The 72089-nt window shown below is 44.5% G+C and overlaps 3 protein-coding genes, 1 long non-coding RNA gene and 1 pseudogene across 4 annotated transcripts; 2 read left to right on the forward strand and 3 right to left on the reverse strand.

Annotated features, from left to right (window-relative positions):
- Positions 1-27573: 27573 nt before the first annotated feature.
- Positions 27574-28374, reverse strand: LOC125539403 (putative lipid-binding protein AIR1B pseudogene; annotated as a pseudogene).
- A 4644-nt stretch (positions 28375-33018) lies between these two features.
- On the forward strand, positions 33019-34049 carry LOC125533858 (uncharacterized). Its single transcript, XM_048697188.2, has one exon. The coding sequence runs from the start codon at positions 33066-33068 to the stop codon at positions 33888-33890; it is 825 nt and encodes a 274-aa protein (XP_048553145.1). The 5' UTR covers positions 33019-33065; the 3' UTR covers positions 33891-34049.
- Positions 34050-35118: 1069 nt separating this feature from the next.
- On the forward strand, positions 35119-35808 carry LOC147986401 (uncharacterized). The gene is made up of 2 exons (XR_015615202.1): positions 35119-35522; positions 35609-35808. It is a non-coding gene; the product is annotated as an uncharacterized LOC147986401 (long non-coding RNA).
- Positions 35809-38155: 2347 nt separating this feature from the next.
- Positions 38156-42352, reverse strand: LOC125539404 (vesicle-associated protein 1-3). Its single transcript, XM_048702846.2, has 8 exons — positions 41886-42352; positions 41719-41789; positions 41542-41623; positions 41339-41454; positions 41080-41247; positions 40944-40991; positions 40630-40710; positions 38156-38392 (listed from the first exon to the last, which is right to left on the reverse strand). Exons 1-8 carry the CDS (start codon positions 41932-41934, stop codon positions 38279-38281), a joined length of 729 nt encoding a protein of 242 aa, XP_048558803.2. The 5' UTR covers positions 41935-42352; the 3' UTR covers positions 38156-38278.
- A 3129-nt stretch (positions 42353-45481) lies between these two features.
- Positions 45482-48254, reverse strand: LOC147986402 (uncharacterized). The gene is made up of 5 exons (XM_087540039.1): positions 48217-48254; positions 47395-47640; positions 46658-46763; positions 46095-46559; positions 45482-45685 (listed from the first exon to the last, which is right to left on the reverse strand). The coding sequence occupies exons 1-5, from the start codon at positions 48252-48254 to the stop codon at positions 45482-45484; spliced, it is 1059 nt and encodes a 352-aa protein (XP_087396165.1).
- Positions 48255-72089: the final 23835 nt, after the last annotated feature.

The following is a 72089-nucleotide window of genomic DNA, read 5'->3' on the forward strand; positions in this document are numbered from 1 at the left end:
ATGACTCCCAAACCCGTAGGGTCTGCACACTTAAGGTTCAATGACGCTAGGGTTATAGGGAAAGTATGTATGCGGTTACCGAATGTTGTTCGGAGTCCCGGATGAGATCCCGGACGTCACGAGGAGTTCCGGAATGGTCCAGAGGTAAAGATTGATATATAGGAAGTACGGTTTTGGCCACCGGAATTGTTCCGGGCATCACCGGTAGTGTACCGGGACCACCGGAGGGGTCCGGGGGTCCACCAGGTGGGGCCACCAGCCCCAGAGGCCTACATGGGCCAATAGTGGGAAGGGACCAGCCCCTAGGTGGGCTGGGCGCCTCCCACCAAAGCCCAAGGTGCCTCCAAGAGGGGAAGGGGGCAAACCCTAGGGCAGATGGGCCCTACGGCCCACCCTAGGTGCGCCTCCCCCTCTCCCCCTTGTGGCTGCCACCCTATATGGGATCTAGGGCTGCCGCACCCCTTGGGGTGGGAACCCTAGGTGGGGGCACAGCCCTCCCTCTCCCCCTATATATAGTGGAGGCAAAGGGGCAGCCCAACACGCGATTCAATCTCCCTGTTGGCGCAGCCCTACCCCTCTCCCTCCTCGTCTCTCGTAGTGCTTAGCGAAGTCCTGCTGGAGTCCCGCACTCCTCCACCACCACTACGCCGTCGTGCTGCTGCTGGATGGAGTCTTCCCCAACCTCTCCTTCTCCCCTTGCTGGATCAAGGCGTAGGAGACGTCACCGGGCTGTACGTGTGTTGAACGCGGAGGTGCCGTCCGTTCGGCACTAGGATCATCGGTGATTTGGATCACGACGAGTACGACTCCATAAACCCCGTTCACTTGAACGCTTCCGCTTAGCGATCTACAAGGGTATGTAGATGCACTCTCCTTCCCTCGTTGCTAGATTACTCCATAGATTGATCTTGGTGATGCATAGAAAATTTTGAATTTCTGCTACGTTCCCCAATAGTGGCATCATGAGCTAGGTCTATGTGTAGTTTCTATGCACGAGTAGAACACAAGTTGTTGTGGGCGTCAATTTTGTCAATTTACTTGCCGTTACTAGTCTTATCTTGATTCGGCAGCATCGTGGGATGAAGCGGCCCGGACCGACCTTACACGTACGCTTACGTGAGACTGGTTCCACCGACTGACATGCACTAGTTGCATAAGATGCCTAGCGGGTGTCTGTCTCTCCCACTTTAGTCGGATCGTATTCGATGAAAAGGGTCCTTATGAAGGGTAAATAGAAATTGGCATATCACGTTGTGGTTTTGGCGTAGGTAAGAAACGTTCTTGCTAGAAACCTATAGCAGCCACGTAAAAACTTGCAACAACAATTAGAGGACGTCTAACTTGTTTTTGCAGCATGTGCCGTGTGATGTGATATGGCCAAAAGGATGTGATGAATGATATATGTGATGTATGAGATTGATCATGTTCTTGTAATAGGAATCACGACTTGCATGTCGATGAGTATGACAACCGGCAGGAGCCATAGGAGTTGTCTTAATTTATTTATGACCTGCGTGTCAACTTAAACATCTGTAATTACTTTACTTTATTGCTAAAGCGTTAGCCATAGTAGTAGAAGTAATAGATGACGAGACAACTTCAAGAAGACACGATGATGGAGATCATGATGATGGAGATCATGGTGTCATGCCGGTGACAACGATGATCATGGAGCCCCGAAGATGCAGATCAAAAGGAGCAAAATGATATTGGCCATATCATGTCACTATTTGATTGCATGTGATGTTTATCATGTTTTACATCTTATTTTCTTAGAACGACGGTAGCTTAAATAAGATGATCCCTCACTAAAATTTCAAGAAAAGTGTTCCCCCTAACTGTGCACCATTGCGAAGGTTCGTTGTTTCGAAGCACCACGTGATGATCGGGTGTGATAGATTCTAACGTTCGAATACAATGGGTGTTGACGAGCCTAGCATGTACAGACATGGCCTCGGAACACATGCGAAACACTTAGGTTGACTTGACGAGCCTAGCATGTACAGACATGGCCTCAGAACACGGAAGACCGAAAGGTCGAGCATGAGTCGTATAGAAGATACGATCAACATGTAGATGTTCACCGATGATGACTAGTCCGTCTCACGTGATGATCGGACACGGCCTAGTTGACTCGGATCATGTTTCACTTAGATGACTAGAGGGATGTCTATCTGAGTGGGAGTTCATTAAATAATTTGATTAGATGAAACTCAATTATCATGAACATAGTCTAAATTGTCTTCGCAAATATGTTGTAGATGAATAGCTCACATTGTAGCTCCCTGTTTCAATACGTTCCTAGAGAAAGACCAAGTTGAAAGATATTGTAAGAAATGATGCGGACTAGGTCCGTAGTCCGAGGAATGTCCTCACTGCTACACAGAAGGCTTATGTCTTTGATGCACCGCTCGATATACAAACCCCTACAACGTCGTCTGTGGATGTTGTGAACACCTAACAGACACATCCAGATGACTACTTGATGGTTTAGTGCACCATACTTTACGGCTTAGAATCGGGATTCCAATGACGTTTTGAACGCCATAAGACATATGAGATGTTCAAAGAGCTGAAATTGGGATTTCAAGCTCATGCCCATGTTGAGAGGTGTGAGACCTCTGACAAGTTCTTTAGCCAACAAGATGGAGGAGAATAGCTCAACTAGTGATCATGTGCTCAGAATGTCTGGGTGCTACAATCACTTAAATCAAGTGGGAGTTAAACTTCCAGATAAGATAGTGATTGATAGAGTTCTCTAGCCACTATCACTAAGCTACTAGATCTTCGTGATGAACTATGACATGCAAGGGATGGAGTTGATCCCGGAGCTGTTCGCGGTGCTTAAGACCGCAAAAGGTAGAAATCAAGAAGGAGCATCAAGTGTTGATGGTTTAACAAGACCACTGGTTTCAAGAAGGGCAAGGGCTAGAAGGGAAACTTCATGGATGGCAAAGCAGTTGCCGCTCTAGTGAAGGAACCTAAGGTTGAACCCAAACCCGAGACTAAGTGCTTCTATGGTAAGGGGAACGGCCACTGGTAGTGGAATTACCCCAAATGAATGGTAGATAAGAAGGCTGTCAACTTCAACAAAGTATATACGTGTTATTAATGTGTACCTCACTAGTACTCCTGGTAGCACCTGGGTATTGGATACCGGTTCAGTTGCTATTATTGGTGACTTGAAGCAAAAGCTACGGACTAAACGGAGACTGGCTAAGGGCGAGGTGATGATGTGTGTTGGAAGTGTTTCCAAAGTTGATAAGATCACCATCGCACGCTCCATCTGCCTTCGGGATTAGTATTGAACCTAGATAAATGTTATCAGGTGTCTACGTTGAGCATGAATATGATTAGATCATGTTCATTGCAATACGGTTATTCATTTAAATTAGAGAATAATGGTTATTCTGTTTACATGAATAATACCTTTCATGGTCATGCACCCTATGTGAATGGTTCATTGAATCTCGGTCGTAGTAATACACATGTTCACGCCAAAAGATGTAGAGTTAATAATGAAAGTACCACTTTCTTGTGGCACTGCCGCTTAGGTCATATTGGCGTAAGATGCATGAAGAAACTCCATGTCGATGGATGTTTGGAGTCACTTGATTTTGAATCGCTTGACACATGCGAGCCATGCCTCATGGGCAGGATGACTAAGACCCCGTTTTCAGGTACAATGAAACGGGCAAGTGACTTGTTGGAAATCATGCATGCTGATGCGTGTGATCCAATGAGAATTGAAGCGTGCGGTGGATATTGCTATTTTCTCATCTTCACTGACGATTTGGGTAGATATAGGTATATCTACTTAATGAAGCACAAGTCTAAAACGTTTGAAAAGTTCAAGCGATTTCAGAGTGAAGTTAAGAATCATCATAACAATAAGATCATGTTCCTACGATCTGATCAAAAGGGGATTTTCTGAGTTATGAGTTTGGCAAATCACTTAAGACATTGTGGAATTGTTTCACAGTTGAAGCCACCTGGAACACCACAGTTGTAATGGTGTGTCCGGACGTCGTAATCGAACCCTATGAGATATGGTGCGATCTATGATGTCTCTTACCAATCTACCGTTTTCATTTTGAGGTTATGCGTTAGAGACAGCTGCATTCACTTTAGATAGGACACCATCTAAGTCCGTTGAGACGACGTCGTATGAACATTGGTTTGGCAAGAAACCAAAGTTGTCATTTCTTAATGTTTGGGGCTGCCATGCTTAAGGCTTCAGCCGGAGAAGCTCGAACCCAAAGCGGACAAACACATCTTCATAGGATACCCAAAGGTGACAGTTGGGTACACCTTCTATCTCAGATCCGCGGGTAAATTGTTTGTCGCTAAGAATGGGTCCTTTCTCGAGAAGGAGTTTCTCTCGAAAGAATTGAGTGGGAGGAAGATAGAACTTGATGAGGTTGTCGAACCTTCACTTCAACCAGAGAGTGATGCAACACAGAAAGATGTTTTCTGTGGCGCCTACGTCTGTTGAATAGGAAGTTAATGATAGTGATCATGAAGCTTCGGATCAAGTTGCTTTCGAACCTCGGAGGTCGACAAGGATATGTACTACTCCTGAGTGGTACGGTAATCCTGTCTTAGATATCATGTTGTTAAACAACAATGAACCTACGAGCTATGGAGAAGCTATGGTTGGCCCGTATTCCGATAGATGGTTAGAAGCCATGAAATCCGAGATAGGATCCATATATCAGAACAAAGTATGGATTTTGGTGGACTTGCCCGATGATCGGCAAGCCATTGAGATAAATGGATCTTTAAGAAGAAGACGGACGTGGGCGGTAATGTTACCGTCTATGAAGCTCGACTTATGGGAACGAATCTTTTCATAAGTTCAAGGAGTTGACTACGATGAGAATTTCTCACCCATAGCGATGCTTAAGTCCGTCGGAATCATGTTAGCATTAGTTGTATTTTTCGATTATGAAATCTTACAGATGGATGTCAAAACAAGTTTTCTTACCAGTTTTTGTAAGAAAAGTTGTATGTGATACAATAAAAGGTTTTGTCGATCCTAAGGATGCTAAAAGGTATGCTGGCTCCAGCAATCCTTCTATGGACTAGAGCAAGCATCTCGGAGTCGGAATATATGCTTTGATGGAGTGATCAAAGCTTTTAGGTTTATACAATGTTTGCTAGAAACTTGTATTTACAAGAAAGTGAGTGGGAGCACTACAACATTTCTGATAAGTATATGTGGATGACATATTGTTGATCCGAAATAATGTAGAATTTCTGGAAAGCATAAACGGTTGTTTGAAGAGTGATTTTCAAAGGAAGACCTGGATAAAGCTGCTTGCATATTGGGCATCAAGATCTATAGAGATAGATCAAAACGCCTGATGATACTTTCAAAGAACGCACACCTTGACATGTTTTTGAAGGAGTTCAAAATAGATCAGTCAAAGAAGGGGTTCTTACCTGAGTTGTAAGGTGTGAAGTTGAGTAAGACTCAAAGTTGACCACGGCAGAAGAAAGAGGAAGGACGAAGGTCGTCCCCTGTGCTTTTGTCATAGGCTCTATACAGTATGCCATGCTGAGTACCGCACCTGATGTGTGCCTTGCCACATGTCTGGTAAGAGGGTACAAAGGTGATCTAGGAGTAGATCACCAGGTAGCGGTCAAAATTGTCCTTAGAGGAATAAGGAAATGTTTCTCGGTTATGGAGGTGATAAAGAGTTCGACATAAAGAGTTACGTCGATGCAAGCTTGACACCTATCCGGATGGCTCTGAGCAGAGATACCGGATACGTATAATGGAGCAATAATTTGGAATAGCTCCAAGTGGAACGTGGTAGCAGCATCTACGATATAAAGTTTTGCGAAATACATAGGGATCTGAATATGTCAAGATCTGTTGACTACAACCTCTCTCACAAGCATAACATGATCAAACCCAAAACTCTTTGAGTATTTATCACATAGTGATGTGAACTAGATCATTGAGTCTAGTAGACTCTTGGATGTTGGTCACATGGCGATGTGACCTGTGAGTGTTGATCACATGGCGATGTGAACTAGATTATTGACTCTAGTGCAAGTGGGAGACTGTTGGAAATATGCCCTAGAGGCAATAATAAATTGGTTATTATTATATTTCCTTGTTCATGATAATCGTTTATTATCCATGCTAGAATTGTATTGATAGGAAACTCAGATACATGTGTGGATACATAGACAACACCATGTCCCTAGTAAGCCTCTAGTTGACTAGCTCGTTGATCAATAGATGGTTACAGTTTCCTAACCATGGACATTGGATGTCGTTGATAACGGGATCACATCATTAGGAGAATGATGTGATGGACAAGACCCAATCCTAAGCCTAGCACAAAGATCGTGTAGTTCGTATGCTAAAAATTTTCTAATGTCAAGTATCATTTCCTTAGACCATGAGATTGTGCAACTCCCGGATACCGTAGGAATGCTTTGGGTGTGCCAAACGTCACAACGTAACTGGGTGGCTATAAAGGTACACTACAGGTATCTCCGAAAGTGTCTATTGGGTTGGCACGAATCGAGACTTGGATTTGTCACTCCATGTAAACGGAGAGGTATCTGAAAGCACAAGTGCTCCCTAGGTGGTTTTGATAATTGATGACAACATACCTCTTGTTGGACTAACACTTCTATCTAGCATGTTTCATATAAGTTCAACAATGGAGTGGCATGGACTAAAGGTTGTGGGAACTCCTTCAAGATGCTAAGGACAAGGGATTGGCTAAAGCTTCAAGCTCAAGACTCTTCACTTTTACATTTTAGTGATCCAAGATCACATTGAGTCCATAGGAAAAGCCAATACTATCAAGGAGGGATGAGGTGTTGCTTAATGAGCCTCTTGCTTCATGTGCTTAGTGATATGCTCCAAAACCCTCAACTACTTTCCCATATCCACATATGACCAAAACTCTAAGCCAAACTCGGTCCTACCGATTCTTCCTATCCGGCGCCACCGAGTTTCACTTGTCATTAGCCACTACCAAACCCTAGCAATTTGGTTCTACCGATAAGGCTCTTGGTCTCACCGAGATGGGATTGCAAACTCTCTGTTACCCATTGCAATATTATCGGTCCCACCGAGATATGCAATCGGTCCCACCGATATTGCAATGTAAACTCAGTGTTTCCCCTTTGTAACTTTTCGGTCTCACCGAGTTCCACTCGGTCTCACCGAAAGAGCAAATCGGTCCCACCGAGTTTGCCTGACCAACTCTCTGGTTAGCTAGTTACCAAATTCGGTCTCACCGAGTTTGTGTAATCGGTCTCACCGAGATTACGTTATGCCCAAACCCTAACCGAATCGGTCCTACCGAGTTGCATGTCAGTCCCACCGAAATTCCTAACGGTTACTAGGTTTACTATTTCGGTCAGACCGAGTTTATTGATTCGGTCCCACCGAGATTGGAAAACTGTGTAACGGTTGGATTTTGTGTGGAGGCTATATATACCCCTCCACCTCTTTCTCATTTAGTGAGAGAGCCATCAGAACACACACATCATTCCAACTCATATGTTCTGAGAGAGAACCACCTACTCATGTGTTGAGATCAAGACATTCCATTCCTACCATATGAATCTTGATCTCTAGCCTTCCCAAGTTGCTTTCCACTCAAATCTTCTTTCCACCAAATCCAAATCCTATGAGAGAGAGTTGAGTGTTTGGGAGACTATCATTTGAAGCACAAGAGCAAGGAGTTCATTACCTACACACCATTTGTTACTTCTTGGAGAGTGGTGTCTCCTAGATTGGCTAGGTGTCACTTGGGAGCCTCCGACAAGATTGTGGAGTTGAACCAAGGAGTTTGTAAGGGCAAGGAGATCGCCTACTTCGTGAAGATCTACCGCTAGTGAGGCAAGTCCTTCGTGGGCGATGGCCATGGTGGGATAGACAAGGTTGCTTCTTCGTGGACCCTTTGTGGGTGGTTGCTTCTTCGTGGACCCTTCGTGGGTGGAGCCCTTCGTGGACTCGCGCAACCGTTGCCCTTGGGTGGAGCCTTGTGTGGACTCACGCAACCGTTACCCTTCGTGGGTTGAAGTCTCCATCAACGTGGATGTAGGATAGCACCACCTATCCGAACCACGGGAAAAACATCCGTGTCTCCAATTGCGTTTGATCTTTCCAAACTCTTCCCTTTACATTATTGCAAGTTGCATGCTTTACATTCCGCTGCTCATATACTCTTTGCATGCTTTCTTGATATGTATTGTGTGTGTTGAAATTGTGCCTAAACTCCACTTAAACCGAAAAAGATTAAAAATTGCAACTTTAGCACTAAGTGTCTAATCACCCCCCTCTAGACACATCTACTTCTTGATCCTACAAGTGGTATCAGAGCGTTGGTCTCCATTGCCTTGGTTTAATCACCATTGGAGGAAGATGGATGTGTCTACTCTAGGGAGTCTTAGACATAGAGTGCCTATTCTTGATGGAAAGTATTTTCATGAGTGGAAAAATGAGATGCTTGTAATCTTCAATCAATATCATTTGAACAAGTATATTGCTAGCCCTTGTGCACCCCATGTTGATCCCTTGCATCCTACCCTAGACGAAGATATTGACATGATTCACAATCTTAGAACTATTGAGCTCATCATTAGAGGATTGCCCAAAGATTTGATTGCTAGTTTGCCTACTCAAAATTGCGCCTATACTATATGGAAATTTCTTGAGGAATGGTTTCCCAATCACTCCTTGAAAACTTTGGATGAAATTCTCCATAAATCTATTGCCTTGAGTAAGATGAACTATAGTGATCCTAGTTTTGGTAAATGTCTTCTTGAACTTGCCAATCTTAAGCATGCTAAAGGAGATGTTGGAATCATTAATGATATCATACTCAAAGCTATAAGAATTCATAAAAGTAACCACTTTGATCATTTATCTAATGAATTACCCTCTCTAGGAAATGATGAGTCACAAGATCATGATGAACATGAATATTATGATGATGATGACAGTGACTCCGATCTTGATAATGCAATGAGACATTTTGGTCTTATGGCAAATCTTCGGGGATATGAATCAGGAGGAAAGGAATGGGTTCTTGATAGTGGATGCACTGATCATATGACCGGAGATGAAGAGATGTTCCGTGAGCTTGCTGAAAACAACGGCCCTCGAAAATATGTCACCTTTGGTGATAATTCAAAGGGTAAAGTGGTTGGCCTTGGTAAGGTGGCCATCTCACATGATAGTTCCATTCAAAATGTCATGCTCGTTGAATCTCTTGGCTATAACCTACTTTCAGTATCTAGACTTGCTGATTTTGGTTTGAACGTCCTATTTACTGAGGTAGATTGCCAAGTATTTCGTCGAGACAATCATAAAATGGTCTTTACGGGTATGCGTAGAGGTGATCTTTACATTGTCGATTTCTCTAAAAAGGCACAACCTAAAACTTGCTTTGTTGCTAAATCCTCAAAAGGCTAGTTGTGGCATAGACGACTAGGTCACGTTGGCATGAGAAACCTTGACAAGCTTATTAAAGGAAATCATATCCTTGGAGTTAACGATGTCATATTTGATAAGGACAGACTTTGCAGTGCTTGTCAAGCAGGTAAACAGGTTGGAGGAAGACATCCTGTGAAGAACATCATGACCACAAGGAGGCCACTCGAGCTGCTTCACATGGATCTTTTTGGTCCCAATGCCTACAAGAGTCTCGGTGAAAATTCCTTTGGTCTAGTTATAGTTGATGATTTTTCAAGATTTACGTGGGTGTTCTTCCTCAATGACAAATTGCAGGTCCAGAAGATCTTCAGAAACTTCGCTAGGAAAGCCCAAAATCAGTTTGATGTGAAGATCAAGAAGGTTCGGAGTGACAACGGAACGGAGTTCAAGAACGCAAATGTGGACACCTTTCTTGACGAAGAAGGGATTTCACACGAGTTCTCGGCTACATACACACCTCAACAAAATGGAGTTGTTGAGAGGAAGAACCGGACGCTCATCGAAATGGCAAGGATAATGCTTGATGAATACAAGACGCCAAAGCACTTTTGGGTAGAAGCGGTTGAGACAGCTTGTCATGCAACAAATCGCTTATATCTTCGCAAGCTACTCGGCAAGACGGCATACGAGCTCCTCACCGGTAACAAGCCTCAAGTTGGATACTTTCGAGTATTCGGCTCAAAGTGCTACATTCTTGATAAGCATCGTCGTTCAAAGTTTGCTCCTAAATCTCATGAAGGTTTTCTACTTGGTTATGGATCAAACTCTCACACTTACCGTGTCTACAACAATTTCACCCGAAAGGTTGAAGAGACGGTAGATGTGAAGTTTGATGAATCTAATGGCTCACAAGTAGAGCAATTGCCAATTGATGTAGGAGATAAAGACCCTTCAGAAGCAATTCAAGATTTGTCCATTGGCAAAATTCGTCCAATGGAGGTGAAGGAGAGTACTTCATCTGTCCAAGTGGAAGCTTCTACTTCACAACAAGGTGAACCAAGAATCGACACGGAAGCATCCACAAGTGGGACACACCAAGATGAAGAAAACGAGGAAGTACGTCAAGATGAACATCAACAACCTCCTTCTCCACCACGACAAGAGAACGACGACGTCAACAATGAAGAAGGCCAAGAAGAAGAACAAGATGTTCAACAAAGACCCAAGCAAAAGCTCTCACGAGTTCGAGCAAGAATTGCCAAAGATCATCCCGTCGAGCAAATCCTCAATGATATACAAACCGGGAGAATCACTCGCTCAAAAACTCGTTTAGCTAACTTTTGTGAAAACTATTCATTCATCTCTAGCATTGAACCAATTAAGGTTGAAGAAGCATTGGAAGATCCGGATTGGATAAACGCTATGCATGAAGAGCTACATAACTTTGAGAGAAACCAAGTTTGGACATTGGTTGAGAAGCCCGACAACAACCACAACATCATCAGTACCAAATGGGTGTTTCGCAACAAGCAAGATGAAGATGGACAAGTGGTCTGCAACAAAGCACGTCTCGTCGCCCAAGGATACACACAAGTCGAAGGTATGGACTATGGTGAGACATATGCTCCCATTGCTAGACTTGAGTCCATTCGCATCTTACTTGCCTATGCTAATCACCATAATATCACCTTGTACCAAATGGACATTAAAAGTGCTTTTCTAAATGGAGAAATAGAGGAGGAAGTTTATTTCAAACAACCTCCCGGCTTTGTCAATCCTAAGAAACCAAATCATGTTTACAAACTTCACAAAGCTCTTTATGGTCTTAAACAAGCTCCTAGAGCATGGTATAAATGCTTGACCAAGTTCCTTACTACTAGTGGTTTTGAAATTGGTAAAATTGATTCTATTTTTACTAAAAGGGTTAATGGAGAACTATTTGTATGCCAAATTTATGTTAATGACATCATATTTGGTTCAACTAACCCTCTTTTTAGTGAAAAGTTTGGAAAGCTAATGTCAGAGAAGTTTGAGATGTCTATGATGAGTGAACTCAAATTCTTTCTCGGGTTGCAAATCAAGCAAACTAAGGAAGGTACATTTGTCTCTCAAACAAAGTACACCAAGGACTTATTCAAGAAGTTCAATATGCAAGAATGCAAAGGTATGTCTACACCCATGCCTACTAGTGGACATAATGATTTGACCAAAGATGGTGAACCCGTTGATCAAAAGGTTTATCGCTCTATGATTGGTTCATTGTTATACCTATGTGCTTCACGTCCCGACATTATGCTAAGTGTGTGCATGTGTGCTCGATATCAAGCTGCTCCTAAAGATTGTCATCTTAAGGCTGTGAAAAGGATAGTGAGATATTTAATCCATACACCAAATTTTGGCATTTGGTATCCTAAGAGGTCTTCTTTTGATCTTGTTGGCTATTCCGACTCAGATTATGCCGGAGACAAGGTTGATAGAAAGTCCACTTCGGGTACTTGTCAATTTCTTGGTAGATCTCTTGTGTCTTGGTCTTCCAAGAAACAAAACTCGGTATCCTTATCCACCGCTGAAGCGGAATACATTGCCGCTGGTTCATGTTGCGCTCAATTACTTTGGATGACCCAAACTCTTAAAGATTATGGGATTTATGTGAGACATGTTCCACTGCTTTGTGACAATGAAAGTGCTATCAAAATTGGTCATAATCCTGTACAACATTCTCGAACTAAGCATATTGAAGTTCGTCATCTTTCATTCGAGATCATGTTGCTAAGGGTGACATCAATCTTAAGCATGTTCGCACCGATAAGCAATTAGCAGATATATTCACTAAACCGCTTGATGAGAAAGTGTTTTGCAGGTTGAGAGGAGAATTGAACATCATTGATGCCTCGAACTTGGAGTAGAAACTCCATTGGATACATGCAAGACATGAGCTTATGACTAATCCATGATATATCTCTTATGATAACTATCTTATGTCTTGGATATATTTGCACCTTGCATGTTTTCTAACCCATGTAGGTGCTTGGTTGAATCTAATTCCATGAGATTGCGACTCACTCACATCTTGAGCAATCTCTACATCACCAAGACTCTACACAATAGTGGTTGAAGACAAGGAAGCACAAAACCATTCAAACATATCCTTTGACAAATTCTATGTTAAGCTTCATGATTGTCATTTTTGGATACACAAGTGCTCTTCCTTGCAAGAACTAACCCATGTAGGTAGATGAACTCAAACTCCAAGTGGTGCTCCCAACTCTTGATGAACTACATCAACCCTGAGCACCCACACAAGTTCAACTACATGAGCAAGAACCACACCACCACCCAAGGTATGTCATTCCATCTTAGAGAAGCTTTACTCCAAGACATGAGTCAAAGCAACTCAACAAGATGTGAATACATCAAGATGCTTAAACGAAAAATGGTAACCCCATTTTGAGCTTAAACGATGAGTATGACCTATGATCAAGTGTCCTCACTTGACTCCTAAGTCAATATACTCTAACATAGGTGACTATGTCACCGCCCAATTCTAGATGAAGTTCTCTTGTGTCCTTTTCTGAGTTATTGCATTTGTTCCTTGCATATTTGTTTCCTTCTCTCTCAAAAAAAAACTTCATCTAGAAACTTTCACTCTTTTCTTTTTGTCTTTGTTCTGCATATTTCTGCATCAAATTTCTTGCAAAGCCTTCAGCTAATTCATTGCAAATCTTTGTGAGATCTTACTTGACTAGTGAGCTGAGGTGACAAGTGTTTTTCTCTGTATAAACTCGATTTCACCGACTTGCAAATTTCGGTCCAACCGAATCTTTTCGGTACCACCGAAATGTGCCACTCGGTGCCACCGACTTTGTAATCAGAAAACCATTTTGCCACTTGTTCTACATTTCTTCTGATCCAGCTCCACTCAATGAATCTTGTCCTCCACAAGCATCACAATTTTATCCTCTGCTTTGTGCTGAATCTCAAGGACCAAACCTATTCGACGGATTCCAGGAGAAACCTTCTTGGAAATTGATGTCAAAGGGGGAGAGAGAGATCACATCAAAGCTTGTAGGAAAGAGAGATCACACCAAGAGAGAAAAAGTATTAAGGGGGAGAGAAAGTCTCAAGGATCCCAGATGTTATTAAGGGGGAGAGAAAGTCTCAAGGATCCCAGATGTTGTTAAGGGGGAGAGAGAGATCTCCAGGGAGAGAAAAATACTCAAGGATCCCAGATGCTTGATGTTCAAGAGGAGAGATGCCACATGTCTTTTTGGGGGAAAGACATGTTCATATGAACTCATTTGAATTAAGTTCTATTCAGCTCTGATTTTCTGTTTCCTATCTTCTCCCAATATCCCATGTAAGATTCAGGGGGAGCAAGACACCTAAGGGAAAAGAAATCAGCAAAATTCATTGCATATCTTTATTCTTGGGGACATGTTGAATCCAATGTGGTACCTTGTACTCACTCTCTACATGTCATCCCAGTCTTGGCATTCTTGTGGTTTCTTTTGTTTGCTCTGGCTAGTGGACGTACCTGTGTTATCTAACCTTATTTGCAGGTTCATTCCATCCTAAGCCAACTCGAGACCACAAGGTAAGTATATGCATCAAAATCATGAGTATGAGGAGTTCTTGCTTATGTACATACTGTTTGCAAGAAGGACTCATGAGCATGAAGGTATTTTCCTTAATAATCTTTTGCTCTGATGCATATGGCCAAGATACATGTAACACATTGCCTACTCTGTCATGATTATGCTCTCACATACCTCTATATTTCATATTTACATGAGTGCATACATGTAGGGGGAGCCTATGCTTGCTACATGTTCTTCCAAAGCTTTACTTGTTGTTTTGTATATCTTTATCTAAAGCTTTGATGTATGTTGCCATCAATTACCAAAAAGGGGGAGATTGAAAGCACAAGTGCTCCCTAGGTGGTTTTGATAATTGATGACAACATATCTCTTGTTGGACTAACACTTCTATCTAGCATGTTTCATATAAGTTCAACAATGGAGTGGCATGGACTAAAGGTTGTGGGAACTCCTTCAAGATGCTAAGGACAAGGGATTGGCTAAAGCTTCAAGCTCAAGACTCTTCACTTTTACATTTTAGTGATCCAAGATCACATTGAGTCCATAGGAAAAGCCAATAGTATCAAGGAGGGATGAGGTGTTGCTTAATGAGCCTCTTGCTTCATGTGCTTAGTGATATGCTCCAAAACCCTCAACTACTTTCCCATATCCACATATGACCAAAACTCTAAGCCAAACTCGGTCCTACCGATTCTTCCTATCCGGCGCCACCGAGTTTCACTTGTCATTAGCCACTACCAAACCCTAGCAATTCGGTTCTACCGATAAGGATCTCGGTCTCACCGAGATGGGATTGCAAACTCTCTGTTACCCATTGCAATATTCTCGGTCCCACCGAGATATGCAATCGGTCCCACCGAGATTGCAATGTAAACTCAGTGTTTCCCCTTTGTAACTTTTCGGTCTCACCGAGTTCCACTCGGTCTCACCGAAAGAGCAAATTGGTTCCACCGAGTTTGCCTGACCAACTCTCTGGTTAGCTAGTTACCAAATTCGGTCTCACCGAGTTTGTGTAATCGGTCTCACCGAGATTACGTTATGCCCAAACCCTAACCGAATCGGTCCTACCGAGTTGCATGTCAGTCCCACCGAAATTCCTAACGGTCACTAGGTTTACTATTTCGGTCAGACCGAGTTTATTGATTCGGTCCCACCGAGATTGGAAAACTGTGTAACGGTTGGATTTTGTGTGGAGGCTATATATACCCCTCCACCTCTTTCTCATTTAGTGAGAGAGCCATCAGAACACACACATCATTCCAACTCATATGTTCTGAGAGAGAACCACCTACTCATGTGTTGAGATCAAGACATTCCATTCCTACCATATGAATCTTGATCTCTAGCCTTCCCAAGTTGCTTTCCACTCAAATCTTCTTTCCACCAAATCCAAATCCTATGAGAGAGAGTTGAGTGTTTGGGAGACTATCATTTGAAGCATAAGAGCAAGGAGTTCATTACCTACACACCATTTGTTACTTCTTGGAGAGTGGTGTCTCCTAGATTGGCTAGGTGTCACTTGGGAGCCTCCGACAAGATTGTGGAGTTGAACCAAGGAGTTTGTAAGGGCAAGGAGATCGCCTACTTCGTGAAGATCTACCGCTAGTGAGGCAAGTCCTTCGTGGGTGATGGCCATGGTGGGATAGACAAGGTTGCTTCTTCATGGACCCTTTGTGGTTGGTTGCTTCTTCGTGGACCCTTCGTGGGTGGAGCCCTTCATGGACTCGCGCAACCGTTGCCCTTGGGTGGAGCCCTGTGTGGACTCGCGCAACCGTTACCCTTCGTGGGTTGAAGTCTCCATCAACGTGGATGTAGGATAGCACCACCTATCCGAACCACGGGAAAAACATCCGTGTCTCCAATTGCGTTTGATCTTTCCAAACTCTTCCCTTTACATTCTTGCAAGTTGCATGCTTTACATTCCGCTGCTCATATACTCTTTGCATGCTTGCTTGATATGTATTGTGTGTGTTGAAATTGTGCCTAAACTCCACTTAAACCGAAAAAGATTAAAAATTGCAACTTTAGCACTAAGTGTCTAATCACCCCCCTCTAGACACATCTACTTCTAGATCCTACAGTATCTCTGGGCCCACTTGGTAGGACATCATCATAATGTGCACAATGTGATCAAGGAGTTGATCACAGGATGATGTGTTACGGAACGAGTAAAGAGACTTGCCGATAACGAGATTGAACAAGGTATCAGGATACCGACGATCGAATCTCGGGCAAGTATCGTACCGCTAGACAAAGGGAATTGTATACGGGATTGATTAAGTCCTTGACATCGTGGTTCATCCGATGAGATCATCATGGAGCATGTGGGAGCCAACATGGGTATCCAGATCCCGCTGTTGGTTATTGAGCGGAGAGTTGTCTCGGTCATGTCTGCATGACTCCCGAACCCGTAGGGTCTGCACACTTAAGGTTCAATGACACTAGGGTTATAGGGAAAGTATGTATGCGGTTACCGAATGTTGTTCGGAGTCCCGGATGAGATCCCGGATGTCACGAGGAGTTCCGGAATGGTCCGGAGGTAAAGATTGATATATAGGAAGTATGGTTTTGGCCACCGGAATTGTTCCAGGCATCACCGGTAGTGTACCGGGACCACCGGAGGGGTCCGGGGGTCCACCAGGTGGGGCCACCAGCCCCGGAGGCCTAGATGGGCCAATAGTGGGAAGGGACCAGCCCCTAGGTGGGCTGGGGCGCCTCCCACCAAGGCCCAAGGCACCTCCAAGAGGGGAAGGGGGCAAACCCTAGGGCAGATGGGCCCTAAGGCCCACCCTAGGTGCGCCTCCCCCTCTCCCCCTTGTGGCTGCCACCCTAGATGGGATCTAGGGCTGCCACACCCCTTGGGGTGGGAACCCTAGGTGGGGACGCAGACCTCCCTCTCCCCCTATATATAGTGGAGGCAAAGGGGCAGCCCAACACGCGATTCAATCTCCCTGTTGGCGCAGCCCTACCCCTCTCCCTCCTCGTCTCTCGTAGTGCTTGGCGAAGTCCTGATGGAGTCCCGCGCTCCTCCACCACCACCACGCCGTCGTGCTGCTGCTGGATGGAGTCTTCCGCAACCTCTCCTTCTCCCCTTGCTGGATCAAGGAGTAGGAGATGTTACCGGGCTGTACGTGTGTTGAACGCGGAGGTGCCGTCCGTTCGGCACTAGGATCATCGATGATTTGGATCACGACGAGTACGACTCCATCAACCCCGTTCACTTGAACGCTTCCGCTTAGCGATCTACAAGGGTATGTAGATGCACTCTCCTTCCCTTGTTGCTAGATTACTCCATAGATTGATCTTGGTGATGCGTAGAAAATTTTGAATTTCTGCTACGTTCCCCAACACCCCCTGCCTCGTGGGCCCACGGTAGACCTCCTTCACTTATTCCTGCACCCACACACTCCTTCTTCCTCCCACAAACACCATTATCCAGCTCAAACCCGAGTCCAAGTTCATTTTGCTGCCATTTTCGATCTCCTTGCTCAAAGCACCTCTCACAAAACTGCTTGGGGGGATTGTTCCTTGGTATGTGACTCCTCCATTGGTCCAATTAGTTTTTGTTCTAGTGCTTTATTCATTGCAAATTTGTGCTGCCTAGGTGACCCTGTTCTTGAGCTTGCATGTAAAATTTATATGGTTCCAAGTAGTTCTAATGCATGATATGGGCTCTAAGCACTTGTAAGAGTAGTTGCTATCAATTTTGTTGAGCTTGGCTTACTTTTATTTTGGTAAAAAGAGTGGGGTCGATTTCCTTCAAAACAACTCCCCTTTGACCTTCTTAGTAAAAAGAGTGGGGTCGATTTTCCCAATTTCAAACCCACGATCTTGCAACAACTTGGTAAGGTGGTCATACCACGCACGTGGGGATTGTTTAAGGCCATAGAGTGCCTTATCGAGTTGGTACACATGATCGGGGAAATAGGGATCCTCGAACCCGGGGGGTTGTTTGACATACACCAACTCATTAATAGGACCATTAAGAAAATCACTCTTCACATCCATATGTTGCAACTTGAAGTTATGATGAGAAGCATAAGCAATCAACAAACGAATAGATTCAAGGCGAGCAACGGGAGCAAAGGTTTCACCGTAGTCGATACCCTCGACTTGGGAGTAGCCTTGAGCTACCAAGAGAGCCTTGTTGCGGACAATAATTCCATGAGCATCTTGCTTGTTCTTGAATATCCACTTGGTTCCAATGACATTATGGTTCCCCATTGGCCTTGGCACCATTCTCCACACCTTGTTGTGCTCGAAGTTGTTGAGTTCTTCATGCATGGAATTAAGCCAATCCGGATCTTCGAGCGCCTCATAGACCTTTTGGGGTTCAACACAAGAGACAAACGCATGATGTTAACAATAGTTTGCCAATTGTATATGAGTGCTTACCCCCTTTCGTATGCTTTGAAGCACATTTGTCATGAGATGACCCTTGGTAGATAGCTTGGATGCAATCTTGGCGGCACGACGCTCCAATTCCTCCTCAGGAGTGAGTTGAGTTGTGGTTACTTGATCATCTTGAGCGTCGTCTTGAGCTTGTTCTTGATCTTGAGCTTGCTCTTGATCTTGAACTTGCTCGGAGGAGAGAACTTGACCTTGGGCATCACTTGGTGGTTCAACGCCATCTTGAGGTTGATCTTGCCCTTGGTCTTGTTCATGAGGTTGAGGGCCTTCACTTTGTTCTTCGGAAACGTGTGGGTCTTGGGTTGGTGATGGTTCCACTTGAGTGGAACATTGTCCTTCTCCTTCGGCCACAAGGGGTTCCTCAATGGGTAGGATAAAACCAACACCCATTCTTCTTATGGCTTGGGGAGGAATTTCCTCACCTACATCACAAGTACCACTTTGCTCCACTTGGGAGCCATTATTCTCATCAAACTCCATGTTACACGTCTCCTCAATAAGTCCCGTGGACTTATTGAGGACATGGTAAGCATGAGAGTTTGTAGCATAACCAACAAATATGCCCTCATGAGCTCTAGCCTCAAATTTAGACAAACAAACACCTTTCTTGAGAATGAAACACTTACACCTGAACACCCGGAAGTACTTGAGGTTGGGCTTGTTACCGGTGAGTATCTCATATGGATTCTTGTTCAAGCCTTTGCGGAGGTAGAGCCGATTGGATGCATGACACGTGGTGTTGATGGCTTCGGCCCAAAAGTTGTATGGAGACTTGAACTCTGCCATCATGGTTCTTGCCGCATCCATCAACGTCTGGTTCTTCCTCTTCGCTACACCATTTTGTTGAGGGGTGTATGGTGCGGAATATTGGTGCTTTATCCCCTCATCACTAAGAAACTCATCCAAGGTGTAGTTCTTAAACTCGGTGCTGTTGTCACTTCTTATTGTCAAGATCTTTGCATTGTGTTGACGTTGAGCTTCATTTGCAAAGTTGATGACGGTTTGTTGGGTCTCACTCTTCCTTTTGAAGAAGTATACCCAAGTGTATCTTGAATAATCATCCACAATCACCAAGCAATACTTTCTACCCCCAAGACTATCAAAGGATGGAGGCCCAAAGAGATCCAAGTGAAGGAGCTCCAAGGGCCTCTTTGAGTAGATGATAGTCGTGGGAGGGTGTGCCTTCTCATGTAGCTTTCCTTCAATACAAGCACTGCAAGCACGATCTTTGGCAAAACTAACATTTGTTAGTTCATGGACATGGTCCCCCTTGAGAAGACTTTGCAAAGATCTCATATTGACATGGGCTAAACGGCGATTCCAAAGCCATCGCACGTCAACTTCAGCCATTAGGCATGTCATGGGCTTAGTGGGTCACTCCGAGAAGTTAATCACATAGAGAACGTTCTCGACATGCCCAACAAAGGCTACTTTAAGAGTCTTGCTCCAGAAGAGGGCCACTGTATCAATATCAAAGAAAGTGGCAAAGCCCATGATTGCAACTTGATGAACGGAAAGTAAATTGTATGCAAGGGACTCAACAAGCATGACCTTCTTGATTGTGAGATCATGAGAAATGACAACCTTGCCAAGCCCCAATACCTTAGAGGACGAGGCATCACCCCACTCGACATTGGTGGGCATAGATGGAATCTTTTGCACGTCCACCACAAAATGCTTGCTTCCGGTCATATGATTAGTGGCTCCACTATCGAGAAACCATGATCCCCCACCAGAAGCAAACACCTACAAGATATCAATGCTTGGTTTTAGGTACCCATTTTGTAATGGGTCCTTTGATGTTAGTGACAAGGGTCTTAGGAACCCAAATAGACCATTCAATGTACTCATAAGGAGAACCAACAAATTTAGCATAAACATGCCGGCTTTGTTGAAAGGGGTGGAAATGCCCTTCTTGACACCACCACCCTTCACATTGTTCTTCTTCTCCTTAGAGGCACCCTCTCCCTCTTTGACAAAAGATTGCATGAGAGGAGGTCGTTTGGCCTTGTCATTCTTCTTCTTGTTCTTGGACTTGGGTGCAAACCCAATCCCTTCCTTGGCCACAACTTCCTTTTGATTGCTCAAGAGATCGTTGAGGTTCTTCTCACCTTGTATGCATGACACAAGGCCTTTCTCAAGTTGCTCCTTCAACTTTGCAATCTCCTCAACAAGATGCACATGCTCACAACAAGGGTTAGTAGCATTTGCATTATCAATTAAAACCATATGAGGAAAGGTGGCTTTCTCCTTGGTTAGCCTCACTTGGAGTTGATCATGAGACTCTTTAAGACTAGCATGAGTACTCTTCAAGGCCTTGTGAACCTTGTCAAGTATATCAAACTCCTCCTTGAGTCTAGCAAGATCAATATCAAGTTTGTCCTTCTCGGAATTTAGCACATGAGACACAACAAGAGCATTATCAAGATCTTTCTTTAATTTAGCATGGTCACCGTTGTGTGACTCCTCAAGAGCCAAGCAATGACCACGCTCTTCCTCAAGAGCATTAGAGAGATCCGATATCTCACCATCATAGTCATGACTATGCCACTCCATCTTAGAGATGGTGTCTTCGTGAGCCTCGATCATGTCATTGGCTTCACCAAGTTGTTCCAAGAGAGCAATGAAGTGCTTCTTGGATTTACCCTTAAGCTTACTGATAAAAGACTCAAACTCATTTTCCTCACATTGGACCCCCTCCCCCCACTTTCATCAATGCAATTCGTCAAAGAAGGATGAGTAATGATGGTAGTTTTGATGTTGGGGGTTACCTTGTTGGTGGCTTTAGCCATGAGACACTTGGCGGTGATGTTCTCATTGGGTGAGTCGAAGAGGGATGCCCGTGGGGTTGTCGCAATGGCCATGGAGGCCATGGAAACCGTCTCACCGTCTTCATCATCATCATCCTCATTGTACTCTTCTTGTGCCACCAATACCTTGGGAGGAGCCTTCTTGGTGAAGTGGTTCTTGTTGGGGAAAGACTTGGCCTTGTCCTTACGGATGAGCTTGCCACCATTGTCCTCCCTCTTCTCATAGGCGCACTCCGCAACAAAGTGGCTCACATTTCCACAATTTTAGCAAGTCCTCACACGTTGCTTGCCCTTGGCGCCACTTGAGCTTCTCTTGTTGAAGTTGGGCCTTGAGTTCTTCCTGCTCCAAAATTTTCTTGAAGCGAGAGCCATGTGCTCATGATAATCATATTTTGTATCCTCGGGATTGCTCTCCTCTTCCTCCTCTTCTTCCACACTAGCCTTGGCTTTCAAGGAAAGGTTGGGATTCTTTCCTCTTTGAGAACGCAACACCGCATTGTCGGCGGTCTTGTCCAAGATACTCATTGCCACAAACTCATCCAACACTTCACTTGAGGACAAGGTGTGGAAGTCCGGCCTTTGACGGATGACGGAGGACGGAGGACATGGCCTTATGGTAAGGCATCATGGCTTTGAGAAATTTCCGCTTGATCCAATTGTCATTTGTATCCTTGCTCCCATGATCTCGGAGACCACGAGTGTGGTTAGTCTCCGGTAGAGATCACGAGGTTCTTCACCTTCATTCATAGCAAATTCATCAGCTTCATCTTGCACCACTTCATAGTTGGAGCGTTGAATGCTTGCGCTGAAGGAAATATGCCCTAGAGGAAATAATAAAGTTATTATTTATTTCCTTATATCATGATAAATTTTTATTATTCATGCTAGAATTGTATTAACCGGAAACATAATACATGTGTGAATACATAGACAAACAGAGTGTCACTAGTATGCCTCTACTTGACTAGCTCATTGAATCAAAGATGGTTAAGTTTCCTAGCCATAGACATGAGTTGTCATTTGATTAACGGGATCACATCATTGGAGAATGATGTGATTGACTTGACCCATTCCGTTAGCTTAGCACTTGATCGTTTAGTATTCTGCTATTGCTTTCTTCATGACTTATACGTGTTCCTATGACTATGAGATTATGCAACTCCTGTTTACGGAGGAACACTTTGTGTGCTAACAAACGTCACAACGTAACTGGGTGATTATAAAGGTGCTCTACAGGTGTCTCCAAAGGTTCTTGTTGGGTTGGCGTATTTCAAGATTAGGATTTGTCACTCGGATTGTCGAAGAGGTATCTCTGGGCCCACTCGGTAATGCACATCACTATAAGCCTTGCAAGCATTGTAACTAATGAGTTAGTTGTGGGATGATGTATTACGGAATGAGTAACGATACTTGCTGGTAACGAGATTGAACTAGGTATTGAGATACTGATGATCGAATATCGGGCAAGTAACATACCGATGACAAAGGGAACAAACGTATGTTGTTATGCGGTTTGACCGATAAAGATCTTCGTAGAATATGTAGGAGCCAATATGGGCATCCAGGTTCCGCTATTGGTTATTGACCAGAGAAGTGTCTCGGTCATGTCTACATAGTTCTCGAACCCATAGGGTCCGCACGCTTAACGTTCATTGACGATATAGTATTATATGAGTTATGTATGTTGGTGAACGAATGTTGTTTGGAGTCCCGGATGAGATCACGGACATGACGAGGAGATCCGGAATGGTCCGGAGGTAAAGATTCATATATTGGATGATATGGTTAGGCCAAGGGGTCAGGCCCACGGGGCTATAAGTTGGTGCAAAAGGAGTTTTGCAGAGGCTAGGGGCCAAACGACGGAGACCCTGGCGTCTGGCCCTGGGCCAGACGCCGAGGCCCATGGCGTCTGGGCCAGATGCCAAGGATTGTGGCGTTTGGTCCTGGAGTCCGAGCGGGACTCTTTCCTTTCGGGCAAAACCGACTTTGAGGAGGCTTTTGCTCCAAGTTTCGACCCCAGGGCTCAACATATAAATAGAGGGGCAGGGCTAGCACCAAAGACACATCAAGAAACACCAAGCCGTGTGCCGGCTACTCCGTCCCCTCTAGTTTATCCTCCGTCATAGTTTTCGTAGTGCTTAGGCGAAGCCCTGCGGAGATTGTTCTTCACCAACACCGTGACCACGCCGTCGTGCTGCCGGAACTCATCTACTACTTCGCCCCTCTTGCTGGATCGAGAAGGCGAGGACGTCACCGAGCCGAACGTGTGCAGAACTCGGAGGTGTCGTGCTTTCGGTACTTGGATGGGTCGGATCGTGAAGACGTACGACTACATCAACCGCGTTGATATAACGCTTCCGCGAACGGTCTACGAGGCTACGTAGACAACACTCTCCCCTCTCGTTGCTATGCATCACTATGATCATGTGTGTGCGTAGGAATTTTTTTGAAATTACTACGTTCCCCAACATGTGCTTCCCTTGTAAAGGCAAACAACATGTTGCCATGCTTCCTTTGCCATGGTGAATGGTCGATGCGCAATATCTTCGGGAGGGATTGCATCTTGGATGATGAAGAGTGCATTCTCGTTGAATTGATGATCCGCGGCTTCTCTTGGGGTGAAGTTGCTTGGGTCATGCGGATAGAAACCTTGCTCAATGATTCTCCAAAGGTTAGCATTAACATGATTTAAATGACGTTTAAAGTGATAGACCCAAGCGTCAAAATCCTCATTTTTCACAATCTTAGGAGGAGAATCGGCATGATTTAAATGAGTGGAGGGAATCAGTCCTCCATAGGTAAGTGGAGGTCCCACATGGGCAAAGATGCCATTACCACGTTTACCACTAGACAAAGGAACTTTATCACTAGAAGCTTCCCCCTTGTCAGAGTTAGTATCCGTCACCTTGTTAGTGGGATCGGCCACTTCCAACGGTGCGGTGGACAATTTAAGACCATCAAGAAAGTTTTTAAGCACGCCTTTGACCTCGGCCGTCATGGAGGTTTTAAATGTGTCCAAAGCCACATTGAGCTCCTCACGTCAGACCGAGGTTCCCCCATTGGCCGTAGACGAGGACGGAATCACACCGGGGTGCTCCTCCTCACCGTCTACGGTGTCAACCATACTCTTCGGACGACAAAGTCCGTAATAAAGAGATGAGGCTCTGATACCAATTGAAAGGATCGATATAGTTGACTAGAGGGGGGTGAATAGGCAACTAACAATTTTTAGCTTTTCTTTACCAATTTAAACTTTGCATCAAAGTAGGTTGTCTAGATATGCAACTAGGTGAGCAACCTATATGATGCAACAACAATAAGTACACAAGCAAGCACGGGATGTAACACAAGATGAGCTTGCACGAGTAAAGGGTTGAGATAACCAAGAGTGGAGCCAGTGAAGATGAGGATGTGTTACCGAAGTTCCTTCCCTTTGAGAGGAAGTACGTCTCCGTTGGAGCGGTGTGGAGGCACAATGCTCCCCAAGAAGCCACTAGGGACACCGTATTCTCCTCACGCCCTCACACAATGCGAGATGTCGTGATTCCACTATTGGTGCCCTTGGAGGCGGTGACCGAACCTTTACAAACAAGGTTGGGGCAATCTCCACAGCTTAATTGGAGGCTCCCAACAACACCACGAAGCTTCACCACAATGGAGTATGGCTCCGCGATGACCTCAACCGTCTAGGGTGCTTCTTAAATAGACGCTTTCCATAGGACCCTTCATATTCCTCTGACACGTGGAAGCCAAGGCGACGGAAGCACAGAAGCTGAAGGGTATTATATTTAATGTGAAGACAAAGCTTTCCGAAGCACCAGGGGGAGCCCACTTTGTGAAGCTGAAGGTGTAAGCCGGATACAGCGTCATCGCCGAAAAGCCGAATACAGTTCCTTTTGATCAAATTGCTTTGAAGTGTTCGGAGGAGGAACCTGGCTTGCAATGCCGAAGACAATCTGCGCGTCGGACATATCATCATTGAAGCCTGGTTCGGGGGCTACTGAGGGAGTCCTGGATTAGGGGGTCCCCAGGCGTCAGGGACATGTGATGTGGGTCGGACTGTTGGGCCATGAAGATACAAGATAGAAGACCCCCCCCCCCCGTGTCCGGACATGACTCTCCTTTGCGTGTGTGGCAAGCTTGACGTCCAGATGTATGGTTTCCTTCCCCTGTAAACCGACCTTGTACAACCCTAGCCTCCTTCGGTGTCTATATAAACCGGAGGGTTTAGTCCGTAGAGGCAATCATAATCGTACAGGCTAGACATCTAGGGTTTAGCCATTACGATCTCGAGGTATATCAACTCTTTTAACCCCTATACTCATCAAAGTCAATCAAGCAGGACGTAGGGTATTACCTCCATCAAGAGGGCCCGAACCTGGGTAAACATCGTGTCCCCTGCCTCCTGTTACCTTCGATCCTTAGATGCACAGTTCTGGACCCCCTACCCGAGATCTGCCAGTTTTGACACTGACACACATCCTCCCATTGCAAGATAAATATATCAAGTTGGCCAAACAAAACCCAAATATCGTAGAATAAATACGAGGCTATAAGCAATCATGCATATAAGAGATCAAAGAAGACTCGAATAACTTTCATGGATAAAAAGAGATAGATCTGATCATAAACTCAAAGTTCATCGGATCCCAAGAAACACACCGCAAAGGAATTGCATCATATGGATCTCCAAGAGACCATTGTATTGAGAATCAAACGAGAGAGAGGAAGCCATCTAGCTACGAACTATGGACTCGTAGGTCTATAAAAGACTACTCACGCATCACCGGAGAGGCACCAATGGACATGATGAAACCCTCTGTGATTGTGTCTAGATTGGATCTGGTATTTCTGGAACTTGCGGCGGCTGTAATTGATTTTCGTCGACTCCCCTAGGGTTTCTGGAATATTGGGGTATTTATAGAGTAAAGAGGCGGTCCGGTGGGCACCCGAGATGGGCACAATCCACCAGGGCGCGCCTGGGCCTCCAGGCGCGCCCTGGTGGGTTGTGCTCCCCTCGGAGCACCCCCCTCCCCCAGGCGCTTCTCCGGCCCATTAGTTGTCTTCTGGTCCAAAAAAATTCACAAAAAGCTTCGCTGCGTTTGGACTCCGTTTGATATTGATTACCTACAATGTAAAAAAACATGCAAAAAACAGCAATTGGAACTTGGCACTATGTCAATAGGTTAGTACCAAAAATGATATAAAATGATTATAAAATAATTATAAAACATTCAAAAATGGTAATATAACAGCATGGAACAAAAAGAATTATAGATACATTGGAAACGTATCATAAATGCCAAATATACAGTATTGCCCGACACAAATCAAACCTTGTTAACTTAAGTTCAACTACCCATTTGCACCTATGAATAATAGTTACGAAGAGTTACGTATGGGATTAGCTGGCAAATTTTGATTAGAGGGAAGGGAGGCCCACCTTGAAAAATTAGGGAGGGGGGGAGAGAGATTGGTGAGAGTTGGACACATGATTGCATGGGTTAGTTTTCGTAGATGTATGATTTTTGTATACTCACGGTCAGAAACTTTGTCCACCATTTTGGTGGGGATTGTTTAGGGCACATCTAGATGTGTCTTAGTTATTGCACATCTAAGTGACACAAGCAAATATAGAAAGGAAAAGGAAAGGAAAAAGAAAAATGTCCACATGTATCTTCGCGTAAGATCAATGATATAGGACTTAGATGTGCAATACTTATGGCACATCTAGATGTGCTTTAGCGAAACTGTTTTTTTTTTACAATTATTTATGAGTGAAACCTTGGTCCACCATTGATCGAGCCTATTTGATAAGTCACCAAACAGTATTACAGCTAGCACCGGAAGCGCGTGGTAAAAATAAACTTTATTCATCACGCAGATCGTACAAAACGAATATAAACCATAAGCCATGAAAGAACTCGCCAAGAAAGAAAGAAAAGAAAGAGAGAGACTAATAATAAAAAGAATAAAAATGATCCACGCGCGTGAATCCGGTGACCCCCCCTCACCACCGATGAACAAGGTCACCGGCGAAGGAGAGCCGCCGGAGAACGGCGCTACAAGATTGGCCTTCTGGTGGCGGCTATGGTTCCAACCGCCAGGACGAGAGGAAAAAACGATCTAAAAGAAAATCAGTTCTAGCGGCAACAATAGTTGGACGCATAATCACATAGGTCAATTTTCGTAGGTTCCTTCCGTAGATTTAGGATTTTGGTATACTTTGGGTCGGAACCTTTGTTCACCATATTTTTTGTGAGGGAAACCTTCGTCCAGCATTGATCAAAGCCTATTTGGCAAATCACCAAACAGTATTACAGCTTCCACGGGAAGCATGTAGTAAGGAAAAACTTTATTCATCATGCAGATCGTACAAAACTAATACAAGCCATAAGCCATGAAAGAACGCGCCAAGAAAGAACGATAAAAAGAACATTAAAAATGATTAAACCGTCTACATACGTACTCTCTGTAGCATGCATGCATGCATGTGCAGACTTGTGGCTAGCACGTCAAGTAGCAAAACCAAGCAAACAACGTAACCGGCAGAAACAAAACAACTGATCAAGCAGAACAATGCCCCTCTCGCACCACTAATCCGCATGGCCGCATGCAGCCAACGTATGCGTGGGCTGCGTGTCACACCTTGCTAGATCGCTTAGCACATGAACCCGGTGGGCGCTTTCTTGCCGCAGTGGTTGAGGATGAGGCTGAGGTTGATGGGGAGGTTGAGCTTGACGATGCTGAGGACGCTGGCATTGATCACCGTGCAGAGGCACAGGGCCGCCTCGACGTCGACGAGCCCATCCACCAGCGGGCAGCACGGCAACGCGGTCGGCCTGCCCACCTGGACCTTGACCAGGTTCAGCGCGTTGACGCACGCGCCCACTTTCAGCGCGTCGCGTGGGCACCTGCCGAGCGAGCCCGGGGTCGGGGTGGGCGTCGATGGGGTGGGCGTCGACGGGGTCGGGCAGTTTCCCCCGCACGCGCTGGCCACGGAGAAGACGACCAGGTTCACGGCGAGGAACAGCGCGATCGATGCCTTGCCTGCCATTGCTGCCGAGTGATCAGTAAGCACAGATCAAGTAGCTGATCTGGAGCTCTGGACTGCTAAGTGCTTGTGATGCCCTAAGGGTGGTGCTTGAGTCTGGTATTTATAGGGGGGAGATCGGTGCCATGCTGGTGAATTATTTGCGTGCTTGCGTTCTCTTGCTCGTGAACTTGCATGTGATCGACGGCAATTGGGAGTCTGATCTGGATCGGTTTGCTGAAAAATGGCGCTAATGACAAGATCGCTGCATTAGTGGGTGCATGTTGGCGTTTGTTCCTGCTTGCTGATTGATGTATCCTTGAGTATTATGACCTGGACGTATTGGATTGTTGCTAAACTGTTAAGCTGGCTCGTAACTTGAATATTGCATCTTGTCGGTCACGGACGTGAGTACAACATTGCACAAAAATCAAACCAGAGGATTAATAAGAGGCAAGACCAACTTGTTTGAAGGCTTCCAAAGGACCAGCCATATTCTAGGGCATCTCCAACGCCAGACGCTTAGACGGACGCCAGGATATATTTCCCATTGATTTCCCGGCCGATTAGCAGTTAGCCCATCAAATCCTAGCTTAGGTGTGGCATCGATGCAAAGGTTTGCATCGGGCGCTAGGCCTCTTTTCTTCGCTCCGCCAGGCGTGCGTGGTCGTAATTAGCGCTTGAAGTTAGCGCTCAGCATTGGGAGGGTGGGGCGCTTAGGTATTTTTTATTTTGTGATATTTATTTTTTCCTTTCCTAAGCGCCTCTTGAAGCTTCCAGCATTGAAAGGCACAGAACTGGCTGTTGCTCAATGCAATGATACGCAAGTTACATATTCGCGAAAAAAAAAGAACTGTCTGTTGCTTCAGATGGTTAGTGGTCAAAGTTTTCTTTTTTGCGGGGTGTTCGCGATCATAGTTATACCTCTTCTTCTTTTTCCATTTTTCTTTTTACGGAAAGGGCCAGATCTAGTTATACCTGATGTATACAAAAATGTAGAATGTGTATGAGAAAAGTAGACATAAAAAATATTTCTAAATATATGTTAATCATGTATATGAAAAATGTTAAACGTGTATATAGAAAATGTCCCTGGTGTATATAGAAAATGTTAAACGTGTATATACAAAAATATAGAATATGTATGAGCAAAGTAGACATAAAAAATATATATACTTTTAAATGTTCATTATGTATTAAAAATGTTAAACTTGTATATTAAAAATGTTAGACATATATAAAAAATGTTCCTGATATATACGATGTATATGAAACATGTAGAAATAAAAAGTATGTATTTCATAAAATTAGTCGATGTATTTGAAAATGTTCATGTTCTATATGAAAAAAAAAGATGAAAAAACAAAAAAACAAAAAAACAATGAAAAACATAAAATAACCCAATGAATAAGAAATAATCAACAGATGTTCTAATGATCGATGAAAACAGTAAAGAAAAATACGTACAATAAATGAAATAAAAAAGGCAAAGAAATCAGGATAAAAATAGGGCGATGCTACGCATCGGACGGTGGATAGAACGAAAACATCTACCGCCTCCGACGCCATCCGATTGACTCAAAAATAACCGTTAGATCTCCTCAAGCGTGTGTCTCAAATTGCAACAAGCTTGTCTTTGCGATGTTCGCTCTGCAAAGACGGCTTCGTTGCAAAACCACCCAAAGTGTATTTTTAGCTTGACGTGTTATTTTCTTAAGCGTCATTTTTGCAACAATGATCATGTTGCAGAAATTTTATTTGCAAGGTTGAGTTGCAGGAAAAAATTCGTCTATCACCTTGTTTATCTTTTGCAACATAGATGATGTTGCGGAATGAGCTTTGCAACAGAGGTTATGTCGCAGATATTTATTTCGTCTTCACATTTTTGTAACATCGATGATGTTTCGGAAGAACTTTTGCAACATAGATATGTTGTGGAAAATTTTGCAATGAAATGATGTGGAGAAAACACCGTTGTTGCCTATGCATATCACACAGGCATAACCGTCGATCGTGTTGCAAACGCCGGTGCTGCAAAAACTCACAGTAAAAGACCTTGTTAAATGAAACATCTGCACGTCCAAGTCCGGCCGCCATGGACATGCCGTGGCGAAGCTCAAGCTCGGGCTGGTCCCTTCCTGCATCGCTCCGCGCCACACATGTCGCCCCAGCCATCCCAACCATGGTCGCGCGGCTGAACCGCAAAGCGCATACGTGTACAAGCTCCGCCTAGCCCTCCGTGCGAGCTTCACTCTTCCATGGCCATTACAGGTGAAAAGAAAACAAAGGATGCGATAAGGCTGAGAAAGGGGAGAAGATAAGGTTGGTGAGACCCACAAGGACACATGTAGCATAGAGGTGGCGGCGGACAAGCAATGAGTTTTCAGTCGGCTGATTGATAGCCTTTTCCATAAAAATAGCGAAAAGGAAAGAGAAACAAATAAAAGCAAACAAAAACAATGAAATTCGAAGAGAAGAAACAAAGAAAAGAAAGAAAAGGAAAAACGTGTGAAACCCGATAAAAAAACAAAAACTGGAAAACAAAAGGAAAAGGAAGTTATAACGAAAAAATGAAAAAAATAAGAAGAAGAAAACTGGTGAAAAAACAAAAATAACAGAAAGAAATAAAAACAGAGAAAACTAGACCTAAAGCCAACCTACAGCTAATGAGAAAACTGCACTAAAATGGCTGGCGCGCTCGTGCTCGCCTATAGCGAGACAACCTACCGTCTCGCTCTAGGCAAGAAATAGATCTCGCGTGAGTGAGGGCTAGTTAGGAAACCAGCGTGGGTGCGGCTATGTGCCACATGATGCGAGGTGCACAATTTTCTTTTCTTGAGACAACAAGGTGATCATGTTTAAATGCATTATAAAAACAATTGCGTAGGTTATCATATTTATTTTCATTAAAAATGTACATGGTATTTTAAAGAAATAATCAGCATTTCCAAAAAATGTCTATGAAATTGTTTATACAATGTAAGAAAATTATTCATGCTTAAATGTTTATTGGCATTAAACAAATGGGCGGCGTGTATTTCGGGATGTCACCGTGTATTCTAAATATGCATTTTTAAAGATTGTACATCATGTATTTAAAAAATGTCCAACATGTGTCAGAAAAGCACTTCACATGTGCTCTAAAATGTATGTTGTGTACTGAGAAAAAAGCAGATATGGATTGAAATAATTGAAAATCGATGAAAAATTGAAAACCGACAAAGAAACAAAACAAAAAGCAAAAAACTAAAGAAATCTAGAAAAGAAACAAAGAAAACCGAAGTGAAACAAAGAGAGAAAAAAACCAAAAAAACAATGTGAAAACAAAGAAAAACAAAGTAAAATGAAGAGAAAAAAAGGAGAAATCAGGTGAAAAACAAATAAAACCAAAGGAAAAAACAAAAGAAAACAAAAAATATCTGATGAAAAACGGGGCAGTGCGAACCTACGACAAACCGCAGTAATGAACTGGCCCGCTGGTCGTCACCTATAGGGGGAGCAACTAGTTAATGAGTGCTCCTTCGGGAGCCTCGCAACGATCAGCGCCACTTGGCGCGCTCTCAGCCATTCGCCACGTGTCGCCCTCTGGACGCTTCTTTCGGATTTTGTTTTTTTATTTTTCCGCACGCGTTTTCGGCTTTTTAAACGGTTTTTTTGGGGTTTTTTTGACGTTTTGGTTTTCCCCCGGTCTTTCTTAGCTTTTTGAAAAAAATCGCGAAAAAACATGTTTTCTTTTTTTTCTTTCGTGAAAGTCATGGTTTTTCTTCTGCGAGAGGCACGGTTGTGCTTTAGCAAGAGTCACGGCCGTGCCTCTCGGAAACAAAAAAATATTTTTTTTGTTTTTTTCTTTCTTTCACGAGAGTCACGGTTTTGCTTTCGCAAGAGGCACGGTTGTGCTTTCGCGAGAGTCACGCCCGTGCCTCTCGGACAAAACGCGTTTTCTATTTTTTTTCGTTCGTGAGAGTTACAGTTTTGCTTCCGCGAGAGGCATGGTTATGCTTACGCGAAAGTCATGACCGTGCCTATCTGAAAGGGAAAAAAAATACATGTTTTCTGTTTTTTTTCTTTCGCGAGAGTCACGGTTTTGCTTTCGCGAGAGGTACGGTTGTGCTTTCACGAGAGTCACGGCCGTGCCTCTCGGAAACGGAAAAAACACGGTTTCTGTTGTATTTTTCCTTACACGAGAGTCACGGTTTTGCTTCCACGAGAGGCACGGTTGTGATTTTACGAGAGGCACGGACGTGCCTCTTTCGGAAAGGGAAAAAACCGTGCTCCCGGTTCGGTTTTTTCACCCGGTTTTTTTCATGAAAAAAATTCGTCAGAACCTATCAACATGGGATCTAGTTTTGATGATCTCGACGCGAGGAATCCAATGATGAAAACAGTTCGAGATTTGGACGCACGATTTAAGAGATAAAACGTTTTGAATAAACAGATCTACGAAAAAAAGGAAAACTTTCAGGTTGCGACAAGTGACACGCTGCATGTGCGCCACTTGTCGTGACCTGAGAAAGTGGAGTGTTCTTTGCAACGAGTACTTCTTAATTAGTGATTTTGCCTATAGGGGCAATTTCTACGGGCGAACCCGCCTGTGCAGGAGGCCTCCAAAAGCAGCCCATAATTAACTGAAAAAGGAAAAGCCGAAATCAGCCCACGGGGCCGAGAATATTCGATGCATCGTTCCCTTCACTCTGCGAGTTCTTGAGATTGCGGTTACTCCCACTTCCCACATCAAAAATGCGCACGCTCTCGCCTCACGAGGCACGCAGAAATCAGATCGAATTTGCGCGCTCCCGACGATGCGGTTGCCAAAGCGCGCGCGCACGTTCCGGCGAAGAGCCGCAACCCCTCAAACCTCACACGCGGCCGCTCAGACCGCAACAAAACCGCCCGTTCCCACATCAGTGCGGCCACCACCGACGGAGAACGCCACTGCCGCGCCAGAAACGGAAGAAGCCCTGCCCATGGACACGCCGCTGGCGGCGACGCGGCCGGCGAGCCGTCGCTCGAACCCCGTGGTGGAGCGGAAGCTCGTCGAACTTGACGACTGCCTCGACAAGGCGCTCAACTCCCGGCCGCGGCGCTACGACGTGGACGCCAGACTGTTCCCGGAGATCCAGGCCAGGATCGACTTCCTCCGCTCGCTCATCGCCGCCGAGCGGGACAGCCACAGCCACAGCGGCGGGCGGCCGGGGCACCTTGTCGAGGCCGAGGAGCGCTTCGGCGTCCTCGAGAGGGCGTTCCAGCAGTGGGCGCAGAGTGTCGTCGCCGCGGCAACCGAGGAAGAAGAAGCCGATCAGGCGGCGTCCGAGTCCGATTCCGGGTCGTCCGGCGGCTGCTCATGCAACGACTCCTGCTCCGGCTTCGAGTTCACGGGCCCGGAGGTGGCGCCCGACCCCAAGTGCAGCCCCGGGAGCGGCGACGCGGCGGAAGCACACAAGGAGGCGGCCGCGGCGATAGAGGTGGCGCCCACGACAGGTACTGCCGCTCGGCGGCGCTGGTGGAGACGGCGCGCCGCTCTGTGCGGCGCCGCTGGCGTGGTGGCGGTGATCGCGCTCGCGGCCGGGTTGGCGTTAGAGTTTGCCGCGGTGGCGGGGCCGTCCGTCACCCTTGTTCCGACGTAGATTACGTGATGGCTCTTTGTTTTTATCCTTGTTCTTCCGCTGTTGTCAGTGTTGTGAAGTTTGAAGTTAAGTTGTCATCTGTTCATCCTTGCTTTATTCAGTACAAATGTGTATTTGTAAGTTTCTGAATAAATATTCGGTTTCACAGTCTCTCTGGAACCATCAAGTTAACGTCCTTTAATGAACTTTATTTATTGTTTTTATGAATTTGTCTTTCTGTTATGCATTTCATGCTTCCAGTCTTTTTTGTCAAGATTTCATTATATGATTGATTTGACCTAAATCGCATCAGCCTCAAATTGTATAGTGCACTAGTCCCCATGTACAAAATCAGAAGGTCATCCATCCAGAATTAGGAAATAGTATCAATTTACTTGATCAGAAGAAGCAAAATAGAAGGTGTTGTTATTACGAACGTTCGCTCGCTCGCTCCACCGAGTTTGATGTTGCTTTCTTGTGCTCATCGCCATTCGCATCACCGACTTTCTCCACGGAATTTCGTCCCCTCTGGCGCTTGACGACCATAAGAAATGAAGCGATGTACGCCTACATGGTCGCTTTTAGTGGGGCAAGCTAAAGATTAAGTGGGTGTGTGGTGGGTCGAATTGAGATGAACTCTGAGTTGTGATGCCTCCTTCATCTGACTACATATATAAAAATAGAAACTCAAGTAGTGTTGTCAACTTCCAAACAGACTACACATAATATTATATAGTGCTTTTTCTGGTGGTAGTATATGAATCACCATGAAAATGGAAAGGGGGGGGGGGGGGGGGGGGGGGAGGAGGGAAGTACTTGTGTCCTTTTTTTATATACGAAAAGACACACAAGTGGCAAAACTTGATGTTTGCTCATGCCAGCTGAAAATGTTTTGGAACCGAAGATGTTAGCTAAAGATGTGTTGTCATGGCAACTTTAATGTATTTTTTCTTTGTCATTTTTCTTGCCGACTTGACATCATGTGTGTTGGTAGTTTATTAGCAACAAATTGGGCAACTCTAAGTACATGTATGAAACAATTGCGGTGTCCGGATCAAAAATGGTAGTCACGGAGCTTTACGGGGCTAATACAGGCTCCTCCCATTTGTTTGCGGGGCTCACCATCGATGCGCTACACTCACTCTCGTTTGACAGGGGTCAAGGAGGGTGACACGACGTTTCGCCTATATGGTCACACATAAACCTTTGCATGCATGCTTTACTTCGCGTTGCGGCAATTAGGGGGGACGGCCACGTGCTATGCGCATCCTTATTGGATGACTATACGTCACACCGTTCGTTTCAGGATGGACGGTGACGGTCGTGCAGAGACCCTTGCGCCGTTGTGTGCACACATTACGCCGCGCCGCGGCCATTAGGGGGAAGGGTCACGCGTTATGCGCGTCCTTTTTATTATTGGACATCTATAATACTCCTACCACATTACAAATTATCCTCATATTCTTCCCACTGAACTTCACCTTAAAAGGAGGCACATCGAAGCTGCAAGAACCAAATCCATCATCATGACGAAGACTCTCCCCATGGCCATGGCCAACATCTTCATCTGTTTCGTTCTGCTATCATCGCTCATCGCTTCGCCTCCGGAGTCCGCAAGGATCGTCCACGAGCACCGCGCCCACGTCGCTGCAGGTACTTCCTCTCTTCAGATCCAAACAAACAAAGTAAATCGCCTACGCTTCCTTGAAATCAGAAATCGACTCTGTTGTTTGCATCAGGTGAGGAGACGCGTGATCGCCATCTACCCGACGACCTTGGGGAAATCAAGAGAGCGCAGCCCCACCAATTCGCGCCGCCGGCGCCGCAAGCGAACGAGCAACGCTACCCCCCGATCTGGCATGATGGATCCCCCTCTGTCTAACTGTCTGTGCAAACCTGATGGAAAAATAATAGTAATATGAGAATTCTGTGCTTCAAATGATGTGTCCTGTATGATTCTCTTATTTGATCTTCGGTAGCTTCCAGATGTGTTGAATTGGAGCATAGTTAGTTAGTCTGCATATCCTCTCTCACGACCGGCTCGTCCCCCGCAGGCGACCGGCTGCGCCACCGTCTCCCTCCCCCATACCCCCCCCCCCCCCCGGTCGCCGGTGTGCGTCGCCGGGCTCGGCCCTGGGCTTTCCCCCTCCCGGTGAGGCTCCTCCGCGAGGTGGAGCAGATCTGGGCGGTGCTCTCAGACGGCGATGGTCCGGCACGGCGGCGGGGTGACTTGGCGCTTGTGCGGGTGATCGGCTGCGCGGTGCCGCGGAATGGCGGCGCCCGCTCGGCCAAGATCTGGCCCCTTTGGGCCCCGTCTAGGACGAGGCGGGCCAGCGGCTTCTTTGTCGACGACGTAGCCCCTGGAGGTGGAGGTAGGGTATAGGGAGTCTGGGCGGTGGCAGCGCCGTCGCCGGCTTGCTGCAGCGTTGATGTAGACCGGACCGATCCATTGTTGTGGCCCGACCTTTCACGACACTCCACCACCAATAGCAGCAACCTCTCGCCCGCGCACGCGATGTACACGAAGTAGAGGGTTTGAACCTTGCGGCCCAGCACGAGAAAACCAATCTCGACGAAGGTACTCACGCACAAAACAATTTCCACGAAGAGAAATTGCAACATAGAGGTTTTCTAAAGATCCCTTCAAAACTTGATACGGGTGTCTACCCTAAAAACACATCGTTTCTATTTCATAAAATATAACCTAACCTCACAAAATACAATCGATTGGCTTTATATTGCAGCCGCACACCCTACCTAACTTGGAAAGCAAGCCCTCACGTAAACATAACACCTAGGCGTATCTAAACCGACTTGGTATATTTAAGGAAAGTAAAACTACTTTAGCTCTCGTGCATGCATGCGACGGCTTGATTTATTCTTCTGTTGGTGGACCCCAGCCAACATCCTTCAAACTAAATAACTCCCAGATAAACTGGCTCCTTACGTTGATAGTTTCCTTGCCCGGCAGGAAAAGAAACAATAATCTTCTTGTTTTCATCTTCACGTAGCAAATCCTAAGGAAATACTCAAGATGAGTTGTGGACTCCTTAATGCCTCCTCCTGAACGTGTCTTGCTAAAATAATTAAAGTATTTTTTCCTAGATTTCCTCTTGAAGCATGCACGTCTAATCCATAAGCAGATGGCATCTCAAATTTAGTATGTCTCTCCTTTTTGCATATGCACATGCTCTCCAACACATCAGTGTGTACGGCCGTAGAACTTGGCCGAAGGTGCTCCATTGTATCTGCAATGTTTTTCCGGAGAACACAGGCTTCAGCAGAAACATCAACGACCTTGGTATTTATATTACAACGGGTCGTATCAAGCGTGGCGACAGTGGCTTTGCGGGCCCGGGAGGCCTGGTGTGCCCTTGTTGCCTCGTTCAGCCGGCTACCGTGATGGCGCTGGAGGCAGTGACCTCCCCTGAGGCGACGATGAAGGTAGTTCCCTCTCGCGCAGCCTTGCTGCTGCCGCCCCGTTTCCTTGCGCTTCCATTTTCCGTCATCCAGGCCTCGCGATGGTGACCACAATGAGACGATGAGGGTGGCATCAAGACCGTGGTGGCGCATGCTGGTGGGTGGCAAGCTGGATGGAAGGCTTCGGAGCGGCTGGGTAGTGGTGTTCTGGGGTTGGGAGAAACCCTTGTCGGCTTGTCTAACACTGATGCGGTGATGCCCGCGGGTGCCGCCATTCCTTCCTGAAGGGCGTCAGATGTTCCCATTCCCCTCTTCCCTCCGCGTGCCGGGGAAGTCCCTAGGACATGTCCGTGCAACAGCATTGTCGTCGCGCACTCCTTCTTGAAGGTGTTGCTTGGTACGCGGCGTTTCAGAGTGCTATGAGTGTGGTGGGATGACCCCGGAGGGCACAGCGGTGGATGGTCATCCACGTTTCGTCCAACTGCCATTGTTGGCATTTGTTTTTTTTTTCTTTTGGGTTTGATTTGTTGTTGGCCCAGCAATTGTTTCATGTGGTTGCTATATTAATATATAGCAGAGCGTAAGTCTATTTTGAGAAGATGTGTTGAACTGCCAGGCGGTTGGACGGCATGTTCTGTCCGTTTACCCCCAAACGAATGTAGCAAGACCATTTGGGGTCGTGCGTTGAAGTTGGCCTGATAGACAAGGTCGATCATGGATCTTGACGTTGTGTGTCACATAGAAAAGTACTACCTCTGTCCGAAATTAGTTGTCGCTGAAATGAATGTATCTAGATATATTTCTGTACTAGATACATTCCTTTGAGCAACAAGTAATTCCGAAACTCCTACAAAATCGAATCGATATGACGCAACTCTGCAACTGATGAACCATATATACATGAACTTGATGCATGTTCCTCCTATCTAAAATTGGCAACAATTGGATCCGTTTCTAGTTCTAGCGCCTGTGTTGCAGTACTTACATCACTAAACCTTTATATGCTTCATCAAGTGTCCGATGAAGACAGATGACATGAAGACTAACAGCACAAACATTACGGAGAAACCCTGTTGAGGTGATCCTGCTTCCCTAAGCAGTCCCTGAAATAAGGCCAGGATGAAATGTTCAGATATCTGACAGTAAATAAAACATACCTGCATAGGCAATCATTTAGAAATCGTAACATTATATATTTCAATGGACAAAGGTGCCCCACATGTTAATTGGCTTCACAGAGAACCTCATTAAAATATTACTCCTTCCGTCCAAAAATACTTGTTATCAAAATGAATAAAAAGAGATGTATCTAGAACTAAAATACATCTAGATACATTTTCTTTTATTCATTTTGATGACAAGTATTTCCGGACGGAGGGAGTACTAGTTTGCTCCTTAATCCTTATCTCTTTTTTCTTGAGGGAGTTATCACCAAATGCTGGTGCTTACCTCATCCATCAAAGGTGTATAATTTTGAAAGTCTTACTGGATTGTCACTACTGGGAAAAGTGAAGTCAGTGCTTCATCTTTATTTTTATCCGTAAAAAAACTATTGATAGAGTTCATTATCTCTCAACAATTGGTTAAGTTGTATTAAAAAAAACAACAATTGGTTAAGTCTGGTACTTATCTTTCAATACCTAACATATATGGTCACTGAACTCAGTCAGAATGGCATGAAGGTGATTTCGTACGGAACGGTGCCCAATCAGCACAAAAAAAATATATATTGTTACTACCTCTATCCGGGTTGTAAGTTGGGCACGGTTTTTAGGTCTTCAATTTGAGTATCAAAATATGTTATTGGCCGCAAAAAATATATCTTTTGATTCTCCGTCGAATGAACTTTCTAACATATATGTTTGTATGGCATGTTACACGTGATTTGCTAGTCAAGTTGAAGATCTAAAAATTTGTGCCCGGCTTACAAATCGGGATGGAGAGAGTATAAAACATGTGAAAAGGGGAAGAAAATTATATTAGAAACTATATTTGTATTAAAATATGTAAAAAAAGTGGGTGCATTCCAAAAACAAAAGGATTTTGTAAAATACAAAAATAATAATAAGAAGAAACTCAAGTATTACTCCGGAGATACTAAAACATTGAGATAAGTCAGGAAAGAATTATGAATAAAAATGGGAATTGTGGCAATATATACCGAATAAACATTTTTCACGAATTATCTGGTTCCTTTGAATATGTATGGATTTATAGCTTTTTGTTAAATTCCTAGATTTTTTATTTAATCCTACATACCTAAGAGAGTCATCCCCACTATCATATTTATCTCAACATGCCCCTACCCACCACTAGCAAATTATTCCTTTTAATTATTTATTGAAAATCCATTAAAAACTCCAGTGTGGACATGGTGGCTTCGCATGGTTGCTGGACCATGTCCACGCATTGGCCATAGTGCTTCAGGTGAGACCAGGCACACAATTTGTTCAATATTAGGAGCTAACTGCCAAATTTATTTGGTTTTAAACTTCATGGGCCAAAAGAAAAACATGACTAATAGTTGAGAGGTCAAAATAAATTTTTATGTTTTATGTCATGATAATATTTTCCTTGCATTGAGGCATTCACATAATTTTCTATCATAATTTCAGAGTTTGTCTATATTTTAAGGAGCAAATCATATTCATTCCAACATTAACATTTATTACCTTCATTTTTATTTTGGAACCATCATGGTACCGGATTTGCATGCATACTACTACTATGTAGTGACCGAGCTACAAACAAAAAACTGGGCGGGCCAAGCTAACCAAGAGCATTACTTTTTTTGAAATTTTAACCTGCCGGGTCGCCTGTGGCCGGCTCGCCGTCGCCGCTAGTGCAGCCACATCAGACGGGGGGTGCCGGGATGGGTCGCCACTAGGCAGAGTTGACTCTAGCTCAGCTCCTACTAGCTGTAGTTGCCCCAGCTACTGTACCTCCCTGTCGGCCGGCGCCGTTCCCTAGTGGAGTACACCAGTCGTAGTACTACTTCTCTACTAGACGAGGCGTAGACAGAGCAAGGGGACAGATGTGTCAGTCGTGCTGCTCTATTGGTGGTAATTGGACTCTGGCGTTTGGGCTATGGAGCATGGCCTACCACCATGTGTGCTGGGAAATGGTCATACGTATATATATGTATTTTGGTGAATTGTTGGGCGGGCCACGGCACGGTTTTGCCTGTAAGTAGCTCCGCCGGTGCTACTATGAATATAAGGAGAAGTAACATGATTTAAGAAAATGATGTTGGATGTTACACTGAGATTAGTATGTATTTGAATTACCATAATTGAACACCATCTAAGGAGTAGGAAAAGGAATCTGAATGGGGTCTTACCATATCTTGCTGATGTTTTTTCTGATTTTCTTCTCTTGTATATACTTTTTCTCCAACAAGCATCGATACCACAGAGGCACCCTAAAAAAATATGCAATAGAAATAGCTCAAAATAATACAATGGATATATTTTTTAGTTATCCATAAAATGATTCTGAGTACTAACTCAATGAACAGTATTAAATGAATTCGATCTATGTGTTCAGATATTTTTGGCCATGAGTTCAGATATATGTAGAACTGCATGAGTTTTGATATGTGTTCAGATATTTGTCAGTGTGCAGTGTGTTTTGACTGACTGGGAAATGAATTACCTTGGTACATGAAAGTTTAGCTCCAGAATTATCTACGCATCTAGATGCCTGAGAAGCAAATGAACACATGGTCACAAGAAAAGGCATGATATTGTTCTTGATGCAGCACAAAAAGAACAGTGATGCTATCACTCACGGCATCAAACGCTGACGAAACTTTCGCCTCATAGCCCATCGTCACCTCTGACCGAGGGGATGCGTCCTCCTCCTCTGCCTCCTCGGGCACCGGCGAGGGAGGATTAGCAGCAATGTAAACCACCCGCAGCTTGAACTCCTCAATCAACCTACCCGGCGCCCTGGTGAACTGCACAAACCGTCGCATTACGCCTGAGAAATGTACCGTATAAACAGAGGCATCCATCAGCCAGCAGGAGATGGAACCACAATGAACCTACCAGTTCAGGGACAAGATCTCTCATGGTGGCTCCGTCCCGGGCCACGGCGCTCTGCACGAGGAACTTGTCCTTGCAATGGTGATCCAGCTGCATGTCCCTGGGAGCCTGCATCGTAACTAAACCGATCCCAGCGCTTCAGCAACGATGATACGGTGGGCGTCAGTCAGGCAGACAAGCCGATGAATCGGTTAAGCAGGCCGCACCTGTGACGCTGCAGGAGCTCCGGGGCAGCAGAATGCCGCAGGTGTGGCGCACCGAGTACTTCCTCGGGTTCGTCGTCTTCACCTGCGGATTGGAATTCGGAACCATGTCAATCCGTCACCCTCCCACCCAATGGCACCGCAGACAGAGTAGCAGAGGATGGGTATTCAGTTATTCACCTTGAACGCCACGTACTTGTCGGTCTTGTTGATGAGCTGCATGCAGCACGATCGCTGCCTCTTGACCTCGTCTTCTCGATCGGGCCGCGGAGAACAAGCAAGAAGAAGAAAATCAGTCGGCGCCGCTGAATTAGGCAGGAGTAGGGGTGGTTCCTGAGGGCACTTACAGGGGATCTTGAGCTCGGAGGGGCAGACCCGAAGCAGAGTGCTGCTCATGGCTCCGATCAGAGAGCTCTGCCAGAACCACGAACAGCGAAGAGATTCGATCGTTGCCTTGCCCCTAGAAGTGCTCCTGCTTCTCAAGAAGCAAACCAGTGCAGTGAACTGGACGGCGCGAGAGGTGGTTGGGTCGGCGGCGGTGCCTGCCTCCGGAAGCAAAGTGCGGGAATAAATCGCAATGATGATGATGATGATCTGGAGCCGCGGGGAGCAGCTCGGGACGCAGAGGAATATGATATCCGCAAGAATAGTGGTGGGTTTGGCCTCGTCTTTAGCCGCTCTTGGGTCCTGGGTGGTGGATTGGGTTGCACTTGCAGCGCACACTGCAGAGGCAGAGCCGCCGGCGCCGTGGGGTGTGGTCTCGCGATCGCATTGGTAGGATGCGGCGTCCACGTTAGGCTAAGCTCTGCTCTGACTGTGCCTCGTCGGGATTTCCCCCCTTTCTAGCTCGACTTTGGGACAATGGGACCTGACATCTTTTTTGTTTGTTTGTTTGTTTGATGATTGTGGGATGTGATGCGTTACCACACAACTGAATTATGTGAACATGACTGAAAGTGGTAACTCATTACTGGTGGAAATGGAATGGCACCGCCTGTGTCACTGTAAAACGGCACTCTCGAAAGAGAAGACATATATCTATGTAGTGATTGGTGCTGCTGGTTGGTCCTGGGTAAGTAGCTAATGGATTGGGTTGTCTGCTGCAAGATGATGGGGCGGGTGACTAGGCTTCTCATCTTGATTAAGGGCCGCCGGGGGGTGGGTCAGGGCCAGGTAGCAGTGGTTGCCAAATCAATTATCGTATCGGTGAGACATCAGCTTCAGCACTACCACGAACTCGAATATTTTCAGAGTGGCCAAAACTGGACGAGAGTAGCGTACCAGGCTGACCGCGATGGAGTTTCACGCTCGCGCTTTACGGCACACCCATACCATTTTCTAAAAGATAACACAGCCATAACATTCACCGCACGTCTGCTACTTTTCTTCTTTAGCTTTCATTCAGGCTTTGCATAGTCACTGTCCAGTGTCCACCAATCCAGGTGCAATAGATTATACAAGTTTTAGAGTGGTTGGGCTTTTTTAGAACCGTTCGATCTAACGGCAGACAAATACGAAGTACTGGGTAGTATTCCGATGAAAGTACGCGAAAGTACTAAAACGAGTGGGGCCGGTACTCGTGACAAGGTGGGGACGCGTTTTAATCTAGGGGCAGTTTAGTCCTAGGAAAATTTGCACGCGCCGCCCCTCTCGTCGAATGAATAACCGCCGCCATGGTGCTACACATTCCACAATTACTCATCGGCGGCCATCTCCTCCCTCTCCTCCCTGTCCACCGCAGTCATCTCCTCCTTGCCGCTGCAACTTCGCTCCACTCAGGCAACCCCCCCACCCACCCCCACCCCCTCTTCCACGGCAGATCAAGCTGATGGCTGGCGGCGAGAACACCGACTTCGTGCAGATCGCCGGCGGCGACCAGGTCAAGTTGGCCAGGTTGAGGGAGATCCGTTCTTGATTTGATAACACAAGGCAGATGAGCTGGACGGCAATGGTCACTCTCAAGAATTTGACGAAGAAGGAGAGGGCAAAGCTTTTCCCCCAGCCCGTGCAACCGATTCAGAAGATCGAGATCCTCCTCTGGGCGATGGAGCAGGCCAATTCGTCCAGCGAGTGGACCAGGCGGAGGTGGTGGGCGTTCAGATCCAGGGTAGAGCATCCACTGGATCAGGAACCCACCGTGCACGAGGTGCCGTTGCAGATTGTGCAGCCTCCAACCGAGTCACCGGAGACTTCGAAGCGCAAGATGAGGAGGACAATGGTCGCGACCTCGCTTCCCCGCCGTTCTCCACGCTTCCCTCGCCGCTCTCCTCGTCTGAATGGCGGCGGTAGCTATGTTTAGAGTAAGCTTCCCCACTCCTCATCTTTCTACTGCTCGTACTTACATCGTGGTGATACTGATCATAATAGTTCAGAGAGGGAATGCTAGATGGCATTTTAATCTCAATGAATTGCATGAACATTTGAGTACATGGATTTGGAGGATGGATTATGATGTATGTGAACCCTAGGAAAAATTAGTAATGTTGTAGTGGTAGACACTGAAATATTTCGGTACACATCGGTAGGCACTGAAATATTTCGGAACTGCCCTAGGCAAAATTTGTAATGTTGTAGTGGTGGACACTGAAATATTTCGGTACACACCGGTAGGCATTGAAATATTTCGGTACTGCCCTAGGCAAAATTTGTAATGTTGTAGTGGTAGACACTGAAATATTTCGGTACACACCGGTAGGCACTGAAATATTTCGTTACTACAATTTCAGTACACACCGATGCACACTGAATTATTTCACTACTGCAGTTTCAGTACACACCGGTACACACTGAAATATTTCAGTACTGCAAATTCTATACAAAGTTGGCATTTTGTCATTTATGTGTGAATTAATCCATGCATCATATGGCCTAACTTTGTACATGAGTTTGGGTCAATTTCATGTCTATTTATTATTAAAATTATTGTCATGCCATGAAACACAAGACAAGTCACTGACCCAAGCTTGCAAAGATGCCATATCAATGTTGCTGATATGAAATATGCATGTTTTCACCTAGTCTTGTGTCTGAATTAAAACTGAGCATTTTTTCTTGATGGTATCCATGGATCTAGAACTCCTATGAATTTTCTCATGTTGGATGTTTTGTTCTCCATCATTTGTACTAGCATTCCGTGCGATTAGATGCCATGACAAGACCCCTGGCATATTTATTTTCTTGCCTCCAACATCACATGTGTGTTTTGCAGGAAAAAACCTGGAGTTCACCAGGCTGGCTGAAGTTGTGAGGCTGGGAGGCTGATGGTGCTGCTACTGGCTGATCCTTCTTCTTTCAGTTTTTGTTCGTCATTTCTCAAGCCATTGGACCAGGGCTACTTCCCTATGTGCTGTTAATGTGTTAAGTAGTTCCTTCGAATTTGTAGTATTAGTTAGTTTGAATGTGGAAGTACCTTAATTTTTAGGAACGAAATGTTGCTATGTATGACCAAGGGTTTCATATCTTAATCTTTGGATAATTAATTATGTGAACTGTTGGATGTGGCGCATAACGAAACGCCTCTACCATTGATACTAGTTCAACATGTCGGTCCAATTAGAGACCAGCCACTACCATATAGAATAGTTAGCATTTCATACTACAACCTGGCACGTACAAAACATCACACAGTGGAAGCACATCCCTAAGCACCTTGCATTGTACAAGGTCTTAGAGACAAGCCTCTACCATATATAACAGTTACCATGTCACACTACGGCCTATAAAACATCACATAGTGGAATAATCATAGCTAGTAGAGCATTAGGTACCAGTTAATAATAGTTGCAATCCATCACAAGCAACAGTACCTAGATATGAGTAGATATAGGTACGGTAATACACGACAAGTACTCGCAAACAAGAGCTAACATAACAAGTTCATTTCAGATTGATACATGGCCCACCGCAGTTCTAAATGAGGTGGATGGTGATCATCATCCTCAAGTCATGGCGACGGGTGTTCGCAACAGTGAGTAGGATGGCCTATCCTACCCGAAGATTCTTGGCACGAAGGAACTTCTTCCACCCTGCCCTGCTCAAGACAGTGCGACCGTCCGTGTCCACTGCATAGGCACAACTGGTGATGGAGCCCGTTCTGGTAAGGCGTAGTCCAGCAGCCATGCCTTCTTCGTCTGGGTCGATGCCACAGCTATCAAGTAACCTCTTAGGTAATTTTTGAAAACAGTTGACATGATCATATACATTAGTGGAATAGCAAAACAGTTGACATGATATATGATCATGTCACGTGCAATTATCAACAAAGCATACACTTCAAGACACATATATCATTGGATTCAACACTGAGCATATATATCATCACATCAGTACACTATACGCCAAGCATCAAATTACTACAGTAATTAGGCATATCATTAGATTACCGCGTACACTAAGCATATCATCGCATATTACTACACTACATGCATGTCATAAAATTCTTCACTAAATGAATTCTAAACTAGGCCTCTCATCATAGTACTACAACATGCATATCATATGAACTACTACACTAACTAAGCATGTATATCATGTAATTACCACACTAAGTAACATACCATGATATGCCGTTTAACATTCATCCTTGTGAGGCGGGTCATGAATGGCTTCCCTAGGTAGTCTTCATGTAGCGGAAGCATGTCCCAGAGGTTGCCGATTTCCTCGTCGCCCAGTCTGAGTCCTTGGGCATACAGGTATTCAACAAGTGGGTTCTCATCATCATCAGAATCGTCATCATCCGAATCAGCACCATCTTCCTCGTCATGAACTTCATCCTCACTATCCGGAATCAAATTTAGATAGATAACAGAAATCCTGGGCCTATCTTTTCTGAAGGAGAAGCTGATCAATTCACCCCCACTAAGACGCATGCGGGCGATGAAACGATCCCAATCATCTCCTCCTATCTGGGTTATCTTTCGCCCCTTCTCGACCTGCATAGTGTATGGGCCCCCAAGAGCATCGAAGGTCACGGTGTCTGCGACGAGCTCATTGAATGCCAATCTCACATTGCATGGTACGATCTATGTAAGATAAAAACAAATAACAGACACAATACATTAGTGGAAATAGCAAAAAAACAAAAAGAATGTACTGTCAGAAGGTTCATATAAATTGTTACCGCTGCAAAAACAAAAGAAGGCTGGAAGTAGATGCCGAACAGCGTGGCAGTAGAAAGGCTGGTCCGGCACCGTGAGTTGCAGCGTCCACATTGTGCTTCCTCCATTCTACACAGAACGTGTTGAACTCTAAGTTGAATTGTACATAGTACAATACAAAGATCATACATATAATAAATCATAGTGATAACCTATACTGGCAATGGCCAATCAATCTATTTTCTATCATCTACGTAATAAAGCAATGCCAATGACAATGGCAATGCCCGTCTCATCTAAACCTGGGAATAGTTCGGCATCCAAACTAAAACCAGTCCAATCCACAGCACACATCAAAACCAAACCAATCCAAATATTTTCATTTAGAATCTAGACCAAACCAAACTATACATGCTCGTCATCCAACCCAGTCCAAACCATTTTCAACTTTTGGATTGAATCCAAAGGTTCAAACCGTGGACAAAGCCATACGCGAGGGCACGTCATGAATCTAGATCAGACATGGCGTCAAAGCTCGAGAGAGGCGACGAGCTCCGGCCAGCAACAGCGGCTCTTGGATTTGAAGCAGTAGTAGGTGGTAGTGGTGGCTCAAACTAATTGATTGATTTGGTCTCAAACCATAGAAACCAAATCAAGATCCAATCCAAAAACTAAGTTTCAGTCCAAACCAATCGACTCAAATCCGCCTCCGTAGGGAGACGCGGTTGGGGAAGGGAAGAAGAGGGGAGATCTCACGTACTTGCCGGAGTTGGCGGTGGCCGCGCACCGGCAGCGAAGAGAGGGGTCGTCGAGAGATGGCGGCGACGGCGGCGGCGCTGGTCGAGAAGGGAAGAAAGAAAGATGTGGAGTGGTCGAGACGGGGAGAAAGAAAAATGTGGTACATGTGGTGGCTCGGTTGTGTGGATGACAAGGGGACCCACTTGTGAGACCGATAGCAATTGATGGAAAACCGCAGGAGGTGCACGACCGCGTGCACGACCGCCACGTCCCCACGTGGAATGGGGACGGCCGGGTGGGTGTGTCAAGTCAAATCGGCACCCACAGCATCTTGGTAACTCCAAGAGGCAGGAGCAGTGCATTTCTTCCCCAAATCGGGTAGAAAACCCTCGTCCTCTCCCCACCCTCTCTTCCTTCCTCACCACCTCACCACCCTCTCCTCCTTCCTCACCACCCTCCTCCCTTCCTACGCCTCCCTCCTCCTGTCTTCGACCGACGATGAAGCGCGGGCGTGAAGATGCGGCGGACGAGCCAGAGGCAACCATCGGAGCACAGCAGTCTGCTGCCGTGGCTATAGCCGTGGGTGCAGCGGCTGAGTCCGCCGTAGCGGCGAAAGCTGGCGGTGCAGCGACCGTTGTGCCTGCTCCCGCTGCCATCGCAGCCGTCGAGGCACCCGTCGGCGAGCACAAGGTCGGGGAAGATCTGGAGGAGGAGGAGATGAGAAGGCGTAAGCGCAAGGTGCATGACGAAATCGAAGAGCTCATGGAGGAGAACGCCATAAAGGAGTTCGACCTAGATAGCAGGAAGGGCAGCGACTTCGACGAGGATGCCATCGACGAGCTATCTGAGGTAGTACTCTGTTTTTTGCTCTGTTTTTTTCATGACATTGGGTTTTTTTCTTGTAAACTAGATGAGCATCAATTTCACTTGGGCGTGCTAGTTCTACGTATGTAGGATTGTAGGGATCTAGCATAGATCTTCATGTTGGATGTGGATTTTTAAATCTGATTCACATTCTGATTCCAGCAGATACTCTGGTTTTTTTTCATGGCATTGGGGTTTGTCTTGTTAACTAGATGAGCATAAGTTTCACAAGAGATACATTAATGAAAGAAGTGGGGTAATGAACCCAAATACAAGAAAATGTTCATGGCAGGGATATATTAATGAAAAAGTGGGTTAAACAATGGATATATGGCAGGATTCTCCATTGGCTTCCCAAGGACAGTGACAAAATGCTGCAGTTCCTGATTCATTTTAGTTTATGTAGATGAATTAATTTGCACACATGTTCATATATGATTAGTTTGCACACATGTTCATAGATGATCCATTTGCAAATTCTATACAACTTTCCATTTTGCAAAGGAAGTGATCGCTCCCTTAATAATTATGGGCTAACAGTACATATCCACTGGATACCAAAAAATCAAAACATTTCATCTAGCCAATTTTCCACAGTATGTTATCTAGATGATCACAGCCACATCTCTCATCAATATGAGCAGTGAGACACCCCATAGCTCCTTTACCAATTTCCTTCTGAAACTTATCAGGGTCTAACAATGTTGGAGAAGCAGTATTGCCGCTGTCAGAAAGAATAATGGTTTCTTCATTCCAGTAGATAGAACAAACCCCCCTTGTGTGAAACATGGAGGAGTATAATGAAGCCATTTTTCTGATTCCAATAAGAATTACACCTGTAACAAGTATCAAATATCATTAAACCAAGCCACTTCATGAAGTCTTTCATGTATTAATTATGTACTACTTGTGCACTAATCTATAAATGCAACTATTCCACCGTCCATATTTATGCATGTCAGTTTCTTTGGCTCAATTATGTATGTGCACATACGCCTTGTTTCTAGCAAATAGATAGTTGCCATGTTACACATGTGTACTTTCAAAACATTGTAATTAAAGTCAATGTACCATAATAGATTAGCTGAGTTCTTCTATGTGTACTAATTCACTAATTCACAGGAGGATGACGACGACATGGACTACAACATGGACAGCAGGCACAGCAAGAGCCGGTACACCCTGAGGCATCTGATTGCTGGGAAGATCAAGTACCGTTTCTTTGGCAAGATTGGGTGCCCTTTCTGTTGCAAGGTGATCGGTGGCGGCATAGATGGCATGATCCAGCATGCCTTCAGCACTGGCAATGGGCATGGTAAGAAGCATAAAGCCAGTACTCTGGCTAAACATGCTGCCTACGCACGCTTCCTCGAGATTGTCAAAGTCAATGAGCCCTACAACATGCATTGAAGAAGGGAGAGAAGTGATGTGCTGCTAGAGTGCTGCTGCTGCCCCAGGACCGCCGTGTCCTGTTATGTTATGTATGTTTGTTTGTTGTTGGAGTCTAAAACTGATGTCCTATGGTGTGTCTGAACCTATGCTGAGCGGTGGTTGATCTGCCGTTTATGTTAAGAGTTTGCTACTACTCTGGTTTAGTGTTCCTAGTTGTTAATACTATTTTGGTGATGCATGTTTAAGCCTTGTACAATGCTAGATGCTTAGGGTGGTGCTTAGAAAAATAAACAGGGTATTTCTGAAGCACTAGTGCCTATTTCTACAGGAGAGACGCCTAGTTATGCGTCTACCCTGTACAAATAAGCACATGTGCTTAAGAAAAGCCTGGTTTATTTCTATAAGCAACTCCCCTAAGCACCTTGCATTATACAAGGCCTTAGCAAATCAAGTATCGTACGGTGGTCTATGTTATGGTTGCTGTGTTATTCTGCCGTACGGTGATGCATGCTAGGAACTCTCATAATATGACTATGGTAGTTATAGCTTGGCATGACTATGTTTAGTGTATAACTCAGCATGTTCATGCCATATCTATGAGCAATTACAACTGAACTATGCATTAATTTTTGACAAAATTAAAGCATGCAAATGATTGCCGATTCCACCTATTGCCAAATCAAGCTTTGTACTGATGATGCATTAGATATTGCAATAAGTAGAGGATGCTCATGATTGCCAAAAGTACCTATTTCCACTTTCTGATAAGAACTAAATGTGTATCAAATGATGCTAAAAGTAGAGCATGAGCATGAGAATGTATCAATGCATTAGATATTGCAATAAGTAGAGGATGCTCATGATTGCCAAAAGTACCTATTTCCACTTTCTAATAAGAACAAAACGTGTATCAAATGATGCTAGAAGTAGAGCATGAGCATGAGCATGTATGAATTGATGATCAATTGATGCTACCTATTTGTGTTTGAATGGGCTCAATAAAGCTGGTGCTGGTTTATGCTCTCTGCGTGACCGTGATGGTAACGAAGACACTTGGTTGGCTATGGTCTTGCTGTCAAATTTAAGTTTCAGTTCTTTAAGACTCTTTGTTTTTGCTGCTTGCTCGGGATCGACTAGCTTTCTCGGGCGTCCACGTGCTCTCTTCCTTTTGGGGGAGTTGGGTGCACCATTTTTGGGGGAGTTGGCTGCACCGGTATCCTTCTGGGAGTTGGATGTGTCAGGTTCGTTGGAACCATCGGGATTGTTGACTAATTGTATGTCCTCTTCTGAAGCATCAGGTAGAACCGCTTGCTGGGCATCGTACACCTCCTTTTGTATAAGAGAGAGTGTTGCGTTAGTTCTAATCATGAGACTTATGAAATAAATGATATATTCTTCATGTAGCGCTAACCATTATGGGGAACTTATATGATTCAAGACAAAGCACATTGCAATTTGAATGCAGTAAGGCTGTACATATTTTCCACCTGAAAATATCTATCCTTGCCTATATTGGATAACCGACACTGACGTCAGCATAGCTTTCAAGCTAAACAAAGTACAAATTTAAATTAGGCATTCAATTACCTGGTTCAAAATATCGGTCGTTTCATCCCCGTTCCATGACAACATGTACTGCAGTGTCCAAACCGCACAGGAAGTCCTGCGATGTTTAGTTAAAGATCAGTAATCTTATTCGTGTACGCACATAATAATTTATGAGGCCATGCGTACCCATCGGTCTGTTGTGGTATGTTCTCATAGCGTTTTTTGGTCCATTTGGCAAAATTGATGTTATTAGCTGGTGATATCAACCCTTTCTTGACAGCTTCGTCAATGCAAAACTGAATCGAGTCCACCTAGGGTACGACGAGTTATACATAGGGTTACGGTACTTTGGGAGCTCATGTTCCATGCGGATCAAAAGAGGCAGCAAGAGAACACTTACAAGAGAATCTTCCTTGGTCTTGTCGCAATGATAATTCATGGAGTTCGGAGTCTGAATTTCTTTTTTGTCAAAATTAAACATCATTAGCATCCAATGGTTTTGGTGTACATTGAGTGGGACATGCACCTGCAGTAAAATTTGGGTTGGGTTGAGAACCGAAATTTGTCGTGTACAGTGTGTACGTAAACTATGAAAGTGTGGAAAACGTGTACCTTTCGGCGCCCTACAAATTTTCCTGCTACACGAGCTAACCATGAGGCTGCACGTCCAACAGAAACCACCCCCTTCATTTGTAACAGCTTTTCGGTTTCTTGAGGGGATATGATTGAGGTAGTATCATTCTCAATTTGGCTAATGCGAGCATATGCCATAATAACCTGCCAAATTTTCAATCATACAATAATAAGACAGTTGTTGCAGTAATGATGTAGAATAGAGTATAATGGGCTTACATCACCATAAATGTATTTGTCGTCCAAATTTCGCTTCAGATTTTCTGCTGTGAGGGAAATGTCTCCGATTCTAGCTATTTCAACAGGGTCATATGTTCCGCGGATGTAAATGGCTGTCTCTATGTCCTCATCCGTGAACTTGTAATCATTACCAAAGACAGGCTTCATCGGAGTTAATTGTGGTTCCTCATTGTTTTCCGTCACATGTCTTGCACTTGGTGTACTCAAAGTCCCTGTCATGAATTGGCTAGCCCTAGGAGTTCCTGTCAGGGATGAATTGCACACATTGACTTGATCCTACAATGAACAAAGGTAGTTCATCATTAGTTTGTTAATTTTAGATATTAACGTGTTGGGCCAATTTTGATCACCTGCACGCCTCCTTTCTGTGACACTGATTGTCCATTCCTTGTAAATTCGTATTTTAAGTCCTGTAACAATGCAAACAATAATGAACATGAAGGAACATATTCATAAAAAATACAAAATGCACAGTATGACATACATGGAGTTCCCTCCTTAAGTCTTTAATTTCGTCCTTGGCCTTCGACAACCTAGGATTAGTGCCAGTTTTAGTCTTCATGTCGATCAAGTCTTCACCTAGAGTCTGGTATTTGACATCAAATCTGTGCTCAATTTCCATTAACTTCCTGCATACCTTCTTTTCATGATCAACAATGCGTGCATTCATGACTTCAACTACCATTTCAATCTGTGTAAACAAAATAAAACCCCGTTGATAACAATAGCTAAATGAATGAGGTTCCATGACACCTATTTGTGATATTGCAAAGACAAATAGTCTTTGGAGTACATACTTGCTGGCTACTAAATTGCTGTCCTTGTGATGGTGCTCGATAAGAATCATGTTGATGCACATGTTCATCTTTTTTTCTTGGAAAATTATTAGAATTCTCGGACGGTCGTTGAGGAGCACAAATTTCCATGACAGCCTATTGTTTTAAAATATAATGAACCATTAGTACCAAATAAAAAATCGGATATAGAAAGTTCAATTGTAGATAGGTACCAGCCCGTTATGAAGACCTCCTTTCTCGTAAGCATCGCTTCTTAAAGTAGCCATCATTTCGTCCCATCGTGCGATCAATGGAGGGGGTCTAGAAGCATACATTAATCGGCCACTACGCACGTGCTCCCAGTACCAATACTACACAATAAATTAGTTCATCACCATACAGATATGCAACAGAACAATAATTAAAGGACATTAAGTAGTGATCTATCACTAACCTGGAGCAGAATTAGATTTCCTTGTAGATTTACGTGATCTTGATTTCTAAACTTGTGAACGGACTTGAAGAAGTGATTAAGTGTGAAACATCCCCAGTTAAATTTCCGAAGGTTTTCAAGATCTGTAACAAGGTTGAGAAATTTCGAGTCCACATAATGTTGTGCTGTTGGTGCTAGAACAGTACCAATTGCGTACAGAATGAACCGCCTCAGGAAATCGCCGTCTGGGGCTTTGGAAGCTCGGATCGCTGTTTCAAGGTCAGAAATCAAAATTTGCCCATTGTTTGCATAGGCGGTAAACAATTCTGTGTCGGTTTGCATTTCCAGATGTGGCTCTATATCCTCCCCTTCTATCGGAATGCCAAATATACCTTGCACGTCCTCTTTTGTTATAGGAATTGGCGTTTTACCGATGGTAATGGATTGCGTGTCCATATCTATGCTCTTGGGTAGTCTAACCAACATTATGCGCCGTAGAGTCACTTCATGCATCTGGGTTAGACCGCCAAGACTGGTTTCTGATATGATGTACTTTTTGTGGTCTTGTGACAACAATTTCATGGTTTTTTTGAACCTTGTCTGTGAGCATACTAACTTCATATGACCATGCTTTTCGGCGAGTTCCTGTTACATGCCATTAAATATTACTGAGTACACATGAATTATGTGTACGAAACGATTGTACACAAACAGTAAATTACTTACCGCATCGGTAATTTCGGAGATGGGCTTTTCTCCATTATTAAGGTTCGTATCTGAAACTGACATTGCTGCCTCGTATGCAATGATAAAATCAGGCTCAATTAATCTGAACAAAATTGGAAAATGTATAACAAAATTAGCAGCGAATTTATTTTAACAAAATTAACTGGGTCATTTAACATATGATCCACTTATGGGTTTAAGCACAGAACCTATTTGGGTGCAAAACCTATGAGGGTTCAACAACTAAAGCATCGGCGGACAACGATTATAAAGAGTTACGATCAGCTAATACCTTATCTCGGAGATGGTGCCACCGAGTAGCTGGCGGCGGTTAGTGCGTCGGAAACTATAAGTGCCGGTATAGCACGGTCGACGGCGCAAAGGAAAAATGGCGCGTTCACGCGAGGAGGAGGCGACGAGAAGAACACTGACGTCCGAGCCCTCAGATCACGTTGGCGGTGGGCGGCGAGTGCTGGCCGCCGACTCCTGTATTCCGTGGGCGACCGGCGTCTCCGATCTGATCTTGCAGCGGTCGTGGGAGGTGCGGACGGCCCGGGTGGTTAGAATGCGGAGCTGTAATCGCGGGATTTAGGGAGGGGTGGGCCGCGTGAGTTATGTGAGATTTGGATAAATGATATAAAGAAATAAGAAAATCTTGTGAACTCGGTGTGGGGTTTACGGGGTTTAGGGTTTAGGGGTTTAGGGTTATTAGGGTTTAGGGGTTTAGGGGTTTAGGGTTATCAGGGGTTAGGGTTATCAGGGTTTAGGGTTGAGTGTTCACATGCAAGCCCAGAAATGCGCGTGTCAGAGAACGTACTTGCATGTATATGTACTAATGATCCCAAACTTTCTTAATGGCATCCCATGACCACATAGAGAATGAATGCATAATGGTTTCCATGTTGGGCAAAATTTTGAATGTTTTTACGGTTTAGTGGGGGGGGGGGTTTAGGGTTATCAGGGTTTAGGGTTTAAGGGTTTTAGGGTTGACGGAACTATGTTTGTCTTATGGTGGACGTAGCACACACACCGGACATTGGTGGAGCGTTGGTCTACAATGGATTCCCTCCGGTAGCATCGATCCGATCCGTTGAATGGCTCGGCCGACAAACTTCGTGCCACATAGAGCATGCATCCATCCACTGGACCGGATCAATGTTGGGTTGGTTTCATACAGGTGAGGAAAGCAGCTAGTGCTTTCGGGGTGTTGACATGCTAGGCCGGAAATGCGCGTGTCAGAGATCGTACTTGCATGTATAATCCCAAACTTTTTTCATGGCATCCCATGACCCCATAGAGAATGCATGCATAATGGTTTCCATGTGGGGAAAAAATTTGAATGTTTTTACGGTTTAGTGGGGGGGGGGTTAGGGTTATCAGGGTTTAGGGTTTAAGGGTTTTAGGGTTGACGGAACTATGTTTGCCTTACGGTGGACGTAGCACACACACCGGACATTGATGGAGCATTGGTCTACAATGAATTCCCTCCGGTACCATCGATCCGGTCTGTTGACTGGCTCGGCCGACAAACTTCGTGCCACATAGAGCATGCATCCATCCACTGGACCGGATCAATGTTGGGTTGGTTTCATACAGGTGAGGAAAGCAGCTAGTGCTTTCGGGGTGTTGACATGCTAGGCCGGAAATGCGCGTGTCAGAGATCGTACTTGCGTGTATAATCCCAAACTTTTTTCATGGCATCCCATGACCCCATAGAGAATGCATGCATAATGGTTTCCATGTGGGGTAAAAATTTGAATGTTTTTATGGTTTAGTGGGGGGGGGCTAGGGTTATCAGGGTTTAGGGTTTAAGGGTTTTAGGGTTGACGGAACTATGTTTGTCTTACGGTGGACGTAGCACACACACCGGACATTGATGGAGCGTTGGTCTACAATGAATTCCCTCCGGTACCATCGATCCGGTCCGTTGACTGGCTCAGCCGACAAACTTCGTGCCACATAGAGCATGCATCCATCCACTGGACCGGATCGATGTTTGGTTGGTTTCATACAGGTGAGGAACCCAGCTAGTGCTTTCAGGGTGTTGACATGCTAGGCCGGAAATGCGCGTGTCAGAGATCGTACTTGCGTGTATAATCCCAAAAATCTTTCATGGCATCCCATGACCACATAGAGAATGCATGCATAATGGTTTCCATGTGGGGCAAAAATTTGAATGTTTTTACGGTTTAGTGGGAGGGGGGGTTAGGGTTATCAGGGTTTAGGGTTTAAGGGTTTTAGGGTTGACGGAACTATGTTTGTCTTACGGTGGACGTAGCACACACACCGGACATTGATGGAGCGTTAGTCTACAATGGAGTCCCTCCTGTAGCATCGATCTGGTCCGTCGACTGGCTCGGCCGACATACTTCGTGCCACATAGAGCATGCATGCATCCACTGAACCGGATCAATGTTGGGTTGGTTTACATGTACATGTACAGGGACCCGAAATGCGCGTGTCAGAGATCGTACTTGCGTGTACATGTACCATCCGTTCCATCCAGTGGCTGGGCCGACAACCTTCGTGCCACATTGTTCACATTGTCCAATTAACACTTTGTATAGATTTTTTTGGTAAAAAATGAATGAAATAATGCAACTAATCTGAACGTAACGTTTGGCATGTATCAAACCAAGTTGCCACTATTCCTAAAAAAAAAGAACCCAATTAGCCACTAATTGCGCCAAACATATCTCGTAATTACGAACGAAAATGGGTTGACAATTATATCTGGAAATTCTTGGACTGAATTTATTGCTCTTCCTTTTTTAGAGAACAATAAGTTAGAATGGTGGGCGGCGGGTTGGCACGGGCACGGCGATGGCTCGGGCTTGTGTGATATGTGGTTCGACCCGCGGTCAGTGCACATGTTTTCGAAGCCCCGGAAAGATCGCGCTCGTTAAAAAAACTTGCATCGAAGCGCATTACTTCAAAATAACTAATTAACCCTACAATCACGGGTATATACCTTCCCATTCTACCGCATATCTACCCTATCCTAACCACCCCCATCTACCTTGTTTCTCCTCACATAGCCATCGCCGGGATCGCGCCATCGCTTCTCAAGCGACCACGCCGACGCCGATTAAAAAGGTCTCCTCCACGGCTTCTCTCATCTTCGATTGCAGTGCTCATTATTTTTTCCATTGATTCGACCAACAAGTAATTTCCGAAGAGATTAGAAAATCCAGCTTTTGCCATAGTTGAGTAGTTCTGGTGTGATTCGAGTACAGGATTTCATGCAAGAGCTTTTTGATTGATAGTTTGTACTAGTTGATCGTACGAACTGATTATGAATATTTTTTCACGGTCATATTGTTTCGAATTAGTTGGATGAGGGTGTGGATACAGTTTTCATACTATGGGTATATGTGTTGCTGTAGCGACCATGGTCTCAGAGGCGCATAACAACCGTGCGGAGTACGACAAGTCTTTGCATGAAGCGCGTCGGGAGATCGACTTGAAGGTGCAAAAGGATCGCGCTGAGGTAGATAAGAAACTGAAAAAATAACGTTCATACGTGGACAGGATGATAAAGGAGGAGCGTGAGGAGTTTTCCCGTAAGATGGCGAAGATGCGTCTTGAGATTGAAGAAAAGTATAAGAGGGACTGTGAGTACATGGAAAAAAAGTTTGTCTTAGGCTACAAGGAAATGCATCAAACTTTTCAGAAGGACCAGAAGCTTGTGGACAGTATTATACAGACAGAGCGAGTCAGGATGGATGCCTATGTGTTGCAGGCACGTGCGGATATGGACAGTAAGCTGCTACAGGAGCGGTCAGACATGGATTATAAGGCCATGCTGGAGAAGGTCCGCTTGGAAGGACATATGTTAGAAGACCGTGCGATCTCACGGCCACCCCGACAACATGTCTTCAATTATTCTCCCCCTGTAAGTATCTCGCACCGATTCTATATATTAAGGACCTACGTATTCTATGATACAAACATCTTCAATTTGTGGCAACCTTATGTCGGCGATTGTATGTAGGCTAAGCATCATGAGACGGCACAGTCGCCATTCACTCGAGACATTGCGATAGAGTCACTCGTTCAATGCCACATCAGTCCACCCCAACAACATATCGTCAATTCTCCCCTTGTAAGTACCTCGCAACGATGCATACCCAAGATATGGTATGACCTTTCAAAACTTGTGTGTAAACCCACTATCGACGTTTCATACGCAGGATAAGAAACCTGTGATGGCAGAGTCCCCAGTCACACCACATGAAGGATACATTCCACATAACAAGGTGAGAAGGTTTGAGATGGCACAATCCCCAGTCACTCCACATGAAGGATACATTCCACAAAAGCAGGTAACAACGCCGCAATGTTGCTATGCACATAAAAAGTTATGTTTGCCCCTTTACTCATTGTATGTATTAACTCTGATGTGAGATACTAGGTGCTGGTCATGGAATTTTTTGTTAGTAGGGATGATGAGATGTCACATGTCCCGAGAGCATACTTTGATGAACACCCGACAGAAGTCAGAATTTTTGAACCCGCGAAAGTGACCTACGATCTCATTATGAGTGAAATGAGAGATACTTTTGGTTGCAAACTGGGAGCAGAACTGTACTACTTCTTACCCGGGTCTGCGTGGAAGCTGCCAGAAGGAATGTTCTTGATTGCAGGACCAGATGATGTACAAAAAATGCTTTCTGATCTGAATGGCAGCAAGACATGTCGCCTGTACATTGTGTACAATAGAACTACGGGTTGTTTTCCCGAGGATGACATTGATTCCGAGGTTCAAATTTTACATGTTACATGCATCTAGTTTATGGCTACGTCTTTTTTGAGTTCTTCCTAATACAATTCCTATGGTTTTCTACAGGAAGTGAGAATCCAAGAAATGGAGGGTCTTGCTAGAGAGTTGGCAGAGAAAGACCAAGAACAACTTAAGTTGTATGGTTACATTGATGTTAAAGAGAAAAATATTGAAGCACATGGGTCGTCGCCAAGCCCGACGCAATCTCCAATGACGCAACACAAGAGGTCACTGGATTTTGGCAGTGCAGAAGACAATATGGAGTAGGCTCAATTGTTTTTCAACCAGTTTAAGCTTCAAACCAGGATTATTTAGTTGCAAACAAACATTTTGTTTTCTGTTTCACACTACGTTCGCAATTATGGTACAATTTATTCATGAGACAGTTCTTTGAACAACAATGCATGTGTTTTATGATCAATCATACAGTTGTTTTTGAGATGGCATTGTGTCTAAAGAAGTTTCCATCTATAAAACTTGGCACGCAGTCGCATCGGAATCGCGTATCACGCGAGAGGCGTGCGTTGCACGGGAGCGCGTCGCACGCGAGCTTGTTTTCGGGTAGAAATCATAACATATTTCGGATAGATAAAGTTCATGTCCGCCACCCGCGCATGCAAACCCACGTCGCCGCCATTCCCATGCATGCATGCCTCAGGCGCAGACAACGAGACGGCCCATCCGAATTAGGCCCATCCGAAGTAGGCCATTAGAACCCTCCCCCACTCCACCTATTCCCCTCGCACTGTGGCTTCCCTCCCTCCATCGCCAGATCCCCCACTCGTCCCCCTCTGTCCGCCGCCCCTGCACGCCGTCGGCGACTCCACCCCCGCCGCCCCCGCGCCCCCCGAACGGGATCGGCCGGATCCATCTCCTCAACCACCGCAGGACAGCGCAGGTACCCCAGTTTCTGTTCATGTCTCAATGGTATCCATGCTGATAATGCTAGGTAGATCGACTGAGTGTAGCAATTTTGTGCCACCAATCCACTTTTCTGGAAAATACTTGCTAGAAAACCATCTGAAACTTGTGATGCTTGCTACTGTATAATATAGGACTTTTCAAAGTTCTGTTATGATGGCACTATTGGACACATACAGTAGAGCTGCGTTTTTAGTTGTTATACTTTCAGTTACCATCACTGCTTGGGAAAGGCCGAATTGGATGCATTCAGGTCTGCAGTTGATAGTGTATCATCATAATGTAGGTGCTGTGTTGTGTGATTCTTCATGCTGACAACTTCAGCTTTTTCAGTTATAGTGAAAGGCTTCTGTATAAAAAAACTACTAAATGATCACAAAAACTTCTAGACAACATTCTGTATGATCTGACCAAAACTTGAACTAAATGATCACCAAAAGTTGAAGGATTTTGCATCACATCACAACCATAAGTGTTCTGCACCAGCATCATAACAATCACATAACTACATAACAAAAGCAAACTTGTTCATCATTACAAAAGCAAACTTGTTCAACATAACAAAAGCTAACTTGGTCAGCATTACAAAAGCAAACTTGTTCAACCACATAATTGCAAACTGAGACACATAATACCACAAACAACTCAATATCCCCAGTAGTAGGGGTCATCCCAATGATCCTCCACCTCTTGCCAGTACTCCAAACCTTCTTTGATGATTTCGATTTTCTTCCATGCCTCGTAGGTGACGTACGCATCTTTCGCTGCGTACTCGATGAGGTTGTTTGGTAGTGGGTTGTGCCCCCATAGTTTGTGGTCCAATTCCTTGTTGATCTTCTGCTTCATTTCCTTGTACGATGGGTGGATGAGGCTGGCTGCAAACTCAGCCAAAGCCTGCCACTTCTTTCCATTGTTTGGAACTCTCCATTTGCGCTGCATGTCGACGTACTTGTCGGGGTTGATCTCCAAACCAGACAATTTCAGCTTCTCCTTGTCACCTCCAATGGAGAAGCCAACAAAGGTGTATAGCTTCTTCTCCTGTAGGAGCGGGTGGAGTTCCTTGGGCCTGCATCAAATTAATCTGGTGCATCAAATTCATCTACTTCAAAAACTTCAGAAACTACTAATTAGACATAAAATTCAGAACTAGTATTGCATCTACTCCAGAACTTCAGAACTAGTATTGCATCTACTTCAGAACTTCAGAACTATTGCATCTACTTGAGAAACTTCAGAAACTTCAGAACTATTGCATCTACTTGCGAAACTTCAGAAACTACTAATTAGACAGAAACTTCAGAACTTTAGAACTAGTATTGCATCTACTTCAGAACTTCAGAACTATTGCATCTACTTCAGAAACTTCAGAAACTACAGAAACTACTAATTAGACAGAAACTTCAGAACTTCAGAACTAGTATTGCATCTACTTCAGAACTACAGAACTATTGCGTCTACTTCAGAAACTTCAGAAACTACTAATTAGACAGAAATGTCAGAACTTCAGAAACTTCAGAACTAGATGTTTTTACCATTTGGTTGCCGCAGTGATGTGGTATACCAGGACAAGATCCTCCACGCATAACTGTAGAACTGCAGCCTTTTGCGGAGGTTCGTCTTCCCTCGTATACTCGACATCAATGCCGACCGACCGAGAAAGCATGCCGCCGAGCCTCCTCCTGATCTCGCGGATCCTCTTGTCGGCTTCGTCTGGATTGCTGGTGCATACGACATCCAGCTTCTCCTTCTTCAGGTGGATATCAACCATGAGCGGCACGGTGTAGTCCTGCTTCTGCCCGGGGACCAAAACGTCGTCGACCACCAGCGGCTCCTTGCCAGACGCCTCACCTTGGTGATGCTTGGCAGACGGGGGGAGTTGCTCCAAGATGCCTCCGCCATTCTCTTGGCAGACGGAGGGGAGTTGCTCCACGATTCCTCCGCCATTGCCCTCCTGGCCAGCGATGGTGGAGGCAAAGGGGAGTTGCTTGATGGTGGAGGCAGAGGGAGGAAGATGGAGCAGCAATGGAATGAGGAGGGAGGCAGAGGGAGGCAGATTGAGCGGCAATGGAATAGGAGGGGAGTTCCCTGCGTCGTGGGGAGTTGCCAGTGGAGGGGAGTCATGGGGAGTTGCCAGTGGAGGGGAGACGTGGGGAGTTGCCTCGAAAACTCAAACGTCCTGCCCTTTGGCCCTCGAAAAATCTGGAGGGGAGACGTGGGCCCTTTGGTTTGTCCTGTTTCTGAAACAAAACAAAAAAATAACAGCCATATTTTGCTCTCACTGCAACCATATTAAGAGTTCAAAAATGGCACCAAAAAGTCACTGCAGCCATCCTAAATGGCACGAAAACAGCACCAAAACAACATCAGCCAAAATAGCAAAAAATGCATCCATCGATCGTTCTTTATTTTTTCTAACATTCCGTGTTCTGTGCAGTGAGATAGACACAACGCTACAAATGCAGGCTGACAACGCCCGCGATTTCATGACCATCAGGACAGACGGCGGCTTCATCCACGCTCCGGTCCCATGAGTCGAGTCGAAAGTAGTGATGCTATGTGTAGTTCTGAAACATTGATTGGCTCATGTTGTAATTAAACTTTAATGAATTGTATGTCTCTTTGGTTTGGACAGTCGTTCAACTTAGATGTAATCGATGCTATTTATTACTAGGACCATGAATTGTGCTATTAATGTCTTGCTTTTCTCTTCCGATCCTTTTGTTGCATACTTATTTATTGCTTATGTATTTTCTGTTGTTTGGCTTGTGCATAGAGATGCCGTCATATGTCGTGTACAAGCGTAAGGTTCCCGGAGTCTACGACAACTGGGAGGAGTGTCGGAGACAGGTTCACCGTTTCAGCGGTAACAGTTACAAAGGGTACACCACTAGGGCGGAGGCGGAATCTAAATACGCCCGCTATCTAGCGGGAGAGAGGAGGGAGCGTTGGAGGAACCGGATGAAGACCAGTTTCATCGCGATGATGCTCATCGTGATGACCACAACTCTCTTCTATGTGATGGTAGTTTAGATGATCGATATCGACTTGTAATGTGAAGACAAACTCGCTACTCGCGGTCTCGAGACTTGTAATGTTCTATCTTTGTTCGGTCTTTTGAATTCGGAGACTAATATGATGAATTGTATTCGGAGAGCTATCTTCTATTGTATTCGAGGAATGTGCTGTTGTTGTGTGGTGCTGTCTATATTCTGTCCAATAATATATTTTGTAACCTGTGAAAATATCAGAAATGTGCATTTTTTCGAACACCTCCAAATCACCTCAGTTTTGGCACACATGATATCTTCCACAAACAAAACTAGGTTTCCAAGTTTTTGTATTTTTTTGAATTTATAATGCCCTCTAGACTGACTGCTGAAAACATCGGTCTATGCCTCAAGGGGGCATTGTAAAATAATTTTTTTTCAAAATTTTCTTGCATACACATGTTTTGCACATGTGGGTGACCATGTACAAGAAAATTTGGGTGATTTGGAGGTGGTGGAAAAATTCACGTTTTTTCAAAAACTGGCTTAAGTTAGACCAAATGGTCCCTCCGGGAATGCGGGCATTTTTTCGACCACCTCCAAATCACCTCAGTTTTGGCACACATGATCTCTTCCACAAACAAAACTAGGTTTCCAAGTTTTTGTATTTTTTTGAATTTTTTTGAATTTATAATGCCCTCTAGACTGACTGCTGAAAACATCGGTCTATGCCTCAAGGGGGCATTGTAAAATAATTTCTTTTCAAAATTTTCTTGCATACACATGTTTTGCACATGTGGGTGACCATGTACAAGAAAATTTGGGTGATTTGGAGGTGGTGGAAAAATTCACGTTTTTTCAAAAACTGGCTTAAGTTGACCAAATGGTCCCTCCGGGAATGCGGCATTTTTTCGACCACCTCCAAATCACCTCAGCTTTGGCACACATGATCTCTTCCACAAACAAAACTAGGTTTCCAAGTTTTTGTATTTTTTTGAATTTATAATGCCCTCTAGACTGACTGCTGAAAACATCGGTCTATGCCTCAAGGGGACCTGCATGCAAGAGTCGGGGACCTGCATGCAAGAGTCGGGGACCTGCATGTGAATAGTGATTCATCAAGGCCTTGACAGCTACTGGCACAGCGGCTGCCACCCGATTTGCATGCAGCGAAGATGAACGCGCATGGAGGTTTTTCAAAGATTTCCAAGCACACCCCAGTGGGCCCCGCTTATTTAAAAAATACGTCAGTCATTATTGCTCTGTAAATGAAGAATATGCATGATGATTATGAATATGCATGACAACCATAGTAAGGGTGAAGAATCATAGTGCCCAATTTGTCGAAATACATCATCATTCTTAAAGTTGGACATCAAATGATACACACAGAAAATGGAAACGAAAGATGTCGAACTAATACAGTAACATGGCAGTACAACCGCACTTCACTAAATTACTGTCACGATGAAATAGAATGTAAAGACCACGTCACACAAAGCTGAATGGCACACGACTTTCTCTGGCTCATCGTCGGTTCATGCTGTATGTAGATATCACAGTTCAGCCTCGAGATCCTACACAGAAGAATACAAAAAATCACATGGACATCAATTATGAGTAAAACACATGCAAAAAAAATATGAACATATTTCGTACCTCTAGCAATTTAGCCCATTTACGTCGATTGTGACTTGGTTTCTTGCAATAGCCACAGATATTCTGTGATCTTGACTTCTTTGTCTTTGCCTGCAGCCTTTTCTTCGGTGCACCTCGTCCTGGCACATGCACGGGATCCAGAACCTTATCAACTTTCTGCGAGTGCGGCATCAACGGGCCAAACCTAATGCTGTTATGCTGAGCATTAGTTGACTCCTTGCTGTCAGCTTGTTCAAAACTTGATTGCTTGCCATGATGTTGTGCTTGCAAAAGCATCTTTAGACGGTGATAGTCCTCATCAGAGTGGCATGCCTGGAAACTTGCGGCGTGACTACAATTCCGCAACTCCCGGTACCTCTGCAGGCTTACCGAATAGTCATACATCTGGTTTTTTCTGGTAGGTGTGTATGCACATTTTGCATTCATAGTTCACCTAGTGGGAACGCAACAACCGGGCAGAATTGTTTGTTTTAAAATCCCCAATATGTAAAAAATGTGGGAACATGGTGTGCCTGCGCATTCCAGCTTACGACAAGAACAACTCACCCTGTGCAAAAGACCTCCTTGCTCTTCAATGCGCACTCCAAACTTTTTATCCATTCTTTCCTGCTTGGACACAACATAAGTGGAATCTTCTGATCCATCTAGTATCTCTCTAATCTGACATTTGCTAACAGCATCTATGGTCCATAAGACCATCTTAAAGACACTAGGTGTGAAAACTATTGCGGCGTGTTTCTCAAGCGGCGAAGCATTTTCCTCTGTAAATGGAACGGACTGCAAGGCTTCGACGTCATGGAGAGCTTCGTTAATCCGTCGCGACGCAAGGCAACGCTCATAGTGCTCTAGCATTTCAAACAACGACATCTTACCATCAAGATGCGTATGTAGCACAGAGTTCAAGCTCTCACTCCTCTGATTGCTGCTCAATCCTAGGAAACAACACCCCTCAAGATATGGAGCACACCACAACTTTCTCATCTGATACATCTGATGCAGCCAAGACTCCTCACTGGTTACTTTATTCCGTTGTAAGAATTGTATCCATTTTATCTCATGCTCTTCAATGGAAGAAGTATCATAAATGAAAGATCTGAATTCCTCCTTTACGTCGTCATCATGCAGATGGCGTACAATGTTCTGCTGAATGTGCCATATACATAGTCTATGGTTTGAGTCTAGCCAGACCACCCTTATTGCTCTCTGCATTGCAAGGTCCCCATCTGTGATCACAGATATCGGATGCTTCTGTGCCATGCAATCAGAAAAGGTCCGCAACATCCACTCGTATGCCTGGCTTGTTTCATGAGAAATTATACCACAACCAAATATAACAGTGATGCGGTGGTGATTCAACCTGACAAAAGGCACGAATGGCAGATTGTATTTGTTGGTTCTGTATGTGCTATCGAAAACAATGACGTCTCCAAAAGCCTCGTAGTCAATTCGCAATTGACTACCAGCCCAGAACAGTCCCTTCAGATGGCCATGCTCGTCTACCAAGTACTTGAAGAAAAAATCCACATCTCGCTCTCGCCTCGCCATCATGTGCATGATCACCGTTTTAGCATCACCGGCACTGATTGTCTCCTGCTTATTAGCATGGCAGAAATTATAAACGTCCCTCTTTATGCATCCAACCTTATCAAATCCATCGTATTAAAAGCACAAAATATCCATAATACGGTATTTGCGGATCCCACATTTTTCCATGTCCGCAATGTCCGCTTTCTGCTCATCGCTAATTCGTCTGTGCGAACGCAGCAGACAAGAAAGATCCCGTGGGGCTAGAGGATGGCTGTGCTCATCGATGAAATCCTTGACAAACCACCGACCGGTTTCCTCCTGTATCGTAATGACCAATTTAGCATTACACCCAACACGAGTTAAACTTCGTGGCCTCCTTTTTCTATCTTCCATCTTTCTTTTCATGTGCTTATCTTCGCGAAACCCTTGACGACTACACACAATTTTCCTTAAAATTATGTATTTGTTGGATCCATCCCACTCAACGTAGCTTTTCCTCACACTAAAACCTTTTTCAAGAGCATATTTGTTGTAGAATTCATAGCCTTCAGCCTCACTATCAAACATCTTGCTGACAACATTTACATACTCGAACATACTCTCATCACTTGCATACGCCATGTCTTCCTGCATATGACATGTGAGGGAAACCAATCATCAACATCTTTCTGTTTATCAATGTTGCAGGTGTAAAATAGCTCATAGGCAAAGACAAGTGCATGGAAAAGACTTTGCTGGTTTGACATGTGAGGGAAACCAATCATCAACGTCCAACAAGTAGTATCTCATCTTCCTTTAAACTATATTTCATGCGCTATGCAAACCTAAAGTGATGATGACTTTAATAAACTAAATTAAGTGAACTATGGAACCAGTATCTCATCTTCCTTTAGTATATCTCATCTCAAACGTCAACATCTTACTTAAACAAACATGATGCGATTAGCTCAAGAGAAACTATGCCACGATGAAGCTTTCCATTCGTTGTTCTAGTCCGTACCCGGATCTTGTGGGGTTGAGGTTGTACTACATGCACGGTGGAGGGGTGCAACGGCCAAGAGAACGAGAAGAACGCCAAGCCGAATTCATACCTTAAGGATGGTACGCGCGAAGAGATGGGATCGCCCGCCGCGGTCGCCGCCGATTCAGCCGGCGCAGATCTGGCCTTCTTCTTCTTCGGTGACGGCGTGGGGGGCTGGGGTTGGTTGGGTGGAGGACGAGGACGATGAATTTATTCCTCTCGCCGGGAAGGTCGAGGACGGAGAAGGTCAGGAGCGGCGAGCGGCGACGAATAGATCGGAGGAGGATTCTGAACTGGATCGAGTAGACATGGATCTGGTCCTCAGGTGATCGGTTCAAGAAAAGATATTTCCCCCTGGACCATTATGCCCTTATCGCAATTAACATATTAAATTTAATCAATTAAAATTCCCCGCAAGATCTGACGGCTAATAAAAATCAGACGTGATCAGACATGTAAGTACTGCTAAGTACTCCGAGTACTAACCCAATCACCGTAAAACAGCTCAATAGATTATGCTTAGTACTTCTTAAGACCCAATCCACAACGCTTCATCACCCAGTTTCTGTGTGGCGGGCCATCGCTGAAAATATTCGTCATTAGGCTCTGCATAAAGTTGCAGCAGTGCCAGATATTGCTCACCTTTCGTGTTGTATTACAACACTGATCATGTGCCTGAAAGCTTTCATATTCCATACCCCAAGCATTAGCAGTAATGCGGAGAAACTTTGCACCAGAAGTCAGAGAAAAAATCAGTCCATGGAAGTGTCCCTTCAGCCTCAACACGTTTTTTTTTGAGAATCTTCAGCCTCAACTCGTTAAGAGTCTCTAGATGCTAAATGGGCTTACATGCCTTCACCGCATGATATATGGACCTAGGCTCGGCCCGTTTTATTTTCTTTCTCAACCAAACATGCTTCGCACCTTAAATGGGCCCTGATTGTTTTTCGGAACAGATCCAACCGGTTTTCTCAATTTGCCTTTAAAAACCCCGGTTTTCCAGACCTTCTAGAAACTTCCAGAAGGTTATGGGAAGCTTCGAACCAGTTTTTCCTTATTCTTTTTCTAGTTTTCTGGACGGTTCTTAATCTTTTTTATTTTATTTCCTATTTTTATATTTTATAAATATGCGACCTTTTTTTAAATTCAATAAAATTCATCAAATTCATGACAGTTCTCTCAAACTCCTAACAAATATCAATTTTTCCGGAATGTTTTTTCTTTAATCTTGACCTTTTTATATCTGTGTGCACTTTTCCCCCTCAAATAATTCAATTTTTTTTCAAATCTGAGAATCAATTTCCTAAAATTGTGAACTTTTTTCCCTCAACATCATAAACTTTTTCCAAATTCGTTAACTGGATCTTTCAAATGCATGAAATTTTCATGAAATTCAGGAAAAATTTGAAATTGTGATTTTTTTTCAAATACACATTTTTTTAATCCTGTGAAATTTTTCATGTTCATGAAAATTTTCCAAATCCACAAAATTTTTTGAACTCGTGAACTACTTCGGGTTCGTGAACTTTCTCAAATCAACGGACGTTTTTCTGTTATTTGCTAGCTTTCTAGTGATTTTTTTTTCAAAATTGATCAACTTTTCCTTAGATTTTTCATCTTTCTTTCAAATCCGTAAGCTTTTTAAAAATCCATGAACTTTTTTTCAAAAACGATGAACTTTTTTCAGACCTGTGAATAGTTTCAAAATCGATGAACTTTTTTCAAATCCACAAAACTTTTTTCAAAATCCGTGAACTTTTTACAAACTCATGAACTTGTTTTCCACATTGATGAACTTTTTTCAAACCATGAAATTTTTCTTAAAAATCACCCAGTTTCTGTACGATGGGCCATCGCTAAAAATATTCGTCATTAGGCTCTGAATAAAGTTGCAGCAGTGCCAGATACTGCTCACCTTTCGTGTTGTATTAGAACACTAGTCATGTGCCTGAAAGCTTTCATATTCCATACCCCAAGCATTAGCAGTAATGCGGAGAAACTTGGCACCAGAAGGCAGCTCCCCACGACGATTAAACTGGAGAAAAAAAATCAGTCCATCAAAGTGTCCCTTCAGCCTCAACTCGTTTCTTTTTCTTTCTTTTTTTTGAACAAAGCAAGGCACCAAAAGGCGCCCAATTTCATTTCAGCTCATAAGTTAAGTACATCAGTGAGTACAGCGAAGAGAAGATAGACAGCAAGGAGAAGTACAGCCAGAGGGGTAGAGATGAAAGAGAAAGCAAAGACAGGTTGAGGAAACACCCAACCAGATGATCAACGGCTAATTTAGGAAGCACATAGCAAGATCATTCCATCAGTCACAAAAGTAGATGTAACAGCCCATCTGCAGCTAGAGCAGAATGTGAAGAAGTGCTGATGCTCTGAAGAGAAGCAGAAGATTGGGAACTGTCCTTATTCCTGATCCAAAGTGGCAAATGCAAGAGAACAACTCACAGATTAATTGTTGCCTCCACTTGCTGGTATTGAACAGAATGAGAGTACACCATCAGTAAAATAGTCTGGCAGCAAACTTCTTGAACCTGCATTTCACACACTTATGACCATAGCTCATCTTGTACAGAATGCAAGCCTGCAAGAAACATTAAAAGGGAAAGAGGCCAGCGCTTTCTGCAAAAGATAAAGAGAAAATCCTGCCCGAAGGCGAATGTGAGCTAATAACAGTGAATAGTATGCAGATTTATGCCTTGAATCTGAAAGTGAGAAATAAGAGAAACCATGGGGCAAGACTGATGGGAATGAGCATGAGCAAAGCAAGAGATTTGAGAGCTAGCATTAGATCTAAAAACCTGCTGAGCAAGATTGTGAGCAATACCATTTATCACCCTAGAAATGTGAAACACTTGTGCATTCAAATTAGAGGTGTCTTTGAAAAAATGAGCAAGATCATTCCTAATATTCCAAGGAGTGGCTGAAATATTTCTTATGGCAGCAAAAGAGACTGAAGACAAACAATCCATAAGGAAAGTGGAGTTAGCAAGATTAAGTCTCAAAGCTGGATCTGCAGCACGGGAGAGAGCCATAGCTTCAGCCTAGAAAGGAGTAGAGGTAGGAGGGGCCAAAGCCTGAACCTGAACATTAAGCTCGCCCTGATCCGAAGGTATGGAAATAAAAACACCTATACCTGTACCCACTTGCCATTGAGCGAGACTTGGGATTTTTCATGATCTAAACACTGCATCATAGAAGATTTTAGTCCCAGGAACTAACAAGTCAGACTTAAGCGTTTTGCCCTACAAAGGAAGAACATGAGTTTCATGAACATCATTAGAGTGAGGTTTCTTAGTAGGGGGACAAGAAGTATCAACCAGTGGCTCATAGTCCAGAGCTGCAGCAACAATATTAACTTGATAAGGAAGATGATTTTTCCTATCAAAAAGAAAATCATTTCTAGCTTTCCAAAGGCACCACAAAAATTTTAAAACATTCTTAATGGAAGCATGAGGATGGCCCATTCGAGTAAGCGCAATGAGAATGGAATGCATAGTATGGTGCCCTTGGGTGAGAACATCCGTGCGAAGAAACCAGGGCAAAGAAAACCAAGCTGCTCTTGCAAAGTTGCAAAGCAAAAAAAGATGAAATCCATCTTCCTGCTGGCCACATCTACAACAAGTTTGAGCAATATGAATAGAAAAGCGGCCAGCCCTCATACCTGTAGGCAAAGCCCTTCAAAGAAGTCTCCAAGCAAAAGTTTGAACTTGAGGGAGCAGATTTTTTGTTTCCAAATGAACTTAAGAAAATCTTTCAAGTCCAAAGGAATATCCAGAGGAGCATTTCTCAGAATACTATGAAGCTCCTGCAAGCAAAGTTTGTAAGCAGATTTTGAAGAGCAAATACCATTTGGGGTAAGATCCCAACACAACAAATCTGTACCATCATCATCTAAAATTTGAGTATTAACAATGTGAGGCTAAAGACTGCTGAAAACGAGAAAATACGAGCGAATGATTCCAACTTTTCAAACCAGGAAGCCAAAGATCTCTCACATAAGATGGGTAAACAAAACCAGCTTGTTGTGGAACAACATGATCATAAATAGAATACCAAAGATTACACCAAGGCATGCTCCACAAAGAAATGTTACCCTGAGTGAGTTGATAAAAAGCATGATCTCTTAGTTTAGGCAACATTTTCAAGATAGAGGCCCAAAAAGCAAATTTAGGTGGGGTAGTAGTGGCTCTCCAAATTGAAGTATCAGGAAAGTACTTAGCCTTTAACACAAGGTACAAATGAGAAGAAGGAGCATTGGCTAATGTCGGTGTCAAAACCGGCGGATTTCGGGTAGGGGGTCCTGAACTGTGCGTCTAGGCTGGATGGTAACAGGAGGCAGGGGACACAATGTTTTACCCAGGTTCGGGCCCTCTTGATGGGGGTAAAACCCTACGTCCTGCTTGATTGATATTGATGATATGGGTAGTACAAGAGTAGATCTACCACGAGATCAGAGAGGCTAAACCCTAGAAGCTAGCCTATGGTATGATTGTATGTTGAGGTTGTTGTTCTACGGACTAAAACCCTTCGGTTTATATAGACACCGGAGAGGGTTAGGGTTACACAAGGTCGGTTACAAAGGAGGAGATATCCATATCCGTATTGCCTAGCTTGCCTTCCACGCCAAGTAGAGTCCCATCGGGACACGAGACGAAGTCTTCAATCTTGTATCTTCATAGTCTAACAGTCCAGCCAATGGAGATAGTCCGGCTGTCCGGAGACCCCCTAATCCAGGACTCCCTCAATAGCCCCTGAACCAGGCTTCAATGACAATGAGTCTGGTGCGCAGTATTGTCTTCGACATTGCAAGGCGGGTTCCTTCTCCGAATACATCACAGAAGAACTTGAAAACGAGGATAGTGTCCGACCCTGCAAAATAAGTTCCACATACCACCGTAGAGAGAATAATATTTTCGCAATTCTAATTTGCTGACTTGTCTTGACAGTATGACGTTATGTCATGGCCCGGTGATTATTCGAACCGTTCCCTTTAACCAGCCCCGCACATAACGCGAGGCAGTTTTTCGACACGTCTTGTCAAAGCAGAGATCGTGTCCCCTTATTACGGGATTCTCATCAATACAGGCGTGGGTAACCCAACCGCGCCATCAATTACAGCGCTTGGTGGATAAGCGAGTTTTACCAGGCAAGTGGAAACGCTTAGTTTCGTCCGCCCATATAAAGGGATAAGGATTCACCTT

Source organism: Triticum urartu, chromosome 2A (assembly GCF_056163025.1).
Source record: "Triticum urartu cultivar PI428250 chromosome 2A, HENAU_Tu73, whole genome shotgun sequence".
In the NCBI taxonomy this organism is placed as follows: Eukaryota; Viridiplantae; Streptophyta; class Magnoliopsida; order Poales; family Poaceae; genus Triticum; species Triticum urartu.

Excerpts from the sequence above, each read along its gene's own strand:
- LOC125533858 (XM_048697188.2), top strand. The coding sequence starts at position 33,066 with ATGCGGTTGCCAAAGCGCGCGCGCACGTTCCGGCGAAGAGCCGCAACC.
- LOC125539404 (XM_048702846.2), bottom strand. The coding sequence starts at position 41,934 with ATGAGCAGCACTCTGCTTCGGGTCTGCCCCTCCGAGCTCAAGATCCCC. Across the intron at positions 41,624-41,718 it reads ACAAGTACGTGGCGTTCAAG|GTGAAGACGACGAACCCGAG; the intron begins GTGAATAACTGA and ends TCCAATCCGCAG. Across the intron at positions 41,455-41,541 it reads GAGCTCCTGCAGCGTCACAG|TTACGATGCAGGCTCCCAGG; the intron begins GTGCGGCCTGCT and ends GGATCGGTTTAG.
- LOC147986402 (XM_087540039.1), bottom strand. The coding sequence starts at position 48,254 with ATGAAAAAAACAGAGCAAAAAACAGAGTACTACCTCAG. Across the intron at positions 47,641-48,216 it reads AAAACAGAGTACTACCTCAG|GTGGCGGTCGTGCACGCGGT; the intron begins ATAGCTCGTCGA and ends CCACGTGGGGAC. Across the intron at positions 46,560-46,657 it reads CTTCTTTTGTTTTTGCAGCG|ATCGTACCATGCAATGTGAG; the intron begins GTAACAATTTAT and ends TATCTTACATAG.